Consider the following 72,089-nt stretch of genomic DNA (forward strand, 5'->3'; position numbering starts at 1 on the left):
TTATTATTATTATTATTATTATTATTATTATTATTATTATTATTATTATTGTTATTATTATTATTATTATTATTATTATTATTATCTCAAAAACAGACAAAGTCATACAACCTGCAATAAATTAGTGGGAAGCCAAGAAACAATCTGGGCCCACACTCCTCTAGCTATAGCAAAGCCTACCCTAGTGAACATATGAGCTGCAGCACGAGCCCCAATGTCTTGTGTCGTCGAGAACCTCTGAACTCGCTTTAGCAACGCAACAGCCTCCTTCTCTAATTCCCCAAGTGAAGAAAAGGAGAAGGGAATGAAACCATATCCAATCAGCCGACAACTAGCCTCATATTTCACCCGCTTCCGATGAGCCGCATAAGCCACAATCCGTCCAGGAACAAAGTCAGATAGCCCTGTCTGTGTCAGAGGAGAAGATCCTGTTAAGTCCACACATACATCGTGACCACGATCCCAGGAATAAAGTAACACATCAGCAGGTCTGAGGGCCCCGTCATTCCCTCCAGACAACCCTATGTCAACCTCCTTTTCTTGCTGAAATCCCAGATCTGTAACAGATATCAACAAGGGTATCCCGGACAACATTATGCCGATGTTTAATACCCACAATACAAGCACACGACACCGCGTGATCACCATAAATATCCCCAGTAAAAACCCGAGAACAAGCAGAGCACGGCGTCGAGACAGAGAACAATGGAACACCCAAACGGTAGCACAACACACATCGGTAAGTCTTTGCGTTCATCGTCTGACCCAACCCCGAAATAGGAACCGCCCGAAGCCAAGCAGAGGTGTGATCTCCCTGCCGCGATTTCCACAATGCTGATTGACGCGGAGATAAAGAGAAGGTGGATTCTGCAGAATCGGTAACCTTTGTGAAATATATATCTGCCAATTTCTTCATGAGTTTAGGGGCAGCGACCTCACTAGGATTACTCAAAAAGTCAGACTCCACCATTCTATTGAACAAGCTCAACGCATCCTCAAATGCTCGACCTAGGCCAACAACGCCAGTATGCCGTAGAAGCTTTGTCTGCAACCCAGCAGACTGTAACCGCGAAGCAAGAAAAGCATAATGACGAACATCACCTGCGGAATAGACACCCAGTCCGCCATATGCAAAAGGCAAGGTGGCAAGCCGCCATTGCCAATCACCAAACCCAGGCCCTGAAGCAGCAACGATACGCTCTAAGGAAGATCGAAGAGCCTCGTCGAATGTGCGCTGAGCCACCTCAAAAGTACTAGGGGGACAAGTACGCAAAGCAAAGTAGAGTTTAGAAACTCCGGTACAAGCCCTAAGTAGCAACAACTCGCACTGAGGATCATCAATCTTAGTAACCCTATCCATAAGCGCAATGGTCTTTGTCACCCTCTGCATCACAAGGTCACCTCTAAAACCGGAATCGGAACTAGCGAGACCACCAAGCAACTTAACACCACGCAAGGGTCGAGCAATATTAGGTGGAAAGACACCCACAAGCCTGCTTCGAGGGTCTTCTGTAGGCCAAAAAACTTCAGTTTTTTACACGTTAAGATGTAACCCAAAACGAGGCCTTTCCTCCATAATTAACTGCGGAACCTTCCCCACCACCAACGTGTCATTAATAAAAGTACCGTCATCTAAATACCAAGCCTGAAGACATACATCAAAAGTGTCTCTGATTTTACACACCAGGGGTTGTAAAACCAAAGCAAAAAGCAAAGGACCAAGGGGATCACCCTGCTGCACCCCCTGAGACGACCATAAGGTGTGGTTTCCGTAATACAATCTAGCAGGATTAGAGTAGCAGAATTCAACCCATCGCGAAAGGCCCGGACAGCGACGACGAACTTCACGTAACATGACCGTACGATCAACTAGATTGAAGGCATTTTGAAAATCCACCAACAACATAGAAAGACCAACATCGGAACCACGGTCCTCAAACAACCGATTCACAGCATGAAGAATCGCCTCACCTCCCGAAGAAACCCCAACACCAAATTGGAGACCATCAAAGTAAATTCCTAAAGACTGGCCATTCATAACAGCATCGACCTTCGAAACTAGACGCCGCCAAATAGTACCCACAGCTATAGGACGAACACCACCACCAGGCTTGACAAGAGGTGTGAGAGGAGCACTAGCAATATACTGCCCTAGTTCCATAGGACATCTTCCAGCTAGAAATAGATTAACCACCCCGGAAATAGAGTCAACTAACTCATCTGAGACAGCCACAGCAGCACCACTTAAGCGATCCATAAGGTGCTGAGCACGTATACCGTCCTTACCACAAGATGTGCCACGCGGAAAGCTCTTTATCCGATCCAAAACTACAGCCGATGTAGTAAAGAGATGAAGGTGATCAACAGGAATATTAGGCAAGGATGGAGCTGGAGAAGAAGGGTGCTTTAACTGTAAATCCGCAAAAGTGGCCTCATTATAAGGAGCAACGCCTGAAGAAGAAAGAACCCGGACTGCCGCGGTGTAATGACTATCGCATATCTTCCTACGACACTGCATGATATTACGCTCCTCCAAATCAAGGTCCTCATCAACAACGACCGACAAAGTAGGAGAATCCTCTGCCAGAGTTTCCCTCACAAGCTGCAAACTACCACCTGGCGCACTCCAAGAACAAATAGTACGGGAAATACTCTCTTCCTGATGCCGACGTTTCACTGAAGACCGAGACTCACGACTACTCCGTGGGCGAAAGGTTTTAAGGGTGCAAAGAGGTAACACCAACAAAGAGACCCAATTAGAAATGTCATCAGGCTTAGAGATCACCTTATCAAGAGCACCTTTCAGAACCCGAGAAAAACCCAAACGACACTTTTGAGGGATAGACTTCACAGTGCGAAACCCCCTAGAGAACAAACCATCAAGGAGAGCCACATCAAAACCACAATGTTGATCTTGCACCAAATCACCCATGCGCCCGAGCTGAGGAGTAGAAGAGGGAGCTTGAGGCTTAGAGAAACCATAAAGGACAAAACGAATGACACCATCTCCTTCATCCGGGGGTGACACAAACTCACCCGTACTATGACGGCACTTAGTACGATGTGTATGCGTTCTGTAGCAAACTCCACATAACCAAATCCCCATACGTGAAAAAGTAACTTCAGCCTCATTATAAATAGCCAAATTAGAAGTAAGTGAATGTTGTGTGATATCCCGCGCACCAATATAACAATGACGATCAGAAAGATGCTTTATAAGAGAACTTCTAGTAAGGCCATTTCCACTGCCATCTTGACAACCACTAAGACCCACAAAGGGACAATGAAACTTCACAACGACAGTTGACATAGCCACACACAATCACCAAAAACCATCCGCATGAAAAATTAATAAAACCAAGACACAACACAAACACCAAACACTAAAGCACCCCAAAAATACACTAAAACTACCAAAACTACACCCCAAACTGCGCCCAATACTGCACCAAATATTCACCCAAAATTGCACCAAAGACTACACCCAAAACCCTTGAGAAAAGGCAGAAATAGAAGCCTGAATAACACCCCCAAAATACGGCAAAACCAACACCGAAAACACCAGAAAAATACGGCTGAAAAAGGACACAAACGTGATCAGACTCTTTACCTCACCGCTGCCGGAAACAACACTATGAAAAGCTGAGAAACTGAACAGAACGCCGGCAGAAAAACGACCATAAAGCAGCTTGAAAACCGGAGCAGTAAACTGTCGAGATATTGACCAGAATACCACTTGAAACGAGTGCTGGAAACAGGTTTGAAACTCGCGCAAAACAACCCGAAACAGACCATAAACCGCCTATAAACAGCCCAAGAACGAAGCCAATTTGCCCAAACAAACCTTCGCCGAGAAATCACTAATTATTATTATTATTATTATTATTATTAATATTATTATCGCACTATTATCATTAATTATTATTATTGTTATTATTATTATTATTATTATTATTATTATAAAAAAAATAACAAAAACCTACAAAGTCAATTGATTTACAAGAAATTAGTGGGGAGCCGAGATACAATTTGGGCCCCCACCCCTCTAGGTATAGCGAACCGGATCCTGTTGAAGATATGAGCAGCTGCACGAGCACCAATATCTTGAATCCTAACAAACGCCTGAACCCGCTTCAGCAACGCAACAACATCCTTTTCTATTTCCCAAATGAAGAAAAGGAGATATGAAGAAAACCATAGCCAATAGCCCTGCAACGCGCCCCATACTTGTCTCGCTTCCGCTGAGCCGCAACCGACACAACACCACCAGGAACGAAGTCAGACAACCCAGATTGTGCCAAAGGAGAAGACCCCGTCAAGTCAACACATACATCAAGGCCTCTATCCCAGGAATAAAGCAACACATCTGCTAGTCGAAGAGCCCCGTCGTTCCCTCTAGTCAACCCAACGTTAACCTCATTCCTTGCAGAAATCTCAGAGCGAAAACAAATATCAACAAGGGTATCACGAACAACTAACGTTGTGCCGATGTTTAGTGCCCACCATCCCAGCACAAGACACTGCATGATCCCCATAAATATCCCCATCATAAACCCTTGAGCAAGCAGAACATGGTGTTAAAATGGAGAACAAGGGAGCACCCAACCGGTAGCAAAGAACACAACGGTAAGTCTTACCATTCATAGTCTAACCCAAACCTGATATCGGGACCGCTCGCAACCAGGCAAAAGTGTGATCCCCCTGCTAGGACTTCCATAAGGCAACCTGACGCGGAGATAAGGAGAAAGTGGATTCTACAGATGCAGTGACCTTTGTGAAATATATATCTACCAATTTCTTCATGAATTTGGGGGCAGCGATCTCACTAGGGTTACGCATAAGGTTAGTCTCCACAGTCCTATTAAAAAGACTAAATGCTCCATCGAAGGTCGACCCTGGACCAACAATACCAGAATTGCAAAGAAGCGTAGCCTAAAGACCAGTAGATTGCAAACGCGACGCAAGGAAAGCATAGTGTTGAACATCATCCGCTGAATAGACACCCAATCCACCATAAGAAAAAGGTAAGGTGGCAAGTCACCATTGCCAATCACCAAAACCTGGCCCCGAAGTAGTTACAATGCGCTCCAAAGAAGCTCGAAGGGCCATATCAAAAGAAATCTGGGCCGCAAAAAAAAAGACAAGGAGGACAAGTGTGCATAGAAAAGTAGAGTTTTGAAACCCCCAATACACGCACGAAGTAGTAACAACTCACATTGGGGATCATCAAGCTTAGCAACATCATCCATTAGCACAATGGTCTTCGCCACTATCTGCGAAACAAGCTCACCATAGAAAGAGGAATCCTCACTAACGGGACCACCAAGCAACTTAACTCCATGCACAGGACGAGCAATATCTACAGGAAAGACACCGACCAGACGGCTACGGGGTCCTCCGTGGGCCAGAAAACTTCCGTTTTCTCAACGTTTACATGGAGTCCGAGACGAGGCCCTTCCACCGAAATCAGCTCCATAACCTTTCCTACCACCAAGGTGTCACCAATAATAGTGTCGTCATCCAAATACCAAGCTTACAAACATAAGTCGAAAGAATCCCTAATTCGGCACACCAACGGATGGAGCACCAAAGCAAAAAGTAAAAGGCCAAGAGGATCACCCTGCTGCACTCCTTGACATGACCTTTAGATATGCTCCCCATAAAACAGTCTGGCTGGAGTAGAGCAACAAAATTCAACCCACTGAGAGAGAGCAGGGCAACGGAGACGAACCTCACGCAACAAAACCGTGCGGTCAACCAAATTAAAGGCATTCAGGAAATCCACGAGCAACATAGAGAGGCCAACATCACCACGAGCCTCAACCAATCGATTAACAGCATGAAGTATAGCCTCACCACCCGCCGGCACCCCAATACCAAACTGAAGACCTCCTAGATAGTTTCCCAGACGCGGACCAATTAAAAAAGCCCCAACCTTTGAAACCAGACGTCTCCAAACAGTACCCACAGTAATAGGCCGAATACCACCACCATGCTTAACAAGTGGCGTAAGAGCAGCATTAGTAATGTATTCACCCAACTCAGCAGGACATTTCCCAGCGAGAAAGAGATTAACCACCTGCGTAATAGAGTCTAATAACTCATCCGAAATAGCAACTGCAGCACCACTAAAGCAATCCATAAGGTGTTGAGCACATAAGCCGTCTCTACCGCATGACGTACCACGCAAAAAACCCCTAATCTGATCCAAAACAACAGGAGGAGTAGCAATAAGGTGCTGATCAACAGGAATATCCGGTAAGATAGGAGCCGAAAAGGAAGGGTACTTTGCTTGTAAATCTGCAAGAGTAGCATCATTATAAGGGGCAAGACTAGAAGACGAAAGAACCATAACTGCAGCAGTGTAGTGCCCGTCACTAATCTTCCTCTTACATTGCTTAATATTACGCTCTGACAAATAATGCTCATCATCAGCGTCTAACAAAGGAGGAGACACATCAGCCAACATGTCCCGCACAGGATGCACAGAACCACCAGGCTCACACCAACATCGAATAGCAGCGGCGATACTCTCTTCCTACCGCTGCCACCGAACACCCGAAGAACACTCACGACTAATCCTCGGAGAAAAGGTTTTTAGAACAAAGAGAAGCAACACAAGCAGTTGAACCCAACAAGAGACATCGTCAGGCTTGCAAATCACCTTATCAAGCGCTGCTTTGAGAACCCAAGAAAAACCCAAGCGAAACTTAGGAGGAATAGATTTCACCGAACGAAACTGCTTAGATAGCAAACTATTCAGGAGAGCAACATCAGATGCAAAAAGAGACTCATGAGGCACACTAGGAATAAGATCAGATACCTCGGAAGATGGACCCTGCAGTTTAGGAAAACCATAAAGAACAAACCGAACAACACCATCCCCAGAATCAGGAGGGGCCACAACATCATCAGAACCAGGATCATGCCGACACTTCGTACGAAAAGTATGCGTCTTGAAACACTCCCCACAAAACCAAATGCCTATACGACGAAATGTTGACTCCGCTATTATTATTATTATTATTATTATTATTATTATTATTATTATTACTATTATTATTTTTTTATATTATTATTATTATTATTACTACTACTATTATTATTTTTTTATATTATTATTATTATTATAATTATTATTATTATAATAATTCTCCAAACTTCTCTAACATTATTATTATTATTATTATTATTATTATTATTATTATTATTATTTTTATTATTATCGCATTATTATCATTAATTATTATTGTTATTATTATTATTATTATTATTATTATTATTATTATTATTATTATTATTATTATTATTATTATTATTATTATTATTATAAAAAAAATAACAAAAACCTACAAAGTCAATTGATTTACAAGAAATTAGTGGGGAGCCGAGATACAATTTGGGCCCCCACCCCTCTAGGTATAGCGAACCGGATCCTGTTGAAGATATGAGCAGCTGCACGAGCACCAATATCTTGAATCCTAACAAACGCCTGAACCCGCTTCAGCAACGCAACAACATCCTTCTCTAATTTCCCCAATGAAGAAAAGGAGAAAGGAAGAAAAACATAGCCAATAGCCCTGCAACGCGCCCCATACTTGTCCCGCTTCCGCTGAGCCGCAACCGACACAACACGACCAGGAACAAAGTCAGAACACCCAGATTGAGTCAAAAGAGAAGACCCCATCAAGTCAACACATACATCAAGACCTCTATCCCAGGAATAAAGCAACACATCTGCTAGTCGAAGAGCCCCGTCGTTTCCTACGGTCAACCCAACGTTAACCTATTTCCTTGCAGAAATCCCAGAGCGGAAATAAATATCAACAAGAGTATCACGAACAACGTTGTGCCGATGTTTAATACCCACCATCCCAGCACAAGACACTGCATGATTCCCATATATATCCCCATCAAAAACCCTAGAGCAAGCAGAACACGGAGTCGAAACGGAGAATAAGGGAATACCTAACCGGTAGCAAAGAACACAACGATAAGTCTTACCATTCATAGTCTGACCCAAACCTGATATCGGGACCGCTCGCAACCAGGCAAATGTGTGATCCCCCTGCTGGGACTTCCATAAGGCGACCTGACGCGGAGATAAGGAGAAAGTGGATTCTACAGATGCAGTGACCTTTGTGAAATATATATCTACCAATTTCTTCATGAGATTGGGGGCAGCGATCTCACTAGGGTTACGCAAAAGGTCAATCTCCACAGTCCTATTAAAAAGACTAAGAGCGCCATCGAAGGTCGAACCTGGACCATTAATACCAGAATTGCGAAGAAGCGAAGTCTGAAGACCAGAAGACTGCAAACGTGACGTAAGGAATGCATAGTGTCGAACATCACCCGCTGAATAGACACCCAATCCACCATAAGAAAAAGGTAAGGTGGCAAGTCGCCATTGCCAATCACCAAAACCTGGCCCCGAATTAGTTACAATGCGCTCCAAAGAACCTTGAAGGGGCACATCAAAAGAAACCTAGGCCGTTTTGAAAAAGACGAGGAGGACACGTACGCATAGAGAAGTACAGTTTTGAAACCCTAGTACACGCACGAAGTAGTAACAGCTCATATTGGGGATCCTCAAGCTTAGCAACAGCATCCATGAGCACAATGGTCTTCGACACTCTCTGCGAAACAAGCTCACCACAGAAAGAGGCATCTGCACTAACAGGACCACCAAGCAACTTAACACCATGAATAGGACAAGCAATATCTAGAGGAAAGACACCGGCCAAACGGCTACGTGGGTCCTCCATGGGCCAGAAAACTTCCGTTTTCTCATTATTATTATTATTATTATTATTATTATTATTATTTTTAATATTATAATTATTATCATTATTATTATTATCATTATTATTATTATTATTATTGTTATTATTATTATTATTATTATCATCATCGCATTATTATCATTAATTTTATTTATTATTATTATTTGGTTTTTATAGATATTTTTACTCTTTTTATTTCTCTAGAAAATGTGCTAAATAATATGATATATTAATTATTATTATTATAAAACATTAATTATTATTATTATTAAATATTAATTATTATTACATATAAATATTAGTTATTATTATTAAATATTAATAATAATAATAATAATAATAATAATATTATTATTATTATTAAATAATTTTTTATTATTATTAATCATTATTTTTAAGCAGAGCAGGGCAGAGCAGATTTCAGCAGAGCAGAACAGCTCAAAAGAACAGGGCCTAGCTCGTCGCTTACTAGATTTCTGTTTTTGATGCAATATCCCGTTCCTCTCGTCAATATTGGTTCTAAAGCTTTCTTTTTCTTACCAAAAAGAAAAAAAAAATACAATTATTATTTCGTATATAATTAGACTCGTAGTTAAATATATTTTGAGCTATAATTACTACTTCATGCGGAGTAGTTTGTAGTAAGAAATCCACTAACTTTATACGTAGTCATAATTTATGTAATTTGGAGTAGTTTACTACTTTAAATAAATAAATTCACTTCCAACAACCCCTCCTAATCTAACTAACTTAAATAAAGCAGTGCTTCATTGCTTGAGAATAAAACAAAAGTGAAGGCAATAATCGATTTATATTATATGGTAAATATTTACGTAGTACGTTTTAAGTGATTCTAGAAAAAAAAAATGATCATTATGATCTTTGAAATAAGACTTAATGCCTAAAATTGAACAAATAATCATACTTGAGGATGGCAATCAGGAGCATCCGCAATATTGTAGAGCATCCAATGGGTGGAGGTTGACGATTTCTGTTCAAATATATTCAACAAACAAAATAATGATTATGTGATCTAATTGAAAAGTTCACGAAATCTTTTTATGTCAATCTTACTTAACCCGAATTTAATTATGTAATTTATATTGTATATACAGCTAATTTGACAACTTAATCCGAGAGCGTGGGTTAAAAAATGAATGTACTAAAGTAAAAAATGTAAAGCAAGAAATGACCATGATGAAAAGTTTCTTGAACCCGATTTGATCAAAGAATATTACATCTAGAAACATATCTATGACATACTCATGGTAAAGGAACGAAGCCGGAATAAGAATGAGTAGATCGATGGCATGAGTGTAAGTAATGTAAACATAGTTGCTCATTCCCTTTGCCTTGAGTGTATTGCTACCCACAAACATCACTTCCATTGCCAATAATAATTCCAATAACATATTTAATCCTTTTACATTTCTCCTTGATCTTCTCTTCTTTCTTTCTCACTTATTGGGAGCTTAATTCAAGTTTTTCTTCTCACCCAATTAAATGATACAAGTGCAAACTAAAAGTAATAATTTCATTCAAAATAAGTGCAATAATAATGTAATTAAAAGTTTATAACACAAATATCTTCTTAACGACCCACTAAATCCAAAACAAAAAGTATTGATTTATTATTGGGATTGGGATATATAATTTACAGATTTAATCCCACCAAAAGATTCCACTAATGGAATAAAATAGTCCATATGCCTACATGACACATGATCACGTCCATGATAGAAAATATTAGAATTTGTTTTTTTCGAATTTATGATTATATATTCATCAATAATGCAAAGTGGGTGATTGAGATAGTTTTAAGCTTATAATTTTGTAAGGCAATATATACAAGCTTAAGAAAACAAGAATCCAAGATTAGGTGATATGTGCCATCCAAAAAAATAGATTAAAAAAGACTAGCTGATATAGCTATGAGCAAAGAAATTGAAATTTTCTTAAATAAACATAAGGTAAGCATGGTTTGGGTTTACCCCATTCCAAAACCCATACTTCATATCTAAAATCCGTGAACCAAATACCTCTTAATTTGAATTTGTTTATAATAACCGAAGCCTTTAACATTAGTCTAAGCCAGTCTTATTAGTTGCAATAGGGAAGAGTGGCTCGATCATTATCCGAATCAAATTCATATGTACAATTATCTGTACATACAATTATTACTTCATATTAGAGATAAACCATATACAAGGAAAACAAGTAGCAAAATTTTTTATACATCCATGATTTTATCATGCAACAAAGGGATTTTTAGAGGATTTGACTCTTTCGCTATGCTAGACATCAACTTATTTTCTTCTTCTTTCTTATTAAGCATCTCATTTTCAGATTTCCTTTTATCACCGTATAGAATCCAACTGCTATAATCAATCCTCCAATTACACTACACAACAATAAGAATTATATAATTAAATATCCATTAATTAAACAATATAAATGAAAATTTTAAGTAGACATATCAATAAATTAAATTATCTAGCCACCCTAAAAATAATATCGTAGTCGTTCTCCTCTTCTTTTTTTTTTCTAGGTCTTTCAAAACTCAAAATTGTTTTTGGCTAGTTTGGACCTTAACTCTTTAGTAATTAATATTGTATGTTCTTATTTTTCATTTCAATAAAACTACATTATTTGAATGTATGTGCTCCCCTTTTTGTAGTATTTGTTGAGTATGAGTATGGAGTTTAGTTTAGTATTGGTGGAGTAATGTAAATTTGGTTCAAAGAATGTGACTCTTCCTCTTTTATGCTAAGACTATATATCAATTTATCTTCATCATCTTTTTTAAGCATCTCTTCTTCTTCGGCTTTTCCTTTAATCACCGAATAGAATCCAGCTGCTATGATCAATTCTCCAATTACACTGCACAACAAGAGTTATACATAGTTTAATTTCCATTATAAAGTAAACAATTTTCATGATATTATATGTAGACCTTGTCAAAAAAAAATGTAGACCTATTAATCTAATTATCTAGGATAGATCGAGCTTTTTTAATTCGGAGCATATATTTTTGAGTTAACCCACTAGTTTTCTAATTAATTCTATTTTTTGTTGATTTGATAAGTAAAACATGTTTTGACTTTTGATACTATACATTTATAAATTTCACTTTAACTAGTTTTTGTGATTTAAATTAGCAATGATAAAATATGGTCATTATGTGAGTAAATATTTGCAATTTTAGCCTCTTTCAAGTCTTTATATTAAGGTTTAGGATTTCTAAAACTTGCCAACTATATAGAAATAAAAGGATGATTAGCTCATATCCTACATCTTAATGTGATTTGTAACAAATATAGCAAGACTTATTCGACTTTTATTTTGTGCGCTTGAAAACATGATGTACAAAATGCATGTTCTATTACTTCTATATACTTGTATTTATAATAATACTTAATTGCTGACTTGCATGTTCTTGCATTAAACTAACTTTTATATTTTGTACCAATAATACTAGCATCTTACTCAATTCTATTATTTCATGTTCATTTTACTATGTGTGGTACATTGAAACTTACTTCCATTTTATTTAGTTTTGACCAACCTAAAATATTTTGAATCAAATGGCTTCAAATCATATACATTGGATTTCATAATAGAAACTCATCCAAAAAAAAAAAAAAAAAAAAAAGAAAGATTTGAGGAGGTAGGGTAAAGTTTGGGTCTTTTTATTGGATCAATATATACAAAGTATATAATTAACAAACTAGGTTTTTAATAATTCAGAGAGATCCCATTTTATAAGTAATAAGCAAGAAGTCAATCGATTTAAAAACATGATACCTCCCAAGATGTAAAATATCCCCAAGGAAGGAAACTCCCATAATAACAGCAATAATCATTTGAAGTGGCTTGAACATTGCCACAAATACTGGTCCCTTCAGTCTACATACCCATGTCTCAACCATATTTAATGAACAAACTGCCAGAGTCTGATAAAATAATAATAATATACAATACTAAATACAGTATTAATTTTATGAGAATATAATCAACAATAATAATAAGAAACAAAAAATATATATATCGAGGTTGATAATTTCATGAGAATTCTTGAATATAAAGACTTACTCCAAATAGAATAGCAATTAGTTTGATGTCCATGGTTAGTGTCCTAACACTTGCATCATTTTCTACGATTAAAGTAATAATTGATACCACTATTGTCTCAAAGAAGAAAGTAATTAGTGTAATTAGCACCACCGAAGGGAAGTCCCTAGCAATCCAAGTCTGGAGAAAGGAGTGATTGTTAGTAGAAAAATGATAAATGGCAATCCTTAAACAGAAAAACATGAAAGTGTGTAATTAATTAAACAAAAACTTGTGATCTCATTGAACAAGAAGCTAATTTTCACATACCAAATATTGATGGGTGAGCTAATCATTTCCCCATCAAACAATACATGCTTTAATAAATTGCATGAATTTACTTTATACTTTATAAGATTTAAATTAATACTGCAAATGAAATCAAATACACCTATCAAAAAAATATATAATCACGTGAGATTTTACCTTAAATATGTCTTAATGTGTAGTTTCGTGATATCAATTTTTTTTTTCTTATAATACGTATTTGGAGTAGTTAAATAAACATGAATCATGATCATTAAAAAAAAATAGTACATTCGTTTCACAATAATTGACGTGTGACACAATATATGGAGTATATTAATATAACTCGTGCCACACAATTGTTATCCTGTAAAATAAAGTTAAATAGATATTAATATATAGAGTATATATTTTCAAAATATTGTTTAATTTAATTTTAGTAATATAATTATTATATATTAACAGTCAAATTTATACCTTATCAGTGTAACCGTACGAAAAAGTGAATTAAGACTAACAAAAGAAAACAGAAGGATTATCACCTTAATGACGTATGCGAGCGAGATGAGTATGCAACTAATAAGAAGAAAGGTCCCTCCGAAGACCCAATTAGGTTGAGATTGAAGTTGAACAAGAGAGTGGAGAGATGACTTCGTAGGTGAAGGGACTATAATGATTAGGAGTCCATGGTAGAAGATCATTATAAATGCTCCACTAATCGACACTATTGTTCCTATTAACTTAAGTATGCAACTGTTTGAACGTAGGTTCAATATCTCCTTCCTACATACATTCCACTATTTATTACCCTTCATTGTCAAAACCTAGTTATTAGCTTAAAACATTGCTTCATGGTACCAAACCCGTGAACAAACTAAAAAAGATATATAGATAATAAAAGAAAAAAATAGTAAAATTTTAGACAATTAATCATATTACATGAACTGAATATAGCCGAAATGTGTGCAATGTCCACCTCCATTTCAATCATTAATTACTTTTATCACCAAGAAATACAAATTAAACTAGATAAAAAAAAAAAAAAAAATTATCCATAACTTTACATCCTAAGTTATGTACTCCAAATGTCAAAATATTTCCCCCATAAAACCTATTTCTTCCCTTTTTTTTTTTTTTAATTGACACATTTTGACTTTTAACAATATTCACAAATTTTACTTTATTAGCTTTTGTGATTTTAAGTTATTATCAAACATATTCATAGGAGATTTTGTTTGAATCGTCTCAATATATATTTTACTATATCAATTTTTAATATTTTTTACAAGGAAATGAATTCAATCTCATATCTTGATCCTTTATAGCAAGGATGGTCTTTATAGCAATAAAATAACTTTGTTTATCACTACTCCGTAGGCACTTTGGATTACAAGGAATGAAAGAGTGTTCAAATGATAGTGGACAGCTATAGTACGGTACTCAGGCATATTAATTTGGCTTTACAACAAGCTTATATTTTTTCAGGCCGTGACCTATAGCAAAGTCAACCCCAACTATTGTGAGAAGAAGGTCCAAGTACGCCCCTAGGTTTTCAATTGGTTGCCTTAGGAACATTTTCAACAACACAAAGGCATTTCCACCCTTTTCATATAAAAATTGATGGATCATGGAAGATTTAAGACTCCTTATATTACATTATCTCATTCTTTCTCTATTACAGTGAAGAACCTCTTAAATCCTCCACTTGTGGTTGTAGGTCTAATTTGACCTAACTACGCAAATCCTTATTTTCTTGTTTATTTTCTTTATTGATTTCCTCGTTCATATTTTTCATTGACTTGTTTTACATTAATCAAACAAAATTACACCCTTATTTTCTAGCAGTTAGGTAATTAGAACGCTGAAAAATTCAATAGACCGACAATTAGGGAAGATGTACATGTTTGATGTGCGCAAAGTGGTCTAGGTAGGAAGGGAACAAAGTCAAAAAGATCATGATCTTTTTTTTTTTTTTTTAAGAAGGCATGATCTAACTTACTTTTATTGTATTAAAGTATTGTCTTTGTAATTATTTTTCACTGTTGTAAATAAAAATTTAAAAATAAAATTAAAAGAAAAAACTTTTTGTAATTTTTACTAGTTGATAATTAAAGATATTAATCGATAAACTTATGTGTTGACAAACGTGATAAAAGAAATATAATAACTAAAAAAAGAACAAAGCAAGTATAAACGTACATGTGAAGATAGAGAGAGAGAGAGAAAAAAAAAAAAAACCCCGAAAATTATGTTGATCGATCTAAAAAATTATCTGAAAATGATGGCCATTATAAAAGAAAAGGCAAGGGAAAGATTACTTATTGCTGATGAAAGTGTTGGTGAGCTATATTTTACTCCACTACAGAAGCAGATAGAACAACCAAAGCAATTTTACTCAATTAGCAATGTATTCAGGCTTTTGATTTGGGAATAAATTATATGAGATAGACTTAGGGGTTAGAATTGAATATTTAATTTACATGAAAAATTCATATACATAGGCTCTTTTTGTCGGAAGGTAGATAAAGCTCTTATAGATGCAAATATATATATAGCTGTCAATTCGGGCATTTCAAGTTGGGTTCAGGTCGGGTCAAATTAAATTAGGTCTCGGGTCAAACAGTTTCAGGTTACGTCAGGTCAATCTATCCTCCAGATCAGGTTCAGGTTTGGGTCGGGTCAATTTCGGTTCAGGTTATCTCGGGTCTTTTATCCTTTTGGGTGTAGGTCGGGTTCATTTGAGTCAAATTCAAGTCGGGTTTAATTTCAAATTCGGGTTGTGTCAAGTCGGGTTTGGGCGGGTTAATAGTTGGTAAATTCAGGTTCGGGTTCGAGTTAGGGTTGAATCAGATAATTATCAGGTCGGATAATCTTAAAGTTGGATCATTCTTGGGTTTGGTTCAAGTTTATGTTGAATAAATATCGGTGTGGTCAAGTTCATTGAACCTATATAATTACGCCTTAATTTGATCAAGCATTAGGAAAATTTTATCAAACCTATATATGGAGTAATAAAAACAAAAGGTATATAGTCTGAACAAATTGTACCAATATGAATGCATTGGTAGATGATCTAAACAAATTGTACAATTCTATAGTTTTATCATTGTAAACTAATTAAACTCAAGATTTATTTTGGCTAAACTTGTTTCAGATTATTGGGTAATAGCAGGTCGCGTTGATATCTAGTTTCATGTTAGTTTTAGGTCTGGTCAATGGCAATTGGGTTAACAATGATGAGTTAAATAAAGTCTGGTTACAGGTCAGCATGGCTCGGGTCAATAACAGGTTGTGTCAGGTTATAATCGTTTTCAGGCTCTAATTGGGTCAAGTACTAGTTCGGGTTCAGGTTCAGATTGTTATCGGATCGCATTAAATTGGTTGACGATTACTATCAGGTCAGGTGCAGGTACGAGTTTTGGTCATAAAGTATTAGATCAAATCGGTTGTCGATTAACATCAGGTTAGGTTGAAGTCGGGTTACGGGTCACTAGTTTCACCTCATTGTTCGGATATATAGGTCAGGTTCAGACCATTGTCAGTTCAAGTTGAGTTCTCAGATTGGGTCAGCTTTTTATCGCTCTAGATACAGAGGAAGTCTACGTGGCACACTGACATGTGGTACTACCCTCCCCTCATTGGTTTATCATGGTATTAATTATATGGATTTATTAATTAAAAAAAAGTTTTTTTATATAAGATATAACCATGTTATCTCCAATTCTAACATTAAATGTTTGACCATGCTACCAAATTACGTTATACTTTAAGTTTTCTTTTGAAAATAAAATATTAATATCTAATTAATGATAAAATAGAATAATAATTTAATTATGAGAAAATTAAGTCATATATATATATTTTTTTTTTTGAGCCACAAGAGCGAGGTAAAAATCGATCCCAAGATCTTCTAAAATCGAAAAGAAAGCTCTAACCACTTAAGCTATCCCTCACTCTCTTGAAATGCAAATATATATTAGTTATTTGTTAAATTGGTGACCATTGACCAAGCTACTAGTCTAACAACTTAACTTTTACAGAGTACCTCCTTTTTATTCCTTAAACTACAAGCTAATTAAATAATACGTAGTATGTAGTACTTTTGTATTTAGGTTAGTTTCACTTGATATTATTATACATAAAAGTGCAGGTCTAAATTAGAATTGCAAGGATAAAATAAAATGCTCAAAACTATAATTACTGATTGGTTGGTAGTTCAATTTGTTAAGCGATGAGGTTAATATTTTAGTAATATTATTTTTTTATCTTGTTAATAAGACAAAATAATAAGTAAACCTAACTATATACCGAGGTTTATAATAATGTGTATAAAAATAAGGACGAATTAATTTTACCCTAATTACTATTCAAAAACTAACATTAATGGTTAATTTTCATGTTTTTTGAATTGATTTAGAAAAGTTATTAATATGAAATGATAGAAGTAATAAATAACAACTACAACGTGCAGGACATGCTTGATGATGGAAAGCAGGAACATCTTCAAAATTATAGAGTATTTAATGGGTGGAGCCCGGTATCTCCTGCTCAAATCCATTCAACAACAAAAACAATCAATGATCTCAAACTGTAAAAGTAATAATATGAATTAAATCTACTTATTTCAAACTCTCGATCTCCATCCAAAATTAGTTACTATCACATTGATGGTGTAAATTTAAATGACTTTTGTGACAACTTAATTTGAACATATAGGAAATATCGAGCTTAAAAGAAAAACCAAAGCAAGAATGATCATTGGTGAAAGATTGCTAGTTTGGTTTGATAATTCACCTTGTAAACATATCGATCGATAACATACCAATGGCAAAGGAAAGCGGCCGGAATAAGAATGACTAGAGACATGGCATGAGTGTCAGTAATGTAAACGTAGTTGCTCATTCCTTGTGTCATGGCTGCTTTGTTGAGTGTATTGCTACCTACAAATATCACTTCCATTGCCAATATAATTCCTAATAACTTTGCTTCCCACATCTTTCTCTCTTCTTCTCCTCTTTCTTTCTCTCTATTTTTGAGCTTAATTTGAGTTTCTCTCCTTATTACTTACCTTTGTTTAATTTTAGATGATTAATTACAACAAATCAAAATTATTTTACTCATTTAAAAGAAGTGCAATGTAATTTTATATTTCACAAGTCTGTTAACAACCCCACTATCAATTAAAAAAGGTCTTAATTAATATTGAATTAATTCGAAGATTGTCAAAATTAATATCCATTTTAACGTAGGTCCAATAAAAGATGCCTCTAATGGGAATCAAATAAAATGCATGTCACTATGAGTTCATAACAGAAATACATTTTTTTTTTCTCCAAATAGTGATTCATATTCATCAACCATAGAAGATATACAAAAATAGTTGTAATTTTGTAAGGCTAATCATATAAAAAATCATAGATTAGGTGGTTTGTCCAGTCCTATAATTATTTTAAAAAGACTAGGTGTTTTGACATTAATTTTTTTAGTTCTTGGTCTAATTCGAGATTTATTTATTTTTTTTATTAATTTGTTTTAAATTTGATTGGTTTGTTCTTTATTTGGTTGGATAAATGAAGTTGTAATTCTCGTGAACTTTTAAAGCACATGAAGTTTCTTTGCGAAAATTCCAAGATTTATTTGGTTTTGTATAGAAAGTCTATTTCCGGGAAAGTTTCATTTACATAGGAGGATTTGACAAGTAGATTCCTCTATTTTGTGAGAAGTAAAATTTATTATCATCAACTTTGGAGGTGTATCTTGCAATATTCTCCTATGATTTTTTTTTTCAATCCTCATAATAGTCTCAAAAGGAGGCAAAATAATATTTTCAAGTAAATTGAGATTTGCTTTAAGATGAGATCAATAGAAAAATGGATTATTCATATTCATTATTTCAATAAAAAGTCAAAAATTTGAAAATGGCAATACATAATACGAGTAATTATCAATTTTTACTTAGAACAAGAACAAATAATGTAAACCAGATTTGATCACATTAAAAAAAATAAGTACGAGTTAAACCGGTGTAATTGGATGAGTGGACTACCCTTAACGAGCCTAATAGAAAGCTATACTACCAGATGAGGATCGGAGACGATCCTTGGATGAGAGGTAGTCTGGTTTAGGTGGACTAGTTTATTGTTTATTTTTATTTACCCAAAGATTTGGGCTTGAATAAATTGGGCCAACTAAGCAAATTTGTAATGGTTTACAAATAACAGTAATAGTGTGAGCAGGCATTAGCATTTCAAAGCAAGCCTTATTTGCATCTAACCGAATAAATGAAATAAGCCTTTGTTTTTCTCTAACTTATTTTTATATGATACGAAACAGGGTCAATCACTCGTGGTTGCCCCGTCTATATTATTTAACCTGACCCATTGCCCGTTGGTCACAAATTAGTAAAAGGAGCAGCTAGAAATTTAGGATGAAAAAAAATGAAAATCAAAGGAATATTTATGATTGTTAACGTAACAACTCAACCAAAAGCTTAAGTTTATGGTTGAAGCCCAGGATCGGTTTATATACTCTATCACACCCTCTCACATGAGAGCTCATTGGGCTAAAGTGTGGATGTAGCATGGGTCCCACCATACCCAGCGTTTAATATTCCACTTTGATAGGAGGGGTGGATGAGATTCGAACTCGTGATCTTTGTGTCACGCTAGCTCTTGATACCATGTCAACGGACCAACTCAACCAAAAGATTAAGTTTATGGTTGAAGCCCAGAATCGATTTATATACTCTATCAATGATGTTGTACTTAGAAATTTTAAGTGTCAACTAATGGAATCTTTTTTAAATGGCAGGAGGGAAGCCATCCAACAATGTTGCTCAACAGCTACTACCATAGTACCAATTTCAGAATTCAGAGCATTTGATACAGTACAGCGCATACACATGAAACCATGAATAGTATGAATGAGGAAGATGAAGTTTACAAATTACATGTACAAGTGATGTAGCTGGTGTACAAGGTTTGAGGCCTTTATGATTCTTCTTTTACGTACCTCTGCTGTACTTTTGGACTTTTGGTATCACTTAAGAAATTAGTTATTGGTGTCCATTTTGAAGATTTAAAGGCCGAGTTGAGTTGATGCACTTCTTTATGTTAAAGCTGGTCATGGGTCGATTCCTAGTAAGAGCATAATCTGTATATGTTTGTGAGTTCTTAATTGATACATACATTCAATTGGATTCCATCTTAGGCCGATTTTTTTTAATTTTTTTTAGATAGTTTACAAAGTTCATTCAAAATGAGTGACAAACCAGAACTAGGCCATTTATTTGCATATAGTGAAAGGTTAAAGTATAAAGAACGTATTTACATTTTTTTTTTATTTAATGGTAAGGAGAAGGGCCCTATCGTGGGCTGAAACTTCTCACGGGTCCAACTCGATTCAGGTTAGCGGGCAAAACAATTTGGAAGTGGAGGGAAGGGTAAGAGAATTCCCACCCCAAATTGCCTCTAGTGGGGTGTGATCCCACAACCTTTTGGTTGTGATGTGTTAAACCTTACCACTAGACTAAGCTTAGCTTGATTATTAATGTCTATGTCATATTTCTATGTCATCCTCTCTACATTAAAATAAATAAATAAATAAAATCGTATGTATATGTTATTGATTTTTTTTTGACATGGAAATAAAGGTCAAATCGATAATTATGTATCCCAATGGTAACTAAGCGTCACGGAGCGTTTGTGGAAGCAAAAACCACATTGATGGGTCCATAGACGGTAGACTAAAGGGCCACTTTTTCTCACGCTAATTTGGTCGGCCATCACAAATACAATTTTCCTATTTTCTAACTAAAAACTAAATTAATAAGGAGGAACTTTTTTTAGTTGACTATGCAAATATTTGGGTTGATGGACTACATCATTCCTATAATCGTAATTCAAGGTCACATGTATGGCCAAAAAAACAAATGAAAACTCTCTTATAATCTTCTCAAGTTTTTTATTAGGTCATGTCTTGCAGACTTATCTTCAATTATTTCAAACAAAATTACTCTTGATAAATTTATACGAAATACTTTCTCGGTTTTTTTAGTTGACACCATTTGATTTTTACACTATTTATAAACTACACTTTGACTAGTTTTTGTGATTTATAGCTACCATAAAACATAGTCAAGTGGGATATTATTTGAATCGTCTCAATGTATATTTTATTAATATCCACTTTTAAAATTTTACAATGTTGAGAATTAGAGATATTAATAGTTAAAATAGTGCATTAGTAAGCGTGATAAAAGAAATATATCAACTAAATAAAAACGGAGTTAGTATAAGTTTAGACAAAATTAATTCGTATAAGCTCAAATAAAATTCTGTTTTGATTTTCTCCCAAGACGATGTTACACAATTGTTTTACTTTGTATTTCATTTTACTTTATTAACAAGACTTTCAAACACAAATAAATTTATTACAATCAAATAAGTCAAATAGATCAAAGCTTAAGGAGTTAGGCTATGTTATGTTTGGCTTACTTTGACTCATTTTAGCAAAAATAGATCAAATAGATTTAAACAAAATAAGAATAGAAGTGTGTTTTTATTTTTCCATACCAAACAAGTTCAAAGAAATAATTTCAAATAAGTTTAGATAATATTTGATGGATTTAACAAATTCTTATTATGGCTAATAAGATTGTAACCAAAAACAAAAGAAAAAAGGTGTGTGGTTAAATGATCACATCTAAAACTTAAAAACTTATCACTCACATTTTGCATTATCAAAAGACCATATATAATATTCTGATAGAGACAATGAACAGGTCATTTATATGAGATCGATCTAATATGGCTGACCAATCTTTAGATCGAGTATGAATTTGGGTTGAATTATATCTTGATTACACTCGTCGAGTCAGTTTTATCAGTTCTGTGCACTAGATTTTGCTAGCTAAAAAGGTGCAAGAACAATGGAGAGACTAGCTAATTGGAGGGCTCACTGTTTTTCTGCTGAGTGTCTAGCGTTATACACCGACTTACATTCTTACAACCAACCATATATCTAGCTAGGTTAGTGGAAATTCCTTGCATCAATATATATATATGCAGGTTAAGAAAAGAGGGTCAAACCACTCTTTTTGTAGCTTTTTATTTTCTGAATATGTATGATTACACTTTTCAGTTGCATTAGAGAGAGAATCCCCAGCTTAGCTAAGCCTATAATCTCTAGATTATATACCACCGTTTCTGTCTCTTAAAGATTGTCCAATTTTTCTTTATAAACTAACTTTAAAATTGTTCATATTTTCATCTTTGTTAACATAGTCCCTAACTCCCTACCATCTCTTTAGTCTTTACTTTATCTACCATCTCACGTGTTAAGAATAAATCTATATATTCACTCTATTATAATTGCCTAGTCTGGTCATTGGTTGTTCACGTTGGGTGTAGCTGGGTAGAGTTATTTTGGATTGAGTCATATTAAATTGTATGCAGCTTTAATTTATGATCAGGTCATTCTGGCTAAGATCAATTTTGACACCTCTACACTCGATACAACTCTAAACAAAATGAAACGTGAAAGGAAATAATTTTAATGGGATGGAAAGAATAAGAGCCACTAATAAAGAAAAAAAATTACTACTACCTCTGTTTCATATTATCTGCAACGATTTAAATTAAAGTGTGAATAAAAAAATGTTTAATTGTTACAAATATACAAAACAGACGTAGCATTAAGATACATTGCTTTAACTAGGGATACATATGGGAGGAAAATGAAGGGGGCAAAAGAAGGTTAACAACATGACTCTTACCTAACCCATATGCAATAATGTCAGCCCAGAAAAAGGCCCATTTCATAGGGCATAATTTGATGGAGCAGATACTACTGTATTGTTTTTTGCTGGAGAAAGATGTTATGGGCCCTACTGACAAAGCGGTCTAACTGGATAAGCACTTTCAGTTTAAATGACTTCAAGTCCAAATATAACATGTTTTAACATAATATCTGTCAACCCATGAAGGCTAAAGTTCCTTTTTTTTCCTTTTTTTTTGGGTCCACCAATTTATAAATTTTATTGAGTTACTTGAATAAAAAGAGATTCTATAGTTTTCAAAAATTACAAAAAGTAGGGAGAAACTTTGAAGTGTGAACATTAGGAAGAAAATAGTGTATTGTTTTTGTGATTAGAGTTTATGAATGATATGAATAATTCTTTGAGGTGGACCTAATCTAAAAGTGCGTGGTGTGATCTGTTACATAATAAATTGGATATAGAAATATCACACATATTTGAATCAATAAACGAGTGGTATTATATACCTTATTATTCTAAATTAAACATATAAATTTCCTGAAAATTACGCACGAGATATGTTTAATTGGGTGTTGCTATATCCACTAGTGTAGTTGAATGGAGGTACATACACTTTAATGTATATGTTTGGATAAAGTAGGTTGCATAATGTCCATGCCTCCAATGTGATATTATAATATTAAATACACTTATTAATAATATTATATACAATTATCAATATAATATTAAGTTGATTTGAATTTTAATTGTGTTAGTAGGGGGAGCAAGGAGTATCAAGGTTGCAAAATGTACATGCTTCCCATGTGATATCCTTTCTGTAAAGAGAGTAAGATAAACTTAAGTAACAGAGATATTATTAGGGCATGAAATGACATTGTTTGGGACAATTTGGGTTTACCAATGTACCATTATGAGTTTATAGACATGCTTTGGTTGGTAGTTTAGGGAAAACGGGAAGAGATTGCAATTGCAATACAATAAAGTTTTGATTGATTGATTACCTCCCAACATTATGAGGCCCTCCTTGCTATCCTTGATCTTCAAATTCTTAATCATTTGTCAAACTTTTTTGGTGAATAAAGAATTTGATTATTAAGCATTAAGTGTTCCTTTTTGACACGATGCATATCATACGCAATAACTTAACAAAATAATGTTAGTTTAAATGATTAAAATGTTAACTTATTAGTTTATACGAAACAGTTTAAGTGACTAATATGCAATGAAGTTACAAAAGGTGAGAAATTGACTATGAGACTTGAATTGATACCAAGTGGTTGATAGTCACCTTGAGGAAGTACTAATGTAAGTTTGATATGTATGTGCAAATACATATCAAACATTAAAATATTGAAAAGTATTGTAAAGCACATGGGGGTGGGAGAAAAGGAGGAGAGAGAGGGCATGTGGGACCAGTTTTAAATGTACCACTGAAAGCTTATATAATATCATTGACTATGTAGTGATTCTATTTCTACACGTAGTTAGTACCACTGAATGAATATACAGTACCATTGAATGAATATATAGTACCACTGAATGTTCAATGATACTATTTGATCATCTAGTGATACTATTAATCACCCAGTGGTACACTTAAATTCAGCACATGGGGGTGAGAGAAAGGAGGAGAGAGATGGGTAAATTTCATGCGAAATGTCTCTTATTCCCCTTGATATGTATGTCCAGGTACCTATCAAACCTCCCTTTGAAAGGCCTCTACTAAGGTGTATTCTAGTCAGATCACTTGATTTTCATTATCTGAACTTATCTTTTATGAATTTAATTATCTGAATTTATTTAGACTTATTTGAAGTTATTAGACCTTATTAAAACTTATCCAAGTTGTGATTTGAATTTGGATAACCCTTATCAAAACCCTTTTTTTTTTTTTAAGGAATCAAAACCTTTTTTTTTTCCTGAACTCTTATATAAACTTATCTTTCCTAAAAATAAAATAAGTGAAAATAATTTGAAATAGGGCCTTTCTATTAATAATTAAATAAACATCAGCTTAACGACGTTTTATATAATTAATAAAACTCTTTATAATATTTAGAATTCTTTGCATTCCAAAAACTTTAAAAATATAAAATAAAGAATCAATGATTAAAGTATGATATAGAAAATGAAACATAGTGGACATCCTCACAAAATGGGGAGCACATAGCTAGAATGATATGACTAATATCGTGGTTTATACACTACTAGAGGTGTATATTTCCAAAACGTTAGGAATAAACTAATAAAGTGTCCTTGGCATGAAGAGGTTTTGAAAAGAACATGTATGATCGAGTTATTGATGTAAGGTTGCAATAGTTGATACTTAAGGATTAAGTACCTTTTTAGTACAAAGTTAAACTTCAAAGAATGTGACGCAGTCGGAATTAATGGAGGAAAAGCAAGCGCAGTTCCTAACACGTACACACAAATTTACAAGTGATAAATCTGTAAAACTTAAGAATTCACCAGAAAAGAGTACAACGTACTCTCAAGATTATTATTGTAAAAAGCTGATTTCTAATGACGGCTAAAACATTTAAATAGTCTAAACAAAGCCCTAATACGAAAATTAAGCAAAAAAAAATATCTGGAAAATGTTTAAACGTTGTTGTTTCACCATAAACGAAGTCAGGTGGCTTAAAAATCCTGTCACACATGCGATAGCCTTGAGTTAAACTCGTTGGCCCGTTTCCATTTCCGAAAATATATTTTATCAAATAATCTAATTCCGAGAGCCCAACTAGTAGAAATATAATCATAACTAGTAAAAATCAACTCAAGCCTTAGTTCCGACCTGAACTTCTTCGTTGAAATGTGCAACTAATATCCCTACATCAGAATGGGGTGAGTTTGTTGGCTCAATTGGAGGAGTAATTGTGAATTAGGCTAGAAAGCAACCGCGAGATTGCGAATGAGCTAAATGCGTAAGATTGTAGCTTGATCACCGTGTTTCTATGCAATCATATAAAGGTGATCTTTTTAACTTTCTTCGGTAGATGTAGTCAGTAATCATATCATATCATATAACTAATATATAAAGCTAAACTTTTAGCTAGACCATAAGATAGCGATGCTTGGCGTTTTAACTTTTGGCCAAGTGTCGCTCCTCGTAGGCAACAATTAATAATTATTATGACACGAATGATTAAAATGTTGGATAGATTTAGATTAGTTTTATAAGATAAAAAAGTTAGTTCAGAGTTTTATTTTCAATTAAATTTGGATAGTTTTTTAGGATAAAATTACTGGCATAGAGTTTTATCTTTGATAAAAAATACCAAAATTTTATATGTACAATTTAAATTATCAATCAATCAATCAAACCCTCTAAAATTAAATTATAACCCTATTAAAAAATAATTAAATTATAATTTTCAGTAATAATAAATACATGGTATCCTACGTTCAAGTATCCTAAATCAAAAGGGATATAAACCTCTTGCATAAATGTTTGTACAAAAGATATGTTTTAAAATTTGGTATATAGAAAAAAAAAATTAAATTCAGTAAACAAACCGGGTATCGCCACCAGAGTTAAAGTTTCAAATAGGCAATCGTCTTTCAAAAAAAAAAAAAAAAAAGGGAAATTCTCTTTGGTAACACTATACTTTTTAATTTTCTTAGTGGTAAATTGCAAAAATTCTTATTATCTTTGATAATATTGTATTTTTTATTACCAATGATAATAATTATTTCAATAAAAATTATTAACTATGGTTAATTTTTTTAATCTTTTTAATAATTAAATTATTTTTTTATAAAAAAAAATTCTCCCCCACCCAGTCACCTCCCCCCCCTTCCCCTTCACTGCCAGTCCAGTGTCCCCCCTCCTGGCCGGCGTTGAAATCTGCAATCGTAAAGAAGTTGAAACCCTAGCAGAGAAGAAGAAAGTCGTCGAAAATAATATAATTTAATTAGTTGTTAAAAAAAAAAAAAAAAAAAAAAAAAAAAAAAAAAAAAAAACAAAACCTAACTATAGTTAAAAGTTAATAAAAAAAAATTATCAGTAATGTTATAAATAATAAGTATAAATAGTTTAGGTTTATCAAAGATAATAAATTTTTTTGCAATTCACCACTAAGAAAATTAAAAAGTATAGTGTTATCAAAAAGAATTTCCCCAACCTAAAAGTGTTGGAGTCCAAGAATTTACTTTCAAACTAAGGGTTTTGAATAAAGTCTGGAGTACTTAAATTGTTAAATAACAATGAAACCGTTAAATTATATTACTCATCCGATTATGAACATTTAAAGCAATAAATGTTTCATACGTGGATGGATTTAATTTACACATTAGTGATAAATTCCTTTGAAAAAATAATTATAACTTTATACTTATGTTATAAGTAGTCAATTAATGTAGGGATTTTAAAACAATTAGGATATATATTTCGGAAGGAACTCGGGCATCGCTTGGGGTACATACTAATTGGACAATAATTGGGTCCAATTACGTTCATCGATTTTTAGTTTCATTTATATCAGTAACTAGTTTAAGTCCCATGCAATGCTAGTTTTTTTTTTTTTTTAGTAAATAATGGTTTCATTACCAAAATAAAGTTGCAAAGCAGCAAATAAGTACAAACCAAGATAGGCTAAAGCCAATGAAAACCCAAGCACCACAAGCCAAGAAGGCAAACACCACCAGCCAAAGGTTAAGGAGCCATAGGCCACCTTCTAGGAAGGGTTCCTATGGAACCAGAACCAAGTAAAAGGCAAGCTGAACTCTAAGGAAAACGACTACCCTCTAGGAGGTACACCCCTAACCAAAAGAACAACACAACAGACAATAGGGAGAAAAGTAGAAGACTCCATGATTACAACATAAGCATCAATCTACTCTTTTCAGGGCATCTACAGGCCACTCTGAACACTATATCTCTAACAAGCAACTCAAGAGACTTAATTTGTCCAGACAAAATGTAAGAGTTCCTTTGAAGCCATATACTGTATATGGATTCAGTGAAGCACATGTAGATTAGTTTCTGTCTTGGTCTCGAATTTCTGCAAACTTTCAGGATCCATTCTAGCTCTTCATTCAATTTCTGAGGCATTCTTTGGATTCTTAGCAAACAAAGAATTTTACTCCAAACAGCAGTAGAGTGGTTGCACTCAAAGAACAAATGTTGCACATTTTCCTCCTTCTGGTCACAGAGAACACAACCAGGGTCACAGTTCATTTTCCATTTTATCAATCTGTCCTTGGTGAGAAGTCTATTCTACACAGTAAGCCAGAGAATAAAGATGCTTTTGGGAGAAGCATCATTATTGCAGATTAGTCTCTTCCATCTCACTTTTGGTCCTTGATGCTGTAAGTGCACATAAACATTTCTGATTTTAAAGGTGTTATTTCTTAGAATTATATCCCAGCTACCTATATTATCAATGATGGTCCTGCTCTTTAAAATTTTTTGGAGGGCCCATGAGCATCTCTTTGGGGCAGGGAGATTCCACCAGTCTTTACCTTTGAAGTAATAGACATGAACCCATTTCACCCACAGATTATCAGACTTATGAGCTAAATCCCATAATAGTCTAGTTATAGCAGCCATGTTCCACTCTTGCAAAGATATAAGATTCCAACCCCCACAAGATTCAAGAAGACTAAGATGTTTCCAGGTTACAAGAGCTTTCTTTGAGGGGTTAGCTGTACCAGTCCACAAGAAATTCCTAAATCTAGCTTCAATATCTCTGAGAATTTTCTTAGGAAGAATAAAGATTTGAGCCCAGTAAGTCTGAATTCCGAATAAAACACTCTTGATCAATTGCAACCTTCCTGCATATGAAAGATGCTTAACTGACCAAGTATTAATTCTATTAGTCACTTTTTCAACTAAAGGTTTGCACTGATTGGTAGTTAGCTTTTTGGAGGAGAGGGGAACACCCAGATATTTAAAAGAAATGGAGCCAGGAGAAATACCAAGATGATTTTGAAGTTCAGCTTGCAGATCCTCATTCACACCCCCAAAATACATCTCAGTTTTATCAAGGTTAGCTGAGAGACCAGATGCTTTAGAAAACTTATTAAAAGCATCAAAAAGATGAATAGTAGATACTAGGTCAGCTCTACAAAACATAAGAAAATCATCTGCAAACATCATATGGGTCAGAGCAAGCTTCTCACATCTTGGATGATAATTGAAATCAGGAGTATTTTCTAGATCACATAGACATCTGGAAAGATATTCCATTCCTATAGCAAATAGAAAGGGAGACATAAGATCACCTTGTCTTAACCCTTTCTGAGCATAGAAGGGCTTAGAAGGTTTGCCATTAATAAGAATAGAAAATGACACTGTTTTAATGCAACCCATAATCCACATCACAAACTGAGTAGGAAAACCTAACTCATTCATCATACTCTCTAGAAACCCCCATTCAACAGAGTCATATGCTTTTTTCAAATCAACCTTCACCATGCATCTAGGAGAAATATTCTTCTGAGTGTAGTCTTTAATCAGTTCAGTTGCCAACAGAATATTATCACCTATGTGTTTCCCAGGGATAAAACCAACTTGAGCATCATCAATGACACTCCCAATGACCTTAGCTAATCTGGCAGTTAGAATTTTAGAGATGATTTTGTAAAGAACCAAACAGCAAGTAATTGGTCTGAAATCTCTGGCATAAGAAGGGTTGGGAACTTAACCTAATTATGAATTACAATGTTAATTTAACAATAGTTTTAAAAAGATCAATATTTTTTATTTGAAACAGATATTTGAATATTTTAAAAAAAAATAACTTGAAGTTTATATTATATTGATATCAAAAAGTTATTGATCATTACATAATTTAAATAAAAAAATAAAATAAATTTAATGATTATAGGGCTTTATATAAGAATGAAACTTTATGTTAATTATAACATGTGCAATGTACTTATTTACCTCATATGTCCCTATTCTGTTGGCATATTTTGTCCGACACAATGTTTTATAGCATACTTTGATCGGCACAATGTTTTATATAAATTTAATTGACTTATTTTTTGTGACAATTAATAATCCAGGTTTTTTATTTTTATTTAATATTTATGTAGTATTATTATAATAAATAAATCAACAAATATATAATAAAATTTAAAGTGTCAATCCTGATGGGAACAATACATATATATCAAAGAAAAAATTACGATGTAGAAGATACGGAGTACGTGAGTAGTACATTATTCTAATATATTACCTTATACATATACGTAGTATATGTTTGTTTGTTATAGAAAACTACCTATTATAAAATATAAGAAAGATATGTTAAAATCTATTCATTGAATGCATATAGAATATACTTTGTATATAGTTGCCAAATTGAAAGTTATATATTATAGAGTAAAAGTGGCTGGAGAATTTTTAATCAGAACATGACAAGTGTCATGTCAGATTTGCTTTTTGTATTATGTTATTGATGATTACAAACGTATACATACAAAAACTAGTTAAAACAATTTTTTAGAATTTCTAAAAAAAAAAAACCATATAGAAATAAAGGAAATAAATTACCAGAATTAGGTAAACCCTAATACAGGAAAAAGATCAATGCCATAAACAATCCACCTAAAGAAAACACTCAAAGCGCTATTTGTGAGAATATTTTGTGATATATTTTTGGTTATTGTTTCCTTATCCAAGAATTACCAAAAGATAGAGTGATTCTAGGTTAGAGATTCTTATCAAGCCTTGTAATATATATTTTTTTAACATGATTAAGAGCCTATTTTGTTCAGCTTAATTTCAGCTCACTTCATTTCAGTTCAGTTCCTAATTTTCTTCTCTCATAAATAATTCATTTCAGCTCTATTCAGTTCAGCCCCAATCAGTTCAGTTTAGTTCAGTTGTTTTCAGTGATTCGGAACAGGCCCTAATTAATGAAGGCCAACCCAAAGTTTATACAAATTCTTCATGGTATCAAAGTCTAGGTTAAGTTATGTTGTGATCTGGGCCAGTATTGTGAACAACTCACATGTGAGGGGAGTATTGAGCCCTGAGCAAATAATTAAACCCACATGTGATTGAAAGTGTGTAAAAAGTGTTGGGAAGTGTATCCGACATTAAAGAAACAAGAAAGTTGTATCTACTTTATAAGGCTAAGGGGTTGCTCCCCTCATTACCATATGATTTTGAGGTGGAACCTCCTTGGTTGTTTAAAGTAGACACCCGTGCCCAGTAGTGATTAATTAATTGATTATGTAGTTCTTGAATGACATGATCTTAAATCTTATCTCATTTTCACAATAAGTTGATGAATGTATGTGTGCACTCATGCACCTTAAGAAAAGAAGTTTTAGGTCCAATAACTTCATATTGGGTATAATAAGTTCTAATAGGTTTACTCAATCAATTATGTTTACTCTTTTGCATCCATGTTTTCTATTCAAGTTCACTAAGTTTCAATTAGGTCTAATATTTTTGTAATTATGTCTAATTTATTCTTTAACCAATCAGTTGTACTAATAAGGTCCAATCAAGTTTAATAAGTTTTAATAAGATCTACTATTTTTTTTTATTAATTATGTCCAAATTATTCTTTAACAATCGAGTCTACTAAGAGTCATTAATTAATTCCAATTAGATCCAATTAATTCTTATTAATTAATAACTTGAAAAAAGTTCAAGTAAGTTCAATTTAAAAATAAATTCGAGAAATTTCAAGTGAAGAAAATGTACAATAACTCCGTTACTTTTTACACATTTATTAAGATGATACAAGAGGAGGACTGGTGGAAGCTAACTTGTGTAGTGTAATTGGTCAAATGTCTCACTCTAAAAACCCCACATATCTGAGTCCAAATTGTCCTCCACATCCACATAGGTTGATGATATGATATATATAGATGCCATTTCCATCTCTCCATGATTGCAAGTCTCTTTCAAGTCTTCTGTTAGCAAAAAAAGCAAACATCATCAACTACGTTCCCCACCAACTCCTACAATACAAACTTTAAAAAAAATCGGGTGTACAATAATTATTGTACATCCACTATAAAGATAGACTAGATTGATCAAAAGTTACCCCTAAAATAAATAAAAGTTACCCTAATATGCATAAAAGTAATCCAATACAAATAAAAATTATTAGTAAAGAATCACATTTTAAATGACTAAAAATCAATTATTTGTGATTAAATGTAATTAAATTACCATTATATAACTTTTCTTATTGTCTATTTATATAAAAATTGTATTATGTTAAAAGTTACCCCAAAAAAAGCAAAAAGTTACCCTAAAATTAGGTAAAAGTTACCCTTATACTGCTCGATGTACAATAAAATTAGTGTAAAACGGGTGTATACAAAAATTTTTGCTCCTACAATTATTTCGATATTTATCCCAAATATGGGAACTCATTAATTAATTAATTAATTAATTAATTTCATTCCATTACTATGATTAGTCTAATCAATTATCATTGGTGAATTATGTACCTAATCTCATTAGAGCCGTTTTTGTTGGTCTCGCCAAATACAGGATTATTTTGATTAATAAATGAAAACGATTGACGACTTTTAAGTACCTAAATTGTTCTTCCTCTTTAAGTATGTAAACTTTTCAAAATTATAGCACATATTTAGTGAAAACCCCAAGATAATAGCACTGCTAGGAACTTATTTTAATTAGCTAGTATCCCGTACGTAACAAACATACACAAATTTTTAGACCTAGTCTACAATTTTATTGAATTGATTGATAGGCAAGAACAAGAAGTACACTATGTTAGTATCCACTCCTCTTGAGAATCGATCAACAGTCTCTCGCTCCTTATTAGGCTTGAACCTATATCCATGTTATTCTATTTGATATGTGTACATTGTCTAGTGTTTACAATTGATTATGATTCTACCCTAATTTCTAACCGTAGGAAGTTAATGCAACAACATACAATCATGAAACTAAGGTATGTTGCATGCATGCAATGCATCCTTAAAGGCCACTTGCATGCATGAGCCATAGCAAAAATCTCTGATGTCTAAATTCAGAATAACAATTCACAAGTACCTATGTTCGTAAACATAAAGAGAGAAATCCAATGTGTATGTGTGTATTTGTTTTTCTTTTTCTTTCTTTCTTTTTTTTTTTTTAAGTTATTGAACCTTAAAATATAAAAATTCAAAACAAATAATTTGAGGTTTAGGAGATAAGACAGTTTTATTACTCCAAGAAAAACACTGAAATTCATATATTTTTGGACATTATATTACCAGAACTTTGTCTGCACCTTTATTAAATTATTAATTGCCCACATTTTTCCATTTACGTACAAAAACACCTTATTAAACTAAGAGCGGTTATGTCCTCTTTTTTCTTCATCTGTTTCATCTGAACCAAACAATCCAACCAAACAAATCTATATACTTCGTATTTATAGATTATTAAGTACTAAATTATTTAATCTAATCTAAAACGTCGATCAAATAAATTAAACATGCATTATTCTCATGCAATACCTAATATAAAATTTTGGCTCACGTAATTTGAGACATGCCACATTAATTAAATATACTCATCTTAACGTATGACACGAGAAATCATTGGCATAATATAAGATTTAGTGCCTATTTTTATAATCTCGAACATTCCACACTGCATTAGACATGCTAACATCCTTTGGATCTATTCTTAATTAATTAAAAAAAATGTTGGCATCTTTTAGAGTACAAGGAAGTTTTTCCTACTTTGGAACATTAATTGTTCCTTGTTTCAGCATATATTAATTTATTACTATTATATTATATAATCTTTCTGATGATGGTTCAACATGTCGTATCTTTATAATACATAAGGATCAACTCTAATACTATCCTATACGCCTTCAATAGAAATGTCGTCAACTCGATCTCACAATAAATTATTATAAGTCTATCTCTGATAACATTACGATAAGTCTAATGCAAAAAGGTTACAAAGGGTCACATACATACATATTGGGTAAAGAGGGAAAAGTTCAAAGATTCCACCATAACATAGATCTTAATTAAAATGGGAATAAAGGGGGGATGGAGAAGCAATTTTTCCCATTCTATACATCTTGTGATATTGACCAAGACTATACTGCCATTCTCTGTTTCCTGTAATTAATAGTTTTAGTATTTACACATACACTATCTCTATATATGTGTTACCAAACTTCTGCAATCCCAACAAAATTTCATGGCACATGGTATGTTCTTATTTATTTTAAATCATAATGCCCATAATAAAACATATCCCCCGACCAAACAATAGGCACCAATACCATCTCTCAATATCCTCTCTTCAAAAGAAAAAAAATAAAATAAAAAGGAAATATTAAAATAAATCTAAGATCAATTTATGACCTACTCCAATAAACTACCTTTCAAACATATATTGGAATTACATTAGGGGTTAGAAACTTAGAATACATAGAAATAGAATGAAATTTTAGAAAATGATATCATTTCTTTAGGATCAAATAAATATATAATACCTCCATTTCCTATTTTTTGCAACTTTGGGGTATTATTTGTGAGATGTAAATATTCCAAGATTGCAAAAAATATGAAATGGAGGTAGTATTAATTTATCTCAGCTCTATTATATACGAAGTAGTAGTTAATTGTTTTAATAATATTTAAAATACCTTTATTTTGAACTTTGAAGCACACAACTGATACACTTAGTTTATTAGCTTAGATCAAGTAATATTTATAATACTTGTTCAAAAAAAAAAAAAGTAACATTTATAATACAACAATTAATTGTACGATAACCATACATTAAGTAAAAGAACTTTTTGTTGTGCAACTGATTGTTACATGTTACGAGTAGCACAATATAAGCAAGACTAGTAAATATTCAGTTGCTCGTTTTAATTATTAGGTCTTGAAAGAATACTTCGTTGAACTCAAGTTTCTAGTGTTTATGTAATTAAAACACTGATTGGTATCACATTAAAAATTGTTTTGTCCATTAAATTAGTTATATAAGATGATTAGACATCAATTCCCAAATTTAAGTATTTGCATCAAAAGATAAATAATATTGTTAAATTGGTGGAGGTTGCATTACACCAAAAATAATTCCAAGGAAAGTTAAAAAGAAATTATATAATCTTACAGAATTACGGAGTATAAGATATTGACAAAATTTGATTTTAAAGAGTGATAACCTATAACTCGATATATCCTAACCAAAATTAATTTGTCGAAATAATTGTTATATTATGACTCTATACACCAAAACCATTATTTAAGTAACCTAATAGATCGACTTTAATTTATTAAACAAGTAATCTTTAATACAATGAGTGATGACATGAAACTTTCATCCTAGCTTGGCTATAACTCCTCTGCTATAAAGGGGACCATACACAGAAATAATAAACCATGCACAAGCATTGCAATAATAATACTCCATATTTGTATGAAATTTCACCTGTTCTTTTTTCCTCTTTCAATTCTCATTATAATATTTCAATTGTTCTATTTTGACTATGAGACTAAAAAGTTGCTATCTAAGAGAAGAAGCCAAAGGAGGAAATAATGACGAAAGCAATGTCTGTCACTTTCAAGGGAAAAACAAAAAAAAAAAAAAATTGTTGGTCAAAGTTAGAGTTTAATAATTAAAAATATATAGTATGGTATGGTGTTATATATGTTTGTGTTGGCTGTCCAAAATCCTTTTCCTTTCAGCTGCTGGTGGTGGCAGTAACAGGAAATGAATGCAATGAAAGCCCCTTCTTCTTGTAGTCAACATGCTACCCACAGTTGCATGTACTGTGAGATAGAGACTCATAATATAATATATAACCACATACATTATTGCATCATAGGGTTTTGGAGGCAAAATTTGGTAGTGGAAAAAAGTAAGTGAGAGAAACGTAAAAATACAAAATTGTCCATGTTATATAAGATAAAATAAAAAGTAAGTGTGAAAAAGTAAGGATATGTTGGGTATTTGCAGTGTGAACATAAATATTTTTTATCCTAAAAAGAAAATGATGCAATAATTAGTAAACTTCCTAAAGTAGTAAATGATGCGATAAAAAAAGAACGGAGGAAGTATATGATATTATTTGGTTATTCTATTGATGATCATAGGTGTATGTAGTATGTAATAACCTAATACTTAATTAATTCCTCAGTTTGTAATTAGTTGGCATATTGTTCATTCTTACCTCTTAATTGGTGTGCTTTCGGTGCAGAGTTGTTTACTATTGTTATGTATGGAGTTTTAGGCTCACTTTTGTATAAGTTATCATTTTTGTTGTGTTCACCAAAAAAAAAAAAAAAAAAAAAAAAAAATCATTTTCGTTGTGTAGTGTTTTAATTTTATGAGAAAAGGGTAGCTTAAGGCATGAAAGGTACACTATTAGCTATTAACAAGACAATCGCTTGAAATGGTTAATTAATTAAAAAAAAAATGAGTAATCAATCCATTTACCTAGCCATGTACTTCTATTTAAGAAAATGTGGTCTTGTAACTTTTTCAGACATACAAAAATAGTGTATGAGATTATTATTTACGAGTTATTATCAACTCAGAATTAACCAACTTCATATTAGATCATTTGAGTGCTTCTCTAAGATTTTGCATGCAAGTCTCTTATTAATCATGTAATGTAGGGTACTAGGGTAAATGGGTAATATATACTTTGCAAGAAATAACAAAGAAATACTAGTCTCTTTGATCCTTCTATCAAATGATGGTTACATGAAGAGTACACAACACTTATAATGAATCTGGTACTCCTCGTAATACCATCACTGTGCATGCAGATACAAATTTATCTCTCAAAAAAGAGTCCAAGTGAAAGGTTTGATCGATCATGAACAAGGAGTACTATAATACATATTCTATATAAAATTTAAACAAAAATAATAATAAAAGAACATTTATAGGTGGACTCAATGCACAACAATATATAATCATTCCAATTGTTGAAATTATTGTCCTACTTGAAATTTGTAGGTACTAAAATTAATTCACTATTATTGGATCTTAGACACTTCTTAACCACACCTTGCATTGCTTGCTTCATCAAATCATAAAAAAAAACCCCTCATCCAAATCTCACAAAACAATATTTTATGAATAAAATGTGATCTTTAGTTATCATTTTCATTTAGGTGCAATAGATTTACACGCAACTAGCTAAATAACTAAAATTCAATTCTCCACATACATCTTTTATAATTTAGTTGAAAAAAAACTTATTTTTGTTGAAATTAATTTATTTAACTTAGCTTAATTAATCAACTTATTTCTTCCTAGCTAGACCTAGCTTAGTGTCAATTGAAATTATCAACAATAATAGTTGAAGCTATTTTGAATATTATAAGAGGATAACAACTATAGATAACAAGGTATAATCTTCTATATGTGTCTATTGCTTGAATACAAGTCTCTAATTTAACATAGAGAGATTTCTAGCTAGTTATTATACGTATTTTCTTCAAAGTTTTGATCCTTGTATGAGTTATAATATGTGAATCACATTCATGTAATCCATACGTATAGAGTTTTGGTTACTTAACATATGCTTTATATAGGGTTTTTGCTTGTTTTTGTTCAGAAACCAATAGAAGGACGTTATGTATCACTCTTTTGAAATATGGATGATTTGCATTTAACATCTACATAACATATTGTTCAATGTCCTAATTATGCAAGCCAATATCAATAATGCAAGCCAACATCAAGAAAATGTCTTAGTTGAAATATTGTTGTATTATTTCTCTTTGTTATCGAGTTTCAATAATACTTATGCTATTGTAATATTTTGGTTCTTGTTGTGTTTATTTCTTTAATATGATAATTGCTTGTTGATTTTCAAAAGTAATTAGGTATTTTATTGATCTTGGTAATTGGTATTAGAGCTAATTCTTTGAATATGTTGTATTTACAAAAAATAATTGGAGTCTAGAAAGAAAATTGGGCTCAATAGATTTGACAATTGGTGATTCAAATCAAATGAAAGAAATGGAAAAATAATTCGATTTATTTTTTCCCGGCAAGGAGATAATTAGTACGTAAAAAGGCATTGGATTATTAAGCATCAAGTTTGATGTTATTAGCCAGTGGCGGAGCCAGGAATTACAAAATGGGGGGGGGGGGGAATAGACTACCGCTTGATTTGACAAAAATGTTAGAACACATAAATATTTAAATAGTTAAGGTTTTAAACTTCAGATTTCAAAAATACGGAGTACTTAATAAAAAATCCAACATCATATACCAACTATTTCTCCATAAATATATTCTTATATATAGCTAATCAAATGCACTTGTCATATATAATTCCCTATTACAACCATAATTTGAGGCTACCTTTCATGCAAAACTACAATTACACTTATTTCAATAAATACATGGAATAAATGTTAAGAAAAAGAATTAAAGGAATACTATCTTATACATTTTAAAACATGGGAAATTAAAAAAGTAAAATAAGAATTAAAGGAATACTATCTTATAAATAAAAAAGTAAAATGGCTATACCAAGGTTCAAACTCCAATCTCTTGAATACAAGTTCATCTTACTAACCAAGAAGGCAACAATTGATTAGTTGAATAATGTTGTACATTTAAGTTATATACTCATTTTAGTATTAAAAAAAAAAAAGGAGTTAAAAGGAGGTCACTGAGGTTTGATCCTTTGTCCACGAGCCTTTACAAGTGCCACTTGACCACTAGACGTCTAGACCATCTCATTTGGTATAAAGATTTGAGCACACAAATATGTATTTCAACGGATTATTTTTAAAAAATAAAGTGGGGGACAACTGTCTCCCCTTATTCTACACTGGCATTTCAAAAATAATTATTTCTTCAATTTCAAATATGAGAAGATGATGGTGGATTTATTTATTCTAACCTAACAAAGTTACAAGTATGTCTATGAGAAACCCTTTATAGTAAATGATAAAGTATAAAACATATTTTCGGATTTTGTGTATGTTTGACAACTAGTTTGCTTTGCAAATCAGTGTTATAATCATGCTGAGACATTCTTATTCAAATACACTTATCAGTTCATTACATTTGAGCGGAAATTAACATCAAAGTTTGACCTCAAAAGCAAAGTTGACGTTTATGTATATATGGAAAAGTGTCATATGTTTTTAATTACATAAAGAAATTTGACGATGTTGAAATTTTCTGTTGGAGAAGAATGACTACGCGTACAGGCTAAGCATATATGGTCCCATCGTAAAACTAATTGGTACTGCTAAATGAAATAACCTTGTAGCTTTAAATGCTAGACTGCATCTAGTCATCCGGATTCAGATGCATCATATATCTCACATTAATGATACATTATATAATGATGGATGTATATATACTGTAATATGCTTACAAAATGTCCCTAGGAAGTGTAGGAACTCAAGCAACAACTTAGCGGTCCAAACTCACACAAAATACACTGACCTTCCTTAGCTTAGAACAAATTAAGATTGAAAGAGTATGTACTACACAGTAACAATTTAACAATCATAATCAATGCACATACTTTTTACTTGAAGGGTAGAGAAAGTTATGGACCCATTTAGATGTATGGTATTCCCAAACCAAATGGCCCATTTGTGTCAGAAGGTACTTGTGTCATAAAGGAATTAAAAGGAGCAATTGTCCTACAGTATTGGGATCTTACCTATCTCATTGTTGATTGATTACTTGTATCTTGCCCCCTTCGTCTCTTATTGTTTATCCTAATGAAAATTTTGATATTTTTATACTATTTAGATGAATGAAATTGATGCGAAACAAAATTAGTCGTAGTATGACTAATGTAGTGGACGTGAAAGGAAAATTATGTATACTATAGAGCAAATTCACAAATACAATGCAAAAAAAAAAAAAAACTGGAGCAAACCAAAGAGACGGAAAAATTATAATAATAATTAATAATAGTAGCAAGCTATCTCTTTTGCAAAAGATATTTGCAGTTGTAAAGCATAATAATATAAGATTAAAAAAGAGCCAAAAATAAAAAAAATAAAAAATAAAAGAAAAATAAATATTATTATTAGTAAAATATATAGTATTTGAAAGCTTTAATTTCTACCGCATATGTTGGTGTCTCAACAGTTTTGTTGACTGTGTTGGAGATAATAGTCTTCTCTCTGAAGCTAATGTTCAATAGAAGAAAAAAAGTGTAATTTGGTATACTTAAAGATAAGAAGGTGCAATGACAAAGAAACTCAAACCAAATTCTTTGTACCAAATTTTCAATCATTATTATTGCCTTCTTTCACCCATCATCTTCCACATAATTATCTTATTAATTATAGGGACATACATACATACTAAGCCTTTTTACCCATAATCTAGCCATTGAAAAGTAAATCTTTGTTAAACTTTTGTACGACGGATGTATACACAAAGAATTTATCTAGTCACCTCATAAAATTTTACAAATAATTGATCAAATAGTTATATACAAGTATATAATTGGATTAAGCAAGGTGACTAATATAGTAGTAGAAATATTATTGTATAGAGACGTGTAGTACACTCATACAGAGACATATAGTACACCCAATATAATAGATATTTGATCCTTCAAAAAAAAAAAAATTTAATACTTCGTAGATATCTGTTTATTATTATTCATCATACAGAAAGTTAAACTTTGTTTTCGATTTTTAGAGAATTGAGACCGTTTTAGTTCAAGTTAATTAAGTATTAATAACCATTTGCTTAACTTAGCTTGTACTTCCTCTGTCGCTTATTTATATACCTATTTCTCTTTATTATGTGCACCTTATTAAGGACATATAAATAAGGGATGGAGGGAGTAATTCGTAAGTCCGTAACTCATAGTTATATATATGCACCTTATCAAGGACATAGTTAAAATATATGCGGATATATATTAATTATTATAATCTAACTAATTCCTAAATAAGTAAATATACTTAGACGAGGGGTAAAATGAATAGTATCTTCACTAGTACATGTAAAGAAATTAAAGATAATAATTATTTGACCGTATTAATTGTAATTGGTTGCTAAATTCATACAATGTAATCATAAAACAGCTCTTTAAATTAAAATTAAATAAAAATCCTTTTTAACAACTTATATGTAATTACTTTCACAAACTTTTTTTTACCATAAAATGCCAACCAATACCAAACAATGTCCTAAGTAATATACCTTGTCCTATAAGTAATATACCTAATATGTCCGTGTTATACATGAACTTTAATTTCTCACTTTTATGGATGGACGCTTAATTAATTCCTTGTTTACAATAAATAAACACCTTTAATGTACTGTACAATCATGTATACAGTATATGAAGTACTACAAGTATACAACCATTTAACATGTTGGCTTTCATATATGGTCACACACTCACACCAACATATAACACCTAAGAAAATATACACTAGGCATACGTTTTTTTTATGTGCACACAAGTGTATAATAGAATTCCCCATGTAGCTGAGATCCCGGCTCACACCTCTATATAGTTATGAGAAATGATACTAGATAGATGTTTCTTGATGTTGTTGATGATGATGATTTTTGTGTGGAATATTGAGGTTTGGTCTATCTATTTAAGGCTGGTGCATGAATGATGATATAGTTGTTCATGAGTAAATCTATGAACGGGAATAGACCGTCGTTGGAAAGCGGGAATTTGAGAGAGAGACTTGTCATTGGCCGCAAATCATATCCTATATTTATATTTTTTGCATTGTGGAGTACTACGTATCATATGAAAATAATTTTGCCAAACATATGTATTATTCATTTAAAGTATTGATTAACTCTTCTATTCTACGGAATCTTGTGAAATTGTTAACATATGTCTTATATGAATTTACGTGCTACTAAACAATACGGAGTAGATTATTTTTCAAGAAAATAACATATTTGATAGTATTGCCGGTATTACGTACCAAGATGGCTAGACAAGTGTCAATACTGAATATTATTGACAATAGAAATAACCAAACTATACATGAAAAGTTATTTGTGAATTTATCTCATTAATAGTTATTCGAGAGTGGGTTGTGTGACCGTATCTGTCTATCTAAGAATATTACTCGTATATACTAGTACGTACATTATGTATGCATATGTGATCAAGTTTTATATTCTATATTAGTAACTTTTTTTTTGTTTTTTTTGTTTTTGTATACAAAATATTTATTTTCGTTAATATCTTATTGAATAATATATACAGTTTCTCGATCTTAATATATACAACTTCTCTTAATAGAAAAATGACCGAATTAATATAGAGTATATGAAATTTAGTAGCTATATTTATCCAAAAATATAGAATGATTTTAATTTCATTGTATAGAGTATATAACAATTACTCCATGTTATATTTCCTTTTATATTCACATGTAAATTAATCATAGTAAAAGTTAGAATAATATAATTTCTTATACTTGTAACCATATGATTATAAATTCATAAAAGCTGGCTAAATTAAATATAATCAATAGGATGCTAGATTGCTAGTTCATGGATAGTACTATCACACGTTTTGTAATAGTTGGATTATAATTGTTGATCCTTTTTGCCTAGAAAAAACGTAAAAATAATAGAGTGAGTTACAGCAAGTAATATAAATGTGAGATTTTCTTGTTGGGGTAGCCTTATATAAAGGGGGATATGATATTGAGATCAACTACATACTTATTCCCCTCTCCAAATCAAAATCACCAAAATCAAACAACTCAAAAGAAGAGAGAGAAATTGAAGCTATAATTCTAGAGAGAGAAAGAAAGAAATAAAAAAAAAAAAATGGAAGAACATTTAAATCCACTAGCAGTGACTCATCTTTTACAATACACTTTGAGAAGTTTATGTTGCCAAGACAATTCTCAATGGGTTTATGCTGTTTTTTGGAGGATCCTTCCTAGAAATTATCCTCCTCCCAAGTAAGTCTCTCTTTCTCTCTCTCCAAAAAGAAAGAAAAAAATAAGTTTACAAATTTAACAAGTTCACTATTGTTTTCCTAATTTTTGGCCATTGGCATAGCAAAATCTCTATCTTGTTCTCCAATATACCAAAACTTCAAATTAGTATTTATGATTTTTTTTTAATCATTTTATCGTGTTCATTCATTAATGAATAAAACTGATAGTTTACAAATTTAACAAGTTCACTATTGTTTTCCTAGTTTTTGGCCGTTGGCATAGTAGCATCTCTATCTTGTTCTCGAATATACCAAGACTTCAAACTAGTATCTATGGTTTTTTTTTAATCATTTTATCGTATTCATTTATTAATGAATAAAACTGATAAAATAAGTAAAAACACACACATGGTATATACACCAACCTGACTACTCTAGGTATACACGAGAACAACTATGAATTTGTATCGATCTCTACATAAGCATGATCGATCTCTCATACATTATTTCTTCATTCCTTTTATAGATGGGACACTCATGGAGGAGTTTATGATAGGTCTCGAGGCAACAGAAGAAACTGGTAATTAAAATTTTATTCATCTCTTAAAATTTGATTCATTTCCCATAATATTCCACTATATAATTTTTTTTTTTTTTTTTTTTTTTTTTTTTTTTTTTTTTTGGTGCACATATTCCACTATATAAATAATTGCACTATTACAATTATTATATGGTCGGTCCACAAAATAATATTTCATGTACAATAACATATGATATATGTGATAATTGATGTATCCATTTAATGATCAGGATATTAGTATGGGAAGATGGGTTTTGCAATTTTTCGGCGTCTACAACGGCTGAGATGAACTCCGGCAGTGGCGGCGGCGGTAGCGATTATCCTAGCTCATCACCATCATCATCAGCCAATTATGGTGATCAACAATTTCAACAGTTTCAAGCTGGATTACAACCTGAGCTTTTCTTCAAAATGTCCCACGAAATTTATAATTATGGTGAAGGGTATGTATGGTATTATTAAATAACATTTTTTAATTATTTATCTTATAGTTAACCCTAGATTATACTCTTATTTTATGTTATTTTATGGTTTAAATATGACAGATTGATTGGGAAAGTTGCAGCAGATCATAGTCATAAATGGATATACAAAGAACCAAATGAAAACCAAGAAATTAACTTCTTATCTGCATGGCATAATTCGGCTGATGCGGTAATTTTAAGTTTTTTTTTTTTTTTGTTTTGTTTTTTTTAATAATTGTTAATTGTTTGAAATATTTAATAAAATATGTCAAGGTTTTATGAATATAAAATTTATGATATATATGTATATATCTCATTTTGCAGCAACCAAGGACTTGGGAAGCCCAATTCCAGTCGGGTATCAAGGTATCATCTCTTCTCTATTTTTTGTTTTTCTACGGGAAGGTATTATCGACTAAATAAATTGCCAAGATTGTACTCACACTGTCCGGAATTAATATTACATCGATAGTTTATCTAGTTCGTACTAATATTCTAATACTCCTACTCCGGAGTATATAAATCTAGACAAAATGACCATTTTTTATTGTTTTATAAGTAAAATTGAAAACATACTATATTTGTTAAATATTGGTAATTGTCACATCTTTTGTTCAAATTACATTTTGAAAATCTAATAAAGCTGGTTGCTTTTTTAGTATCATTGCGTTTTCATTATTAGTACTATATGCATACATATACTATCTATGTGCCAAATCCTAGAAAATTTAGAATTTTTGGGTCAAAGTTTTGGTAATTTTATGGTATGATGATTATGACATTTATTTTAAGATGAAATTTGTACTCGTATACAATTTTAGTAAACAAAATTTGGTTGATTTTGTTACGTCAATAACATATGTGAATATCATGTAGACTATAGCCTTGATAGCGGTACGAGAAGGCGTGGTACAACTTGGATCATTAAACAAGGTTGTGGAGGACTTAAGCTACATCGTTTTGCTCCGGAAGAAGTTTACCTACATTGAGAGTATCCCCGGGGTGCTCTTACCTCACCCCTCTTCTGCTGCGTTCCCACCATCCATAAGGCCCGTTGACGGGTATGGGATCCCGCCCGAAATGTGGGCCTACCAAGGCAGTGGAGGAGGGCCCATGGGAATGGGCCCAACCGCCCAACTCATGGAACAATACGAGTATTACAACCAAGCCCAAGCCCAACAACAACAGTCGCCCATGGTGAGGATGATCACCCCGTCCATGAGCAGCCTCGAGGCCCTCCTATCGAAGCTCCCCTCGGTGGGGCCTGGCCCGGCCCACCGAGACCCCACGGGACATTGTGGTCCGGAGGCCCATCAGTTCTTGGGCTCACCATCAACCCAAAAGGTGGAAAAAGAAGAGTTGGGTGAGGAAGAACATCAACAAGAAATTAGGAATATTAATAATAATTATAATAATGAAAGAGAGGTTGTTGGGGAATGTAGTAGCACCTCAATGTCATCATATCAGCAGCATTTTTCATATCATCACCAAGATCTTAATTTAGCTGCTAGCAGGCCTAGTACTGGATTTTAGTAGAAATAATTTTTAATTATATAGTTTTAAATATTAATTAATCATTTGAATGATTGTCATTATTTAAGGAACACAATAATATTGTACTCAAAATTTAATTAGATTTAATTTTTAGTGCTTGGCTTGTTGCTAGTAGCTTAGGGTTCAAGATTTAGTCTACTACTGTAATTTTTGGTTTGTATTTATATATGTAACTTTTTATCTATGATAATGCAACTACAATTGTATTTTAGTTATATTGTTCAGATCAACTATATGTAAATATGTAATACTCTTCGTAATGAATACACAACTAACAATTATATATAGTTTTAATTTGGATGTTATTCATGTTATTTTACCCCTAAAATGTGTATGAGGTTACTCATTAGCTAAATAGGGTTGAGGAGGTACCAAATGATTGTTTTTTTTTTTTTAATATATATTTTTACCCCTTAAGAAAAGACGTTTTACAATTAGGGTTGTCTTCTCTCCAAACCGAAGCCTAATTGATTGGAATGAAGGAAATAAGAGAACTTACTATTGTAATAAGAGTCGGTTTCCTAGCTAGTGATCGACTATCTGTATGATGTACCACAGAGGCCACATAATCTTCAACCGTATTTGCTTCTCTCAAACGATTGTATCCGAAGAGGTGAGGAAATTAATCGATAAAGTTATACATATGCATGCAAAACAACACACCGAAAACTAATGGTAACTTACTAATATTCCCTAACTATACAATTTAGGAAGATATATGACTATAAAAGAGTGGTAAATTATTATACGAGTAATCTAGTTAGAAGATGTTGTAAACATAACAAGTCAAAATGATTGAAGAAATTGTAAGAGTAGTTGCATGTTTTAAGAAATGCAAATTAAATTGATTAAGATTTTTAATATTAACAATTTTGTAATGGGTCTATAAATTAGGAATTTCCTCTGTTCGTTTCTGAATAATGGAAGTACTTTGACGAGTACAAGTGCTAATGCACAAGTTTAACTTGAATATATGCATTTATGTATTAATAAAAATTATAAAAAAATAAATAATATTTTAAAATATATGTTGAGACTTGTTTTTTTACAAGAAAATATATATTGAGACTAGTTCAGTAATATATTACAAAATAACATTTAATTTTACATATAAGTAAAATAAGTCAAAATTAATATATGGATAATGTCAAAGTCAAATTGTTGCGAATACTTATAAATGAAGGGAGTACATGTATAAGGAAAAATTTATTTTAATAATCCCAACAACTTTGGTCAATTTACTTTTAATAATTACAACTATGTTTATTCTAAAATAGTTCCAACTATAGAATGTGTTATCTTTCCACCTGATGAAAGGGTTAATTTTCTTAAAAAAAATATATGTTTGCCATGTGTCAGCACATATGATTAATCCAAAAAAGGGAAAAAAAAATTCAAAGTACCAGCCTAGGGCCGGTGGCCTCCCCCCTCACCAGTCCCCACCCCACCCCATCCCCTCCCCAACCCCAAACCACCGAAAACATCGCCTACCTTCCCCCACCCCCAAAAAGCCCTCCTCCCTCCCTAACCTTGAAAGCACCCATATAAACCACTGAAAAATATGGGTAGATTCAGGTCAGGTGGGGGAGGGAGGGGATTTTTATTTTTATTATTTTTTTATTTTTTTATTTTTTTTGGGGGGGGGGGGGAGGGAGGGAGTTCATTTCAAGGGTGGAGGAAGGGAGGGGGTCGTTTATGATGGTTTGGGGCTGGGGAAAGGGTTGGGCGATGAGGGGGAACCCATCGCTTGTGGCTGGTTGTTTTTTTTTGGACCAAAACACGTGTTGACACGTGTCCAATTCACCTGTTGTAATAAGTTGATTAGCTGCTGGGATTGAAGAAAGAAAACACATAGGTTGGGATTATTATTTCAGAATGATCGAAAGTTGGGTTTACTCAAAATAAATTGCCCAAAATTGGGATTATTAAAATGAAATTTTTTCTTAAAGGTCCTCCAACCATAATATCCAACCACCAATAATAAGTTATACATTTACAATACGTATAAACTAATCAAATACTCTATAGCATAATATATATATGGTTGGAATACGACTTATTTCGCTTGTAATTCTAATTAAACTCCGTTTATCTACAAATCAAACATTTTTTTAGTTTGGTTGGATACGCATATTAAGGAGTTTAATTAGTAGGGTAGAGTGGGAACTTAAGTCATGTATATAACTTATAGTAACATCTTTTCTTGAAGCATGTGAAAATAAGTCTAGGAGAATAGAGCTTTTAAAATCATCCCCATTACTATTTTAGATTTCAAGCTTATGCCATTTTTTTTAACTTATTTTTCTTAATATGAATTTTCTTTATTTTATTATTTAAATTAAATTATTTGTATTAATATTAACGTTTTTATTAAACCTATGAAAAATAAAGTGAGAAGAATAATGGTGCTATTACGACTTTACGACAATAGGTACTCCCTCATTTTTTGAATGTCTTATTATGACTTTTGCACTATTTACGTACACCACTTTAAAAAAATATTTATGTTTTATACATACAATGAAACAAATGTTCAAATATAATCATAAGATTACTTGTTAGAATCATCTCAATGTATAGTTTTCAAATATCAACCTTTAATAATCTAAACTTAATGTTAATAAAAGGTACTCCATATTATTGATCAAAATAGACCAGGTGTGATTAAATATAATAAAGTGAAAGTGGGAGTAATAAAATAAATCTTGCACGCCTACAATTGCCCACGAAATAAAAATAGAAGTAAACAAAAATGGTATCTCCTGATTCCTGAAGTTGCTTTACATTGGGCTTGAAATGACACTTGACCTCTCCATAAGTCCATAGTCCATTAATATATAATTTGACGTTGTAATCCGGAACATTTTCCTAAAAAGAATAAGATTAGATTATGAAGTTTGACATTTTAAGTGGATGATTAGCTTTATTTAATCTGTTATGATATCATATCAACCTATCAACATATAATTATTTTACTCTAAAGTTTGAGTTGATAGTGAAGGTTCAATGAATAATTTATGCTCCAATAATGTTGTTCCCTACAAAATATACATGATTCAAAGAAGGGATCAATAGTAATTTTATTGGACAATGACTATATGGGAACCACAAATAATTGTCTTCCTGTTACCAAAATTTATGGTGTTTTGTGTACTTACGTAGCATAGCAAATATTGGAATTTTGTTTTTTGTTTTCCCTCTAAAATATTTAGTACCATTAGGTTTTATTACTCCCTCCATTGCATTATAAATAACACGTTTGACTTTTTATCAAAGTTAAGCCAACAAATGGTGATTAAGTTTTGGTATTTTTCACCTTTTGGTGATTAAGTTTCCAAACACCACCGTGTGGTAATTGGAGGTAAATTTCCGGTTGAAAAAATTTAATGGGTAATATAAACATAATCACCTACGGCTAATAACTTAGTCACCTAAGATTAACCAATTAAAATTAAGCACATGCAATTATATTAATAAAGAAAAAAATAATTAGGAGGCAAAAACTTAATCACCTAAAGTATGTATGAGCTATGAAAATTTTCTCATTTAATTTTCTAGAATAATTATATTAATGAAGTAACTTTTAAGTACTAACTACCATCTTCAGAAAATCTTTTATATTATTAGTATAACTTACTTTTTTTTTTTTAAATTGGTGAAAAAAAAATAATGTGAGCATGCAGGCTATAACTTGTGAAAGATGGAAAAAATTTTGTTAGAGACATTGAAAAATATATTAATTTGGTGTAATTTTTATATTGGTAAGAGTAGGCATGTAGATCGATTATACTTTGTATTAATTTTAATATGCAAATAATATATTTTATTATGATTAATTATGTACTAATTATATACATTCAACTTAAAATTAAATATACGAAATGAACCGAATGATGTAATATAAATTGATCCTTATATTCAAATTCAACACGGAGTATAAATTTGCCAAAATTCTTAAAACAGCTTAATAGTGTATCTCTATTGCTCTAAAAGTAATTATAAATCTAAAATATTTTTTTGTGACCGAGTTCGTTGATGTACAAGCGAAAATTACATCTAAATAAATATCTGGATCATAGTTGATTTGTTCTTTTTTGGTCTAATGAAGTAAAGTGGAATGGCTCTTCAAATGGTAGAAATATGCTGCAGATGGCTTACTATGATGGCGTATCTCATTTTTTTTTTTGCATTAGCTGGCCTTTTGTTTGAAAGAATACATTTCATCTTTCCATAACCCTTGTATGTGTTTGTATTGTAGAATTAAAATAAATAAAATTGATGTTTTTTTTTTTTTTTGACATCACTGGAATTTCTCTTAAGATTTATGTTGTTACCTCACTGGAATCGCTCTTCAAATGGTGGATTATGTTGTGCAATGGAGTTTTTTTTAAAAAATTTTGGATGAACTTATTATTATTAGGAAAAATTGATATTAATAATCCTAACTTTGCTCCATTTTCTTTTAATAATCATAACTTTAGACTACTTTGGAATAATCCCAACTTTGGGGGTGTTTGCTTTCTTCAATCCCAAACCGGTCAACAAAAGACAATGACCTATTATATCAGGTTAAAGTCCTGATTGGTAAAAAAAAAAAAAAAAAAACCACAAATCACCACTAGCTCTCCTCCCCTTCCCCACCGTCCACCTTAACCCCACCCCCACAACCCAGCCCGCCGCCCATCCTTTGTCGGCTCGCCACCCCTCCCCCACCCCTGGCGTCACTGATTTTCCCCCTCCCCGAAACCCCCTCCTATTCCCCAACGCAACCACCAAGCAAACCCTCCCCCACTCCCAAAAACCCCAAACCGCCCCTCCTCCCATCCTGAAACCCTAGCAGCTAGGGTTTTTGATGGTGGGGGGGGGGGGTGTTTGGGGGTTTTTTGAAATTTGGAGAGGTGGTTTTAAGGGCATTTCGAGTGTTTCAAGGGAGATTTGATGGTGGGGGAGTCGGAAAATGAGGGAACGTGGGGGGTGAGTGAATGGGTCGCATCACTGGCGCGGGGGGGGGGGGGGGTGGGGGGAATCTGGTGCAGGGGGAGGGGGAATAGTGGTGTCACAAGGGAAGAGAGGGGTGGGGGTTGCCGGCCTGCGTCAAAGTTTAGGTGGTTGATCGGTTGGGTGTTGGGTTTGGCTGGGTGGTTTTTTTTTTTTTAATTTTTTTGTTTTAAAATTTTTTTTAACCAATTAATTTGCAACATGTGTTATTTAAAGAAAAAATAAAATAAAAATATCCCATTTAACCAGTAACCGGTCATTGAGATTGAAGAAAGAAGACACCCCCCCAAAGTTAGGATTGTTCCAAAATAATCCAAAGTTGGGATTATTCAAAGAAAATGGAGAAAAGTTGGGATTATTAATATTAAGGGCCGTTTGGTTCGCACAAGGTAAAAAGAATGGAATCAACAAAGGGAAATGAGGAGAAAGGAAAGCTAATCCCTCATTTTTTTGTATTGTTGTTTGTTTTACATAAACAAAGGGAATCACATTTGCAACCACCACTACTCTCCTCCTTCTACAACCAGTCAACCACCACTACCCCTTAAATCTACCATTCACCTACCACCACCACCAATTTAGCCACCACCCTCCTCACGACCTGCCACCGTCTCCCCTGTCGCCTGCCCTGGCCACAATGATTCCCTCCCCTCTACTGCCATTGATGCCCTCTTCTCTCTCAAGTTTTATTTTTTTGGGGTGGTTTAGTGGTGGATCTGGAGGTTTTGGAGGTATGAGTGGTGGTTGTGTCGAATTGGGTTTGGTGGTTTACACAAAAGGTGGGTTTTCGGGTGGGTTTGGGTCGATCTTGGTGCGAATGTTTTCGGGGAGGGTGGGATTAGGGTGTTTTCGGTGGGGTGGTTTTAGGGAGGGTAAGGCGAGGTAAGGTGAGGCGAGGGGTTTCGGTGGTGGGCGAGGGTGAGGCGAGGGGTTTCGGTGGGGTGGCTAGCTGTTTCGGTGGTAGGGAGTGTGGTGCGGTGGTGGCTGGGTGGTTTTGGGTAGTTTCGGTGGTTGCTGGGTGGTGGCGTCAGTGTGTCGGCGATTTGTTGGTGGCTAGGCGATGATTCTAGTGGTGTCGGTGGGCAGTTGGTGTTTCTAGGGTGGTCAAGGTAATTAAAAGGTTGGTCAAGGTAGTTGGGTGAAGAGGAGTTTGGGGGTTAAGGTGATTCCCTTGGGGGGGGGGTGGGAATGAAAATAGAGGAAAATGGGGTAATGGAAGGGGTAAAGGAAATGATTGAATTTGCCTATCAACATCAACAAAGAGAATCATGACAGTTGATTCTCTTTCCCTTTGTTGAATACCCTCAATCAAACGACCCCTTAATCTTTCCTTATTATTAAGTTAGAAATGGAAAACATATTTATGTAAAGAATTTCCTAACGACTAGTTTTTTATTTTGGAAAAACAAAATTGCAAAAATTAACATTAATTTATGACCAAGTGATTATGTTTATGTCTCAAGTGATTATGTTTTGGTGTGGTTATAGGTGAATTAATGAAAATTCACGTTGGTTAGTTGGTCACAATATTCTCCTCAATCACCAAACTACTAACAAAAAAAAACCTTGATCACTAAAGATGAAAAAATGAATCACCAAATATGGGCTTAACTCCTTTTTTATCATTATCATAAATTTGTCAAAACCCAAATTAATTACTCCCTCCGTCCCCCTTTGTTTGTCACTTTTTCCATTTTGAGTGTCCCTAAATATTTGTCACATTTTATATTTTCATAATTATTAAGATATATAAAAAGACTTTTATAACCTTACTTTTTTGTCCTTATTAAGCCCTCTTTTTATTTTACCCTAACATTTGCCTTAAAAATTATATCAACTTTTGACTAATTTAATGTTTTACACTCTTGAATCTCTCAGTTTCTCTTTCCCATGTACTTTATTAAATTGGAAATGTCTCTTTCCTATGCACTTTTATTATTTTACTGGTTGGAAATTTTACTTTCCCATATACTTTTATTACGTTACATTCTCCGCCTTAATTCCTGTGATTTTTCTTCAAAAGTGACAAATAAAAGGAGACGGAGGGATCATTTTTTTTTTGTTCAAATGACTCAATTTAGTTGGACTTTTTTTAATGATAAATATTTGTTCATTTTATGATGTCTTGAATCATTTGATAATTTGTTTTCTTCTCGTAAACTCAATCAAGTCAACTAATAATAATTACACACATGATCAAAACTATGTACTCTAATAATTTTTTAATTTATAGTTAGAAGAATTTTAGGATTTCGACTCAATTTAGTTGGACTTTTAAAAATGATAAATTTTTGTTTATTTTATAACCGTATGTCTTGAATCATTTGGATAATTTGTTTTCTTCTATTAAACTCAATCAAGTCAACTAATAATACATTAGATACTTGATCAAAACTATGTACTCTAATAATTTTTTCATTTGTAGTTAGAAGAATTTTAGGATTTCGACTTTGAATTATTCAAAATTGGGACCATTAGTGGGTCTCTCTAGCAAAAAAAACTCAACTAAAGCATGGAAAACAAATATATGGTGGGAAACCAATAACAAAAAACACATCCAAGTACCTTGAACCAAAAACCCCGCATGATTTATATTCATTAGTTGTAGGCCTAAAAACTTAGGATAAAATTTAATTCACCCGGGCAGTGGCGGAGCCAGGATTTATAATTCGGGGGGACAAATTTTGGAGGTTAAAGTTTCGGCAAAAATCTCAAGAAAAAAATTGATAACCTAAATTGTTTAATATTTATTTGAAATCACATATGCCAATTATTTCTATATGGAAAAAGAGGGGTAAAAAAGTTTTATTGTATATTAAGAAAATTATCCAACAAAAATGAATAAATTTATATTTGTAAATCCTGTTATGTAATCACATAATTGATAAATACGAATTAATTACCTTATCATAAAGTCAAATAATTATCGTTAAAACAAATTGATGGTAGATATGAAGGGCCAGGGTTTGAGTTACATTCGAAAAAATAAACTCAACTTTTTCAAATCAATCATATTATTAATATGTATTTCGTTAAAACACAGTTACAAACAATTAATTAATAGTAATCTATTTATTAGAAATGTAAAAAAAAAAATTGAGTTTAAGCACACTTAGTTAAGCAATAATTAAAAACAAGAAGTAGGAAATAAGAAAAAACATTAAAAATCCTAAAACAAGAAATAGGAAATAAAAAATCAAATTAAAAAGGTTGTTGAAAATTAGAGTATGTAATAAAAAAAACAGGAAGTAGGGAAAAAAAAAACAAAAAAGCTGAAAAACAGTAGAGTAGGGAATCGAACCTAGGACCAAAACACAACCTTACTAAGGACTCAACCACCAAACCATATTCAATATTGTGATATCTACTGTAAGTATATGTTATTTATAGCCTTTTACTGTATTTTCTTGATTTTTTTTTTTTTAAAAAAACTTTTTTTCCGAAAATGGGGGGACAACTGTCCCCCCTTGTTCTAATGTGGCTCCGCCACTGCACCCGGGAGTAAGGTGTTATTAGAGCTAGGTGCACTAAATAATACGGAGTACTTCGTATATTTCTTTGCTCATTCTAAACCTTCAAATGAAAAAAACAGTATTAGAGCGAAAAATTCCCCTTAGTTGCCTCTATGTGCATCGTGCATGTAAGTTTCTATCATTAATTCTAGATTAATGATTATTCATAAAAAACCATAACTTAACTAGTACATTGGCTTTGTTCCACGCATTGTACGAACAAAGCCTAAAAATATTGACTATATATCTACAAAAATTAATGGCTTTTTCTTGCCTTTTCACTTTCAAGACTTTAAAGAAAAGCTTATGTTGAGAGTTGCACTTGCACCCTTTTGATGGACCGTTTCATTTATAATACTGTAAATTAATAATACAGTTTTCAATGAAATACAAACCAGAGAAAATGATGCTTCAAAAGCTTCACTTTATTTACAACTTTCAAACCAATAATAAGGACCACGTTACAATTAATTCCTTAATGTATAGTATATGTTACTTCAATAATTTCATAGTATTATTTAGTTAGTTTGGCCTCTAAATCATATAACCACAACTTAAATATCTTGACGTAAGGATGTTGTTAGTTCCTTTGTAGATTTTTCTTGTTTGCATGTTGGATATAGCTAGCTCACCAATTTCTTAAAGAAAAAAGAATATACACACCTATCCACATAATAATCTCATGAGAAATGCATTTATGTAATACCTTTGTTTCTTACTATTTGCAATAAAGGAATTTTTATGTTTCACAAATAATATCGTTTTTTGCAAATAATAAGAAATGGAGGTAGTAAATAACTAAATACTAAATGTTCATTGTCGATCATGTCAAAAGTGTATATTTCAATTATAAGAAAAACCTGCCTAGTATCTAAAAATAAAATTAGAAAAATAAATTTTTAAAGGAAAAAAACTCATTTATGAATTTAGCTCGAGTTATAAACAAATCCTTCATCACTTGTTGCGAACACTATAACCTTATAATTTTATAAACAAATCAAATTTGAACAAAATTTTGAGATAATTTAAAGCTTTGGGCTCATTTAAATTTGATGAACGTAAAGGTCGTAAACAAGAAAGTACTCACAAGGTTTACGTCCCTAACATAGGGACCCTAAGTATGACACAAGGAAAATGCGACTAAAAATTTATTTATAATTGTACTACAAACCCAAATCTCATACGAATATGATCCAAACCAACTTACTTAAGACCAAATCCTTTACAAATGATCCACTTGCTAGTTAGTAGTCACTACCTCTACTTGTTGTGCCCCTGTACCACATTATAGAAAAGCCCCAAGTGCTGAAGCCAACTTTTGCAAATATTATTGCAAGCTTATGTAGTGTTTGCCAGCCCGTCAAACACATATCTAAACAAAGCCCATATGAACGGGAAAAAAAATACAGCCCAATTATATACCAAGGCCCAACAACCAAAAATTTTATCACCATAAGTTGGAAAGTGACTAAATTTTTAGCTGGTCTCCCAACCAGTCAAAGTAGGTTGGTCCCTCGTTTTGAAAATGAACATTTAGTATAAAAATATGAACATTATGTGATTGAACATATTTTTGAAAGGAGCATTGATACTACAAATGAATATCTAAAAATTAATGAACATTTCATTAAATAACAATGAACATTTTTTTTTAAATGGAAAAAAGGAACTCCAAATAAGAGAAAAATAAATATTTAAAAAATGAAATTATATTGCAATAAATAAAAATGAACATTTTTAATACTAGAGTAAAAAGAAAAGACATTTAAGGCTGAGAGAAAACGTAGAAGGATATTTTCCCTCGCTTAGGGTTCCTCGTTGACTTGGTGCCTCGTCCTTGTTTAGGGTTGTTTCATATTGTTTGGTTGCTTGTTTTGATCCTGGATTAGAGTTTGCTTTGCCTTCTGCTTCAATGGAATCTGAACTGTTGAAGGATTGGGAGAAATTTAAGCTGACAAAAGAGGAGGCGATTATTGGGGGCGAATTTGAGGATTCAATTGATGATGTTGCGGATACCCAAATTTCCTTGACTTTGGTTGGGAGATTGTTAACAAATAAGATGTTCAATTTTGAAGCTTTCAAACGAACCCTAATCTCGATTTGGAGAGTGAAGGATGAGGTTGCAATTCGGATGGTGGAGTCAAATTTATTCGTTTTCAATTCTTCAATGAAGCTGCAAAGAACCGTGTTGTTGAAAGGAGCCCTTGGTTTTTTGACAATAAACTTGGTGTGTTGAGGGAGATTTCTGGTGACGAGCAGCCCTCTGAGGTGTCGTTTACCAGATCTCCCTTCTGGATTCACTTGGTTTTTTTTTTTTTTTTTTTTTTTTTTTTTTTTTTTTTTTTTATATATATCATAACTTTTGATCCAGAATAAGATAAATAATATGTCGTTGAAAAGCTCTGGAAGTCTACTTTCCAACCCAATTAAAATCAGAATTATCTATTTTATAGGTTAAAAGATATGGCCGTAATAGTAGGACGATGTCAGTTTTGGATAGAGGTTGGTGTTTCATACATATCTTTTTCGTTATAGATCGGAATTCGGATTATAATATATCATTAGAAAGATAATTTCTAGGGCTATCCAATCATCCAAGTTTTGGATAACAATACGAGACACGAAAATAATATCTGACTGTCTTTCAATTTGGATGGAACAAGGATTATAAAAAATGAAGAGTTTTATTCAATTTCAAACTCTTGATCTTTATCTTTTGAAAAGGATAGATTAGAACCTTCTAGAGACCTCTAGAAGCTCCTACTAAATACTAATTGGTTTATGATTGGGATTAAGGTTAATAGACCCTCCACATGATCATTGGGTCGTAGGTAAGATGGACCTAAGTCCGGTTTGGGCTTGGTTTAGTATTTTGGCCATAACTTCTTCGTTATAAGTCAGATTTGGGCATATAATACATCATTGGAAAGCTATTTTCAAGACTCATCTAATTACACAATTTTGGACCCAGATTATGGACCAAAATAAACTAGTTTAGACGATTTTATAAGTTGGACACGAAATGAATGATTTTAAGGACATGAAATGAATGATTTTGGGTTTAAAGACACGAAATGAATGATTTTGGCTTTAAAACATTTTTAGGAAAGGTTAGAAATGATCAAGGTAAAGGGAAATTCACGAGACTCTTCAACTCTTCACCTAACTCGATAATCAAAGACATGAAATGTACTCATCACTTGTTTTGGTTTTTGGGGAGACAAAATCAGGTGTCTACAGTATGGAAGGACAAATAGCTATCCCTGTCTTGCCTGACACATCCCTAGTGGAGGTAGAGGTACAACACCTAGTTGCTATGGAGTCTGATGAAGCTCAAGATGTGGGGAAGTCAAAAATGGAGAAGAGTAGCTGGTGAAGGGGGGCAGAATCTACCTGGTGGGAGTCAGTTAATTCCGATATTGAGGAAAAGGCACCATTAGAAACTCAATGATTTGGAGGAAAGGTTACCTTACCAAGAGAAGAAAACAATACTGAATGAGAGTATGCTTATCGAATCGAAGTCTTTCAAGTAGCGAGAGTATGAGCTAGCCAACCCCGCGAACAACAATGAGTTCCTTGTAGTGGAACTGCAGGGGCTTTGGCAGCCCCAAGGTAGTTCGTGCACTACGAAAGTGGTTTATTTCTCTTGCCTAGGACATTGTTTTTCTTTCTGAAACAAAAATATGTAAATCTGCTTCTGAAAATAAAAAATCGAGACTAGGTTTCGATTGTGCGGTTGGTGTTAGTAGTATTGGTTTGTCAAGTGGTTTATGTATTTTTTGGAATAGTGAAAAAATAAATTTTACACTTGTCTCTTATTCTCAAAACCACATTTGTGGTGACACTTCTAGAAGAAAAATCCCAGAGTTTCGTGACACTCTTGAATCTTGTGATTTGTGTGATTTGGGCTTTAATGGTACCTGGTATACATGGGAGAGGGGGCGTGAGACGAGTAGAGTGGTAAGAGAACAACTGGATCATTTTTGTGGTAATGGTTCATGGTGTTCATTGTTCCCCAATGCCTATGTTAAGCACTAAGTTAGATTTAAATGGGACCATACGCCAATTTTTGTCAGACTTAAATGACCGAAGAGGAAGACGAGAAAAAAGTCTTTCAAATTTGAAACTGGATGGCTCCTTGACAGTTCTTGTGAACAGACAGTGCAAAATTCGTGGGAGGAGTCTTCGGGTTTACAAATTGGGTCATGGATGGAGCTGCTGCTCGAATCTTTGCAAAAATGGAATAGCAAAAAATTTGATAATCTGGGTTCACAGATCATGGAAACTGAACAACTACTCAAGGAGGCTCAGAGGAGGAATCTTACTTAAGAGAACATGAAATTATGTGCGTCACTGTCTGAGAAGCTAGAGGATCTATTTGATAAGGAGGAAGCTTATTAGTATCTTCGTTCCTGTGTCTCCGAAATAAAAGATGGAGACCGCAACACGAAGTACTTTCCTCACAAGGCCTCACAGAGATGGAAAAAGAATGAGATTACAGGCTTATATGACAGTGAGGAGCAATGGTGTGACAATGAAGAAGAATTTGAGCCTATTGTTCAGAATTTCTATGAAAGGTCGTTCACATCCTCCTTGCCTTCACATGATGATTGTGATAGAGTCCTCAATGCTGTTAATAAGGTTATCACGCAAGAGCATAATGATGCCCTGCTCCGGCCATTTTCTAAAAAAGAGATCTTTGCTACAATTTGTGAAATGCACCCCTGCAAGGCCCTGGGGCCTGACGACCTTCATGCCATATTTTATAAAAAAATTTGGCACATTATAGGTGATGATATCACTAACTAGGTGTGTAATATATTGCATGGTAGATGTTCTCTGGAGTCGATAAACAGGACTAATATTGCTCTTATCCCGAAAATGAACTCCCCTACTTCAATGTCTCAGTTCCGACCGATTGCACTGTGTAATGTACTTTATAAAATTGTGTCAAAGGCGATTTTTGTTCGCTTGAAACACAACCTCCTTGGGGTTATCTCAGAAAATCAAAGTGCTTTTGTTCCTGGAAGACTTATAACAGATAATGCTCTCATTGCTCTAGAGGCCTTTAACACCATGAAAAAGCGGCGTACAAGGCGAAAAGGGACGATTTCTCTTGAACTGGACATGAGTAAGCCTTATGATAGAATTAGAGTGGTGATGAACTGCGTTTCTACAGTGTCATACTCTTTCATCATCAATGGTTTTATATGTGGTGATTTATCTCCTTCTCGGGGACTAAGGCGGGGCGACCCTTTTTCACCGTATCTTTTTATCATAGTTGTTAATGCTCTTTCAGGGTTAATTTGGAAAGCGGTGGAAAGTGGTTCTTTACATGGTATTCGAGCTAGTAGGAACGGTCCGGCAATTTCTCACCTATTTTTTTGCAGATGACAGTTTACTCTTTGCTAGAGCCAACCGAGTGGAATGATCAAAGATAGTTGATAACTCAACTTATACGAAGCAGCTTCTAGCCAGAAAATTAATTATGAAAAATCAGAAGTCTCATTCAGCAAAGGGGTGTGTGAGTCAAAGAAAAAGGAGTTGGTTGAATTTTTGGGTATGAGAATTGTCGATGAGCATGAGAAATATTTTGGAGTTCCTACTATCATCGGAAGATCAAAGAAATTGGTGTTTGCGGCCCTTAAGGATCGTATCTGGAAGAAGCTTCAGGGTTGGAAGGAAAAACTATTATCTAAAGTCGGTAAAAAGGTCCTCATCAAATCTCTAATCCAGGCCATCCCAATGTATCTTATGGGAATTTACAGAATTCTTATTGGCGTCTTACAGAAAATTCGTTCACTTACGGCGATGTTTTGGTAGGGTAGTTCGAATGGGAAAAATAATGTCCATTGGAGGAGCCGGGACTTGATGCGTAAACCAAAATACTTAGGTGGTCTCGGGTTCCGTGATATGGAGGTTTTTAATCAGGCTCTACTTGGTCGTCAAGCTTGGCGATTACTTCTGTTTCCTTCCTCTCTTTTGGCTCGTGTTATGTAAAGTAAGTACTATCCTAATTCTTCCTTTCTTGACTCATCATTAGGATTGGTGGGAAGCTACTCATGGAGGAGTATTTGGGGGTCAAAAGCTCTACTCAAGGAAGGCTTAATCTGGAGAGTAGGCAATGGTGAAAGCATTTATATATAGAGTGATCCTTGGGTTGCGGATGAGAAAGGGCGTTTCATTGAGAGTAACAAAGTTGATTCTGTTTTGAATGTCTCCGATTTAATTGATATTCATAGTAAGGATTGGAACTATGGACTGTTGTCTTTGATTTTTAATGAGAGGGATATTAATAGCATTTTGGCTATTCCCTTAAGCTCTCGAAATGTGGCTGATTGCTTGACATGGGCGTTTACGAAAGATGGGATATATTCCGTCAAAACCGCCTATTTTTTGGGGAAATTGTGTAATCTTGATAGCTTCCACCAAGATTGGGTGGAAATTTGGAGGTTTGATACTACCCCTAAGGTGCGGCATTTTCTGTGGCGTTTGTGTACGGAATCCCATCCTATCAAGAATTTGCTCAAGAGAACACATATGACAGAGGACGATCAATGTCCTTGGTGTGATAGTTCAGAGACGATGCAACATGCCTTGTTTGATTGTCACTCCGTACGGGACCTATGGCGAGAATGTGGCTGCGAGGAGATGTGGTTGAAGGCTAATGAGCTTTGCCTCCCTGATTTAATAGCCTTATGGAGCAAGCTTGATAAAAAGAAATGTTAGGTAATGTTGCTCTAATGTGGCAGATTTGGGGCAGACGTAACGATATGATCTTCAATGCCAAAGAAACCCCACATTTGATTGTTCTTGACAGAGTGAAGGGCTTAGTAGCTAATCACAACAAATATGCTACTAAAATCTATGGGATCAAGGCAAAGAAGAGCACCAAGCCCCTACAAGCGAAGTGATTAAACTTAATTGCGACGCCTCTTTATAGGTTGATGGATAGGTTGGCCTTGGGGTGATTACAAGAGATGCTAAGGGTGAGGTCTTGTTTACGGGGTGTAGGAGGTTGTGTGGCAGGTGGCCTCCAAATATTGCAGAAGGCATGGAAATTAATTTCGCTGTGAAATTGGGACGTCGCTATGGGCTAACAAAAGGTAGTGGTGGAGTCCGATTGCAAAGGCTTTGTTACTATACTTGAGGCAACCACAACTTTCTTCTCGGATTTAGATATAATTCTAGATGATATCTCGTTTACTAGTTCACATTTTGATTATATAAGTTGGTCTCATGTAAAGCGTGATGGTAATTTTGTTGCTCATCACCTCGCTAAGTTGGTGCTTTTGGTGTTGAACAAGTCTGGGAAAACCATTATCCTTGTGAGGTTTCCCCGTATGTCCTTTCGCACAAAGTTGCTTTGAATCCTGATTAATAAAGCACTAACTTTTCCTTAAAAAAAAAGGAAAAGACATTTTGAAACATAAAAATAATTGTACATCAAATATTATATAATTGAACATTTCAGTTATAAGTAAAAATGAACATCTAACGTTGTTGCTTCTTCATTAGCATTTCTTGAGCTTCAAGTATCATTCCTTCGGCAATTTTTATTTTTGTTGGTGAGTGGCTTCAATTGTTGTCATCGCTTCTTGGTAGCCTTTTGTTCACTAGATTTCTTTTTAGCATTCGTTTCTGTTGTTGATTTTTGAACTGATTTAGTATTACTCAAGGCCTCCACATTATTCTGTATAAATTAGGCCTTAGAAATATTCTAAGTAAGTAAAAAGTATTTATTAATACATAATACATAAATATGAACTTTTTTATTTAAAAAGAAAAAAAAAAACATTTCATAGGAGACCGACTTTATTAAAAGTGAACATTTATTTACAAAGTACATGAAAATGAACAAAAGATATTGTAATTTTCTTAATGCACGTAAATATTTTTGATAACATTAAGAAAACGAACATGTTATCTTATTATTATCATGAGTGTATACTTATTTTGAACTATCTTTTTTTCTTAATTAGTTCCCTAATTTTTAAAATGATAATGATTTATATAATGTAATAAAAATGATCTTCCTCTAAAATGAAAGTGAACATCCGCTAACATGAAAATAAACAAATGATCTTTTCAAAACTTTTATGGGAATGAACAATTAATTTTTAACAAATTTTCATCATTATTTTGAATAAAAATGAACATTATTATTTTACCTAATGAACAAAAATATAAATCAACTATAAATTTAGAACATTTAACCAACAACAATTAATGTTCATGACTTTAAAAAGGATAAATTGAACATCTCTAAAATGAAAATGAACATACTCCAACATAGAATTGAACAAATGAGTCGAGAATGAACAATCAACTTCTTTTAACATATATCCACAGTTAAGATTTTGAACATTTAACCTACAATATTTTACAATATTGATAACTCTAAAAAAAAACGTAAAAATTGAGCAGCCTTAAAAATGAAAATGAACATCATCTAACATGAAAATGAACAAATGATTTTCTCAAAACTTTTATAAGAATGAATAATCAATTTTGAACAAAACTGAACATATTCTTTTGAACATTTATTCAACAACAATCTCGATAATGTTAATGACTTCAAAAAAAACATATTCTAAAACGAGAACGAACATCGTCTAACATTAAAATGATCAAATTGTAATTTACTTGGTGGATACATTGATTTCATTTAAAAGGTTTGGAAAAACATGACATCAAATCTCCATTAAAAAATTATAACAAGGACAATAAATCCTTATTATATTATATGTAAATGAACATAACACTTTTTCAAAATTAACATATTTAATTTATGATATGAACTTATATTAAATCAAGGCAACATTTAAAAATGAACATAAAACTAATTATAAATGAACATAAAAGTTTCATATTTGAACATTAATGAAAACGAATAGCACATCCCCAAACCATGAACATAGATAAACATAATCATCATAATTATTTCATCCATAAACATATACTCTCAAATGAACATTGAACTTTCACTTTACAAATCAGACACTACGACATATAAGTAACTTTTATTCATAAATGTGTGGCCAAACATCATAAACAAATTACCAAAATAAATTAATGCTTAAAATTATAATGAAATTAAACTTTTGGATTTAAACATATTTCTCTTCCCATCCACAAACTGTTAATCAAAATTAGTGTTGATGTTAAGTAATTAGGTTTTGATGATTGTAAACTAATGATGATTATCCATCTAACATGTTTGTTTAGTTGTGCATAGAAAGAACAAGTTATGCTTGGAACAAGATACAAGGAACCCGAGCAATGACAAGTATATATATAAAGAACTTGAGCAATATATAATAAGCAATAGAAGAACAAGAACAATGATGAGTTATGGTTGATAAGCATGATGATGGCTAAGGAACCATGAAGTTAACTATGTAAATAAGTGTTTGCATATGTTAGCTTCATGAGGTAAATACCCTATCCATACATGAGTCATATATACATAGGAGTATTTACGTAGCTTTTAATTTAATTAGTTCTCTCACTTGAAGTTCGTTTATGTCAATTAAACTTCAATCTAATGTTCTCTTAAGTGTTTATGTGAAGACGGGAACTGACTTAGGTGAAGTCAATGGGTTGGAACATAGAAGACTTCAAGAGGAACAAGAGAGAATGAATGAACCTAAAGCAAGTTCTTCCGTGAGAACCAAACCACGAAGGAACCTTCAGCAGGCTTTCCCACGAGAGCTACAACATGTTCCTTAACAGGTACACATAAGGAGCTTCCTAACAAAAGCATGACAGAAAGCTTAATGAAGCTTGGACTGCAAAGATGACAGCAAGTTCCAGAAAGGAACCTGGTCTGCGAGTTCCAATAAGGAACGAACAAGAGTGACAACAAGTTCCAGTTAGGAACTTGGCCTGCGATTCCAAAAGTGGAACGTTGCCCCAAGATACAGAATACATCAAGACTATAAGATTCCAGAACAAGAGTTTCAGATAAGTAACATGAAAACGGAGAAATTAAAGTATATCGCTCTAGGATTCATGTAAGTATGTTGTACATAAAAGTCAGTCTTGAACAAGTTTATAAAATCAAGGTGAACTCCAGACAGTCAATGAAATTAGAGTTACTGACCTGTCAGGAACTCAGGACTGTCAGAGTTTCGGAACCTAATAGAAACTTAAGTCTGCACGTCTTTAAGAGTCGGTTTTAATGATATGTATTTACATATACGTGCATATATTTTAGGGATTTGGTTTTACTGAATAAAGATTTTATTTTCTAATAAATCCCTTTTGGAAAAAGATAAGTTTATTTGGAAAGTCTCTTAACCAAAATATAAGTTTTAAATAAAATCTTATTTTATGGTAAGTATATCTTTTTATTATTGACATAATTTATTCTTAACAAAAAGATATATTTTTGAAAAACTTATTTTTGAAAAATATCTTTTAAACATATATTTTGATAAAACTTATCTTTTACGAAAAGAATGATTTGGGTGTACTATAAATATTCTCATATGTATTCATTCAAAGTTGAGGCCGACGAAGTGTAGTGGTCATGCTTAATGGTTTCATCCTTTACCACAAAGCTAAATCAGTCCTCCTGGTCAAAGTTCTGGTCAAGGTTTGGTTAGTTCGTCCAGTCAGTTCCAGACAGATCTTGAGCGTCCAGCATATTAGTTTTATCTCTTTATTCATATATATGTATTTAGAGTTATTCTTTGAGATATTTTAAAGGGAAAAAGGGTTTTAAGTGTTTTATGTATTGGGGTGTGAGAGTTCGTGAGGATTCTCGTTATTATAATTGTAAGAGTGCAAAGTGTGAGCTTCTAGTGTAAAGCCGAGTGAGCTTCTAGGGTGAGGCCGAGTGAGTAGTGCTCCGGGAGTACTACTGGGGACTTAAATATGGGATTCAAGTTGAGTGAAGAACATTTCCATTCTTGGTGAGTTCCGGGTAGGAACTAGGTAGCAAGTTTAGTCAGGAACTTGTGAGAAAGGTCTTATTGTAATAAGTTGTAACTAGGAGTGTTTTGCCTATTATAATGGATTGATTTGGTTTGAAATCCCTTGGAGGGTCGAGGTCTTACTTCCAGTTAGGCCCTGGATGGTTTCCTCGTAAAATCCTCTTTGCATTGTCTAACTTCCTAACAACAATCAGTTTTATATTCCGCGAAAATTAGGCACCAAGGAACATACTACAATTCACCCCCCTCTTGTAGTATACCATCCAAATAACAGTTGAGATTTTAATTTAGAGCTTACAAAATGACTTTCACACTTGAATTTGAGTATAAATTTGTTCTTTTAACTTGAAATCAACAAATTTACTTTGATTTACGCATTTTTTTTTCTTGAATTTTGGTAGAAAGTAAAGGTTTGAAGAGAGAGAAATTAAAAAATGAAGAAAGAGAAAATGAATATTTGAGGAGAGAGAAAGTGGAGAAAGGGATTAAGATTTGAAAATAAAATGAATTTTTTTTATGTAAATTAGGGTTTATATAAATATTTATATATTTCTTTTATCAAAAATAATGACATGGCATGAGGGTACACTGATTAGAAGCTAGTCTTAGGTCTAGCTATTAATAATTGTTTGAAAGTGAACCAGGATTATCGAGTACAATTCAAGACCCCAACCCATATAAACAACATATGCAGTATTTTAAGCACAAATTTTATAGGATGTAGTGTCTTTTCCAATGAGATCCTTTTATAAAACACATGTAGGTAAAGCTGGGTAAGACCCGTGTCGTGTTTGGAATAGGTAAAAAAAAAGGTCTTGTTATATTTAGCTTAGGAGTGCTTATGAGACGAGACCACTCGCGGATTATTCGAGCTCGACTAGGTTAAAACTTGATTTGAGCTCGCTCGACTCGAGCTCGAGATTGACTTGAATTATTAATAAGTCGAGTTGAGTCGAGTAGCTTAATACTCGACTCGAAAACTCGCGAGAAACTCAATTTTCTTTAAGTACATTATTATATTTAATAAAAATATATAAAATTTTGATTCAAAAACTTTTTTTTAATAATAATAATTAATAAATACATAATATTTACATACTTGTATCATCACATGTATATTTCTTATAATACAAAATTAAAGAGAAGGAAGTTCTACTAAGACCGAATCAATTAGCAAGCTACTCGATATCAATTTGGTCAAAGCCTGACTTGGTCAAAGCTTGATTAAAACTTGACTAAACTAAGCTCGACTCGATATGTTAACGAGTCAAGTCAAGCTACCCCAAACTCGAACTCGGCTCACATCATAAGCACCCCTAATTGAGCTCGTGTTAATTTTTTCTTAATAAAGCTCATCTACAATCCGACTCATATTTCGTCCCATGCAATGCCATCAGGTTCTCTAAATAATTTTATATGGAGTTTAATTTTTTGAATTGATTGGTTAAAAAAGTTCAACACTTTTTTACTATTGGAATAAAACCTAACAATGGTATTAAGATCTTTTTCTATTGAATTCAATTGATTAATTGTGATTAAGGCTTGAATTAAAATTAGAATTAAAATATGTTAATGTTTGCACCTAATTAGATTGGATTTTCAAAAAATTGTTGGATGTTTTTTTGAATAAACGCACTGATTGATGAATAACCTAGCATCGCACCAAAAAGTAATGAATTTAGGGTGGAAACGATATTCTAAATTAGATGGCCTAGCAATTTCTGCCACTATACTCACATAGCCTAGTGACATGATCTACACACTACACTCCATCTTATTTCACTCACTATTTCCTAGCTCATACTATATACTTTGTATGATTCTACCAAATACTCTTATTTTTCGGCTAATTACCATGTAGATTTAATTCATCAAAATTTAAGAATGACCATTTAGCCATCAGTTATATGTACGATTGAAAGCCAAAGAGCGCATAGCATTGAAGATAGAGAGATCGAGCTAAATCAGAATTATTGCACAAAATTGCACCACCATTATCACTCTCATCCTTACTTAGCTTCATACTCGAAGTTCGACTAATCGCCTCATCATCCAATAATCCCTTCTCTTTTCCTTCGTCGTTTTCTTCATTGGCAATGTCGTTTTGAGTATTACTAGTTAAAGCTCGAATAACGATTCCAGAAATTGAGAGACGAAGAAGAAAAGGAAGATTCTAGATTGTTGTCGCCTCAAACATCACCGTCTTTACCACCACCACACACTTCGTGGCATGATTTTTCTCCTCCCTATGACTAGCAATCGATCGGAAAAGTTGTGTGTTTTTGGGAGTAATATACACTACTAAGTACTAAACTTTGCAATTTGTATCAGGGAAGGTACTGAACTTTCATTTGTATCAGGCAAGGTACTCAAGATAGACTACTAAATTTTCCCACCTACAGCAACCGGTTAACAACAAAATAAAAACAAATTAATTAAAATTCTGACACAATCAATGGAAGGTACTGAACTTTCAATTTGTTCCAAAAATGGATTTTGCAACTAGCCGTTGTATTTAGAAAAAAAAAAATTTCAGAGGCTATATGTATTATGCTCCATATTTCATCTAATTATCTTTAACAGCAACAAAATCCCATCATTTGCATACAAAAAATTATGGAAAAAATTTAGTGGCCTAAAAAAAATTAGCGATTTGATTTTACGGATATAAGAAATATCTAGGAGCAGTCCAGGGGTGAGTGCAGGTTTAAAGAGATTTAACTGTGGGGTGTTAGTGTCCAAAAGCAAGGCATGGACAAAGGATAATCCTGGTAGGAGGTTCCTTGCTTGCCCTGATTATGATGCAGACACGGGAAGAAGAGGTTGTAAGTACTTCAAATGGGTTTATCAGGAGGATCCAACTAATTGGCAGACAGAGGTAATTTTAGGCTTAATGCAAGATAAACAGGAGTTAAATAGTGAATTCCTGAGTATGAGGAAGGAGCTGAGGCAATCTAAGCAGCATTTAAGGAAAATAGAGAGTGACTACATACTGCTGAAGATGAGAAGGGCTGCTACATTGAACCTAGGGGTTACCTGTGATTTGTGGAAGTTGGTTGTTCTTGTGTGTGTAGGTCTTTGTTGGTATTTGTTTAGGAAGTAATGTAATGAAAAAAATCAATGTAATGAAGATCAGGTTTACCTTAGTGCTTTCCTGTTATCTTAGATCTTGCAAGGTCCCATAATAACAGTACATTATGTAATGAATGGCTTGATTAATGAATGAAAATGAATTTAAATTAATTAAGTGAATATGTTTTTGCCTAACTTGGAATACCTGCAGTGCTTGACTAGATATAACAGTTGATTGGCTTTGTTGGCTTGACAGTGGATACTCTTGAGTAAAAGAGTACACTGTTTGATCTCCCTCACAGTCACTGTTAAATACTCTCTGAATTGGTTATCTTGGTGGAGTAGGTTATCTTGGTGGAGCAGGCTGGGCTTGAATATTTAATTTGTAGGCTTAAAAAAACAAGTGTTGATGACATAATATCAATAAATTGAAGAATTTACAGAATGTTAGGCTAGTTAACTTACAGTAGTAACTCTTTAATATCCATTGGGGTAAGTGTACACCCTAACACCTCTCATGTGCATTGGAACTGTAGGTGTTGCAGTTGGTTCCTATTCTGCATCATTGGGGAGGTTGAAAGTGGATCCCTACTGTGTGTACTGACAAGGATTTTTGTGACCTCTTTTGTTATGGCCTATGACACCACACATGCTGCATCTCATTGCTGAACTAGTCTTTCTCAACCTACCAGAAGCTGTTACTTCTCCCACCTGATACCCCCTGCTTTTCTTTGGCCTTCCCTGAATTTTCTTCAACTTTGGTGCTATAACAACACCATCAGCTTCAGGCCACTGTTGGGGCCCATTCAGTGGCTCAAGAAGGAAGTCATAGGCCTTGAGATAAGTGTCCTTGGTGAAGTAATCATTCACATAATGCTCAGGCTCATCAACTTTGTTCCATACTGCCACAACAACATGCTTGCAAGGAATTCCACTTAATTGGCAATCATTGCAACTGCAAGTTATATCTTGTAAGTTTACCACAAATTTCTCTTGTGTAGCACCTTGCCTCACCCCATAACAAAAACCTCCATCCCAAAAAGCATTCCACCCCCTTGTCCATATCTTATTTCTCTCAAGAATCATTTGAATCCTAGGGCATAAAAGTACTTCTTTTTTTCCTATTTCATCTCTTTTTTTGTGCAACCTCTCCATTAACCCCTCTCTGATATCTTCTAACATAGTGATAATGGGCTTATGCCTTGAGGTGAGAATGTAGGCATTGAACACTTCATTCATGTTGTTGTCCACACTATGACAACAAGACATAGGGGTGTAGAATGCCCTACACCACTTCTTGTAATTTCTGTTAAGCAAATCCACATCTAAATCTTCTGATATTGCCCTCATCTAAGCAATGTTTGCTTTAAAGTCATTCTCTGTGTTACTCTTAGCAATTATCCAGAATTGCTTCCTATATTCAAGCCCTCCTCCAAACACAGTCCTAAAATTGCAGTATACATGCTTGACACAGACCCTTGTTTCAGCCTTTGGGAACACTGCATCAACAGTTGCTAGTAACCCCTATTGCTAGTCTGACATGAAAGTGTAATCAGCCCCTTGTTGTGTTCCCAAGTCATTTGCAAGCAGGGAAAGAAACCAAGTCCAAGTATCTGTTTTCTCAACCTCAACTACAGCCCAGGCAATGGGGAACATTTGATTGTTCCCATCCCTCTCCACTGCAACAAGTAATTGACCACCAAAAGGCCCTTTCAGGAAGCAGCCATCAAGTTAAATGAAGGGCCTACAACCTGGAAGGAAACCCTTCTTCAGTGCTTCAAAACAAATGTACATTCTCTCAAACACATTAGCATTCAATTGCAATTTCTCTGTATTTCCCATGTTACTCCTTATCTCTGCAACATACCTCGGTAGGAGAGAGTATTGCTCGTCATACTCCCCTACAATATTAGCCTGCCTCTTTTTCCTTGCTATATATGCCATGAGTCTGCTCACTTTCAGTCTTTTCTCTAACCAAAGGGTTTCAATTATGTCATGGACCTTCATATTAGGTTCACTCTAAACCTGTTACCAAAATAATCTGCAATCCAACCTAAATTCATTGTCTTAATCTTCATAGATCTCCCACAAGTGTGCTCCCAATTGTGAAGAATCGTTCACCTGAAAATTCCTTTTACACTGCTCCATAGATGCCCAAATCTTCCAAGGATAACCCTTTGCAAATTGCTTGCACTTAGCACCAACCCTGTTTGGATCATTCTTGTAAAAATGTAAATTCCTTCCTAATTCTATTGTGTAATGTGCTAAATCTTTCCATATGTAACAACATTATCAAATTTTTGTCCTATATAAAAGTTTGACTTTAACTATCACTCCCAACAATTCTTTGCCTTTTCTCACCTTTGGGGTGGCATAAGGTAACCAAGATCATCATCATCCTCATTCTCACTAGGACTGTCAACATCACTTTCTCCCTCCCAATCATTGCCAAAGAAATTAACTTTCCTACCCTTAGATTTCGCTACCCTTGTTAACATATCCATCTCATCTTCATATGTCTTCTCCTCCAATCATCCTCATCTGTCCCTTCACTGTCATAGTCCACATCAAACCCAAATTGTTCATTAACCCTTGGTGCTGAACAACCTACCCCACCACCAGTAAGCAACTCAGTGAAAGATCCATGACCCAATCCCATACCTGTAGTTTGTGTTGTAGGCCCTAACTCATGTTCAGTGTATACATGAATCACTTTAAACAAAGGATCTAAATGTATTACTATCAAAACCCAAGAACCTAATACCATCTTGCATTGTTTTCCTAGGATCTAAATAATGCATCTTCACAATGTCATCATGTCCAAGAAAATCAAATATGTTCTTCACATAAGCTGAATCCACACACTCAGGTATGTCTTCAAAGACATTAATCCTACCCCCACTATAAAACATGTCACCCCTAACCAACCATTCCCCACCATGATAAACCACAATGCAAGGGTTCAAAGCCATATTTTCTGTCAAAAATAAATTTAACACATCATGTCCAAGAATTCATTTATGATCAAATAAGCTTATGAACAATATAAACATATTACAATAATAACAATCCATCAAACATTACAACCAAACCATGAGCATCAAACATATACATAAACATAAATTAAATCATCAAACATATATAAACATTAACAACATTGATTTATAAACACAAACTATTAAAACATTCATATTTAAACATCCACCCCACAAAAACTAGCATTGTTAATTATTTACATAACCAGAGATAAATAAACTTAAACTACACAATGTCATGTTAGTGACAAAATCACAAAAGGTCCTACATTATGTCACTCTAAACAAACTACCTCCCATGACATTGAAGATTGACATAAAAACTCCTAAATTAGCTTAACAAAGCAGCATCATCACTATATAATAAATCCTAATCAGCTGCTCCAAAAACAGACCCCCCTAGCTGCCTACCCCCTTCCTAATTCCCCTCCTCCTTGAACAGAAAAGGAATCCATCTAAGTACACCATCATGTCCTTCGTCATCCTGGCATGGAAGTCCCTGTCTCCATTAAAGACGATGTCTTGCAGAATCCACTGCGCCACATCAGCATGTGGGCCAAGGAAAGGGAGACAGAAAGCCAAGTGACGGAGGCGCCTCCGAATTCTTCACTTCTTGCACACTAGCTAGACATTCACTTCGTCCTCCCAGTCATTTTTTTTTAAAATGTGGGTGACAAGGAGGTCCTGTTGGCTAAAGATAGGGTGAGCCTGACCAAGTGCGTCCATACCTAAGGCCACATGTAGATACATATCAGTTTCTAGCTAATTCAAGTGTTAACCCATGTTACACACATACCAATTATCTCAAAACCCTAAACTAAATTGCAGATTCTGAAGTGATTAAAAAAAATTAATATGATCAACTTTGTTTTTCATGGACCTTACACATTAACAAAACGAAATCCTAAAAAAAAACGTGTAAAAAAATTGTCAAAGTCAAAATTCACATTTTTAACACCATAACGAGCAAACAAACAACAACATCACTGTAAAAATTATACATAAAACGATAAAGACAAAGAATATACCTTCTTCTATGTAAAGCTTTGAGTATTTGCAGGAGGAAGATTCTTCTGGCCACATTAATGGCTACCAAACGAAGGAGAAAGTAATGCTCTGTTTTGTGTTTTTTTTTTTTTTTTTTTTGAAAGAGGAAAAGAAGTGATC

General features: G+C 33.3%; 2 protein-coding genes across 3 annotated transcripts; one reads left to right on the top strand and one right to left on the bottom strand.

The window, feature by feature from the left end:
- Positions 1–11,488: 11,488 nt before the first annotated feature.
- On the bottom strand, positions 11,489–28,102 carry LOC110707589 (WAT1-related protein At5g40230-like). Its single transcript, XM_021885618.1, has 5 exons — positions 27,781–28,102; positions 17,937–18,082; positions 13,620–13,939; positions 12,591–12,692; positions 11,489–11,666 (listed from the first exon to the last, which is right to left on the bottom strand). The coding sequence occupies exons 1-5, from the start codon at positions 28,100–28,102 to the stop codon at positions 11,489–11,491; spliced, it is 1,068 nt and encodes a 355-aa protein (XP_021741310.1).
- A 14,302-nt stretch (positions 28,103–42,404) lies between these two features.
- LOC110708267 (protein RICE SALT SENSITIVE 3-like) lies at positions 42,405–45,634 on the top strand. 2 transcript variants are annotated; one of them, XM_021886366.1, is made up of 7 exons: positions 42,405–42,789; positions 43,294–43,347; positions 43,578–43,790; positions 43,893–44,001; positions 44,136–44,177; positions 44,688–44,853; positions 44,923–45,634. In XM_021886366.1, the coding sequence occupies exons 1-7, from the start codon at positions 42,653–42,655 to the stop codon at positions 45,342–45,344; spliced, it is 1,143 nt and encodes a 380-aa protein (XP_021742058.1). In that variant the 5' UTR covers positions 42,405–42,652; the 3' UTR covers positions 45,345–45,634. The 2 variants fall into 2 exon arrangements, with proteins under 2 accessions (XP_021742058.1, XP_021742053.1); XM_021886361.1 differs by having other exon boundaries at positions 44,688–45,634.
- The last annotated feature ends 26,455 nt before the right edge of the window (positions 45,635–72,089 follow it).

Source organism: Chenopodium quinoa, unplaced genomic scaffold (genome assembly GCF_001683475.1).
Source record: "Chenopodium quinoa cultivar QQ74 unplaced genomic scaffold, ASM168347v1, whole genome shotgun sequence".
Lineage (NCBI taxonomy): Eukaryota > Viridiplantae > Streptophyta > Magnoliopsida > Caryophyllales > Amaranthaceae > Chenopodium > Chenopodium quinoa.

Excerpts from the sequence above, each read along its gene's own strand:
- LOC110707589 (XM_021885618.1), bottom strand. The coding sequence starts at position 28,102 with ATGAACTGTGACCCTGGTTGTGTTCTCTGTGACCAGAAGGAGGAAAAT. Across the intron at positions 13,940-17,936 it reads TCGATCGATATGTTTACAAG|TGGAATGTATGTAGGAAGGA; the intron begins GTGAATTATCAA and ends GGTAATAAATAG. Across the intron at positions 12,693-13,619 it reads CGTACGGTTACACTGATAAG|ACTGAAGGGACCAGTATTTG; the intron begins GTATAAATTTGA and ends ATGGGTATGTAG.
- LOC110708267 (XM_021886361.1), top strand. The coding sequence starts at position 42,653 with ATGGAAGAACATTTAAATCCACTAGCAGTGACTCATCTTTTACAATAC. Across the intron at positions 42,790-43,293 it reads AGAAATTATCCTCCTCCCAA|ATGGGACACTCATGGAGGAG; the intron begins GTAAGTCTCTCT and ends TTCCTTTTATAG. Across the intron at positions 44,002-44,135 it reads GGCATAATTCGGCTGATGCG|CAACCAAGGACTTGGGAAGC; the intron begins GTAATTTTAAGT and ends CTCATTTTGCAG.